The sequence below is a fragment of the Lactuca serriola genome, chromosome 5, assembly GCF_051521515.1.
Source record: "Lactuca serriola cultivar US96UC23 chromosome 5, Lser_US96UC23_V15, whole genome shotgun sequence".
NCBI classification, from domain to species: Eukaryota; Viridiplantae; Streptophyta; class Magnoliopsida; order Asterales; family Asteraceae; genus Lactuca; species Lactuca serriola.
This window is the reverse complement of record NC_136412.1, coordinates 274,695,318-274,767,406: the sequence shown is the minus strand read 5'-3', so window position 1 is coordinate 274,767,406 and position 72,089 is coordinate 274,695,318. Positions and strand designations below refer to the sequence as shown.

At 37.6% G+C, this 72,089-nt stretch overlaps 1 protein-coding gene across 1 annotated transcript; it reads right to left on the bottom strand.

Annotated features, from left to right (window-relative positions):
• Window positions 1-19,455: 19,455 nt before the first annotated feature.
• Window positions 19,456-21,572, bottom strand: LOC145054355 (Tetratricopeptide repeat (TPR)-like superfamily protein). The gene has a single exon (XM_079002517.1). The coding sequence runs from the start codon at window positions 21,484-21,486 to the stop codon at window positions 19,600-19,602; it is 1,887 nt and encodes a 628-aa protein (XP_078858643.1). The 5' UTR covers window positions 21,487-21,572; the 3' UTR covers window positions 19,456-19,599.
• Between the last annotated feature and the right edge of the window lie 50,517 nt (window positions 21,573-72,089).

Here is a 72,089-nt window from a genome sequence, read left to right as displayed (position 1 = left end):
ATAAGGTCCAACAAACCTTCACCCCTAGCACAAGTGCAAGTAAAAGGTGACTTTGTCATTTTTCCAAGTAGACAATATTCACAACTATCATCCGACTTTAGATCGAATGACTCAAAGACTCCATCCTTTTAGAGTTGGCCTATGCGCTTCTTGCTTACATGTCCAAGACGACAATGCCATAAAGATGCTTTATCTAAGCTAGTGGAAGAATCAATACACATTATTTCCTAGTTTATCTACAACAGATACAGTTTCATACACACCGTCACAAGGTAATGCTTTAAAATAAAGAACATTATTAAAGAAAGCATCAATACCACCATTATTATTATTAAAATAAAAGGTAAAACCTTGTTTATACAATGCATGAAAAGAAATAACATTTCTTGCCATTTCTAGTGAATAACAACATTTATTCAAATCTAAAGTAAACCCACTATTTAGCAATAAGGAATAAACTCATATCTTGGTAACAGGTGATGCTTTCCTGTTCCCCATGATTAAGTTTATCTTTCACTGCTCCACATTCTCACTTCTTCTTAGTCCCTGTAAATCAGAACATATGTGAATTCCACAACCTGTATCAAGGACCCAAGACTTAGAATGAGGTGATTTATTAGACAATATAGTGTATATACCTGCATTGTTGGGTTTTACTTTCCCATCCTTAACATCTTGTTGGTACTTTGGGTAGTTTCGCTTCTAGTGCGACTTGTCATGACAATAGAAGCATTCAGCCTCACTAGGGTTAGCAGAAGGAATGACAAAACCTTTCTTGGTTTTGCTTGAAGACGAGCCTTCAAGGGTCTTACCCTTGGTACCCTTAGAAGGGTTCTTTCTCTTCTTCCCTTCGCCATGCCCGATTGCCAAGACATGAGCCACAGTAGGAGTAGTAACACCCGACTTACCCTTAAGACTACTTTCTGCAGTCTTTAAGAGTCCTTGAAGTTTACTAAGTGTAACTTCTTCCTTGTTCATGTGGCATGTCATTCTAAATTGATCATAACATGAAGGTAAGGAGTGCAAAATGATATCTATTTCCTTCTCCTTAGGAAAGTCAACATTTAGTTTCTTCAAACGATCCATAGACCTTTGCATTTTCTGCATGTGGGCCGTGATGGTTTCACCATCCTTCATTCGGGTAGTTATCATGGAGGAGATTATTTCATACCTTTCTTGACGAGCACTTTGATGGTAGCGGTCCATCAAATCCATGTACATCTCAAAAGGGTAGTGGTCCTCATAGGACTTTTGGAGCTCGGCTGTCATGGTGGCCATCATGATGCATACTACCTTGGTAGCATCACTTTTATGTGCCTGAAATGCAGCGATCTCCTCTTGAGTAGTAGTTGACTCATCAATATCCTTTAGCTCCTTATCAAGGACATATTATTTGTCCTCATAACAAGTGACCATCCTGATGTTTCTGATCCAATCCATAAAGGACATATTCTTTGTCCTCATCAATATCCTTTAGCTCCTTATCAAGGACATATTATTTGTCCTCATAACGAGTGACCATCCTGATGTTTCTGATCCAAGGACATATTCTTTGTCCTCATAACGAGTGACCATCCTGATGTTCCTGATGTTTCGGATCCATCAAAGATGACTCTCCCACAAATATTCATGAGAGAGAAGGAGCCAATAGGGTTTGAGCCAGAAGCATTGTTATTGGAAGACATCTGAAAAGAAGAAAGAATAGTTTAGATTAGATATAAAGATAGTCCTTAATAAAACACCCAAATGTAATATTACAGCTAGGACCCAACACAATATTTTATAACTTAGAAGAGGGATGCCGTAATCTAAGCTATAAGATATTTGAAGGTAGATGAATGACGATTCACCAATTTCCACCATGAAAATGAAATATTAAATTAGGTTTTAATTGGTTTAGAAATTCCTAGATTCTTTGAGATTCCTTGAACTTTTCAATGGCATGTTTCAATCTCGAGTGTGCCCTTCAAGTTTTGTGACTGGGATGCCGAGGATCACAAAACAAGGTGTGAAGTAACCATGCAAATTACTTGGTACCCTTAATGTATTACCCCTCAATCGAAGTGCCGGTTAACCACACACGCTCCAACGATACTATGATAAACATTAAGTCACCCTTTGCCTACCTTGATAAGTCCAAGTTAGTGTGCCGGTTAACCACACACGCTCCACTAATGGCTTAATCAAAGTGCAAAGTGTAATTTCATGGATTAGCACCTTATTCACAATTTCCTAAAGTAACTAAGATTGGGAATTAATAAAAGTTTAGTTACTTTAGTATATTCATAATACTTTTATGAGAATTATAGTCCTTGTCCTACATTTTCGGCTAATGACCCTCCACCGATCAAGGAAGCGGTGGGTGAGAATAGACACCCATTAAGTCACCATTTTATAGGCAACAACCTTATACCACCCCTTATAGACCGGCTTCGTGAATGAGGTCTACTAATGGTAAGACGACTTTTAATCTTATATATATATATATATATATATATATATATATATATATATATATATATATATATATATATATATATTAACTTATAATATTATAAAGTATAAGGGTTGAATTTTAACTTTTAAAATTCTAAGGGTTGGAACTAAAGTTTTAATATGACTTTACTTGTTCCAAAACTTGAGGGCAAGTTTTGTAAACTTTCAAAACTTTTTATTTCTCATAACTTATGAGTTAATAGAGTATTAAAATGAAGACTCTTCATTTTTATAACTCTTGTCTTCTTTTAATGATTTTTATTCAAGTGTGACTCTTGGTTTTCCATAACTTGAGGACAAGTAATGGATTCCATTAAAACACATAATGATCAAGAATTAACTACCACATAGGTTACAAACAATTCCTATGATCACCTAAACTCAAAACTTCAAGAACATGATTGTCAATAATTTCAAGAATCATAATTAACTTATATAAAACTTGTAATTCTTGATAATAGCCATTGTAAATGAATTAGCATAAACATTACACTAACTAAAACTAGTTTTATAACACCAAAACAATTTAGGGTAATGTTTATAATCCATTTACAGCGGCAACACTCGAAAATCTGGCCACTGCAGCATCTACTCGTCGAGTGCATGAACAGACTCGACGAGTTGCATGCATTTCTTCATGGACTCGTCGAGTCTCCCCTTAGACTCGGCGAGTTCATGCGAGCAGTGAACAAAAAACTTCATTTTTTTAGCATTTTGCATCAAGTATTAAGCAAACAAGCCTAGGCTCTGATACCACTGATGGGTTTTGAGCATTCTAACACTCTTATGGTGTACATGCAACCCTAGAAACCTTGGATCTATGTTTGACTAAGATACATGCAAAATTGATTTTCCAAGGCTCATAACTTATCTAGCATACATGGGGAACTTTTAATCCTAAAAGTTAGTAAGAAATACATTCCTTGTAGTTAATTGGATTCATTTGAAACCTTGTGAGCCTAGCACCTCAAGTGTGATGCCTCAAATGTCTCACACAACAGCAAGTACACTTGGATTGATCCTTAAGAGAATAAGACTTCTTGATTTTCGGCTAGCCCTCTTGTTTTCACTCTAGTTTCACTCTATTGGTCTATCCAAGTGCATGATGCCATGCAACCCAAATGGACCATGCCGGGTCGGGTCAAGTACATACCAAATATAGTTATGGACTTAGACACTATATTAACATAACATTCAATCCCTTGCCAATAATAAGGAATCTAATCATACAACTTGATTAAGAACTGGACAAGACTATGATAAGCATAGAGTCATCCAACAATGTACCGACTTATATGCATGACATTAATAATACAAGAGAATGTCGTAAAATAACAAAAAAAACATACCAGATATACATGTACATGAGAATAAAATGAAAGGACAGCTTGGAAATCACGTGATCGAATATATACCAGCAATCAACAAGGGTGTTGCTTATGTGTTCTCTACAATAAGATTATCAGATTTACCACTAACCCTTTGGACCTCAGCTCTCGTCCATTTGTGATCCTCAAATTTACAAGCATTGGGACCTATACATCGCCTACTGTGAGTAGGGGATAATCGACCATGATATGGCTCATTTGGTTGTAGTGGTAACATACTCGCATGCTCATCCTGCAAACCCTGTTATAGTGCCCTTCATTGCCCCATTTGTGGCATCCAGACAATCTACATACTCAATTATGTGTTCTTGCGCACCTACCACACTTTGGCCCCCTTTACGTTTCTAATCCTTAATTTTCATCCATGAGTCGCTTAGTTGTGGGCTGAGTTAAACTTGACTTTCCATATCGCTCTCTTCAGGACCTCAAATTCAAACTCTAGAATCATAGGCTCGATCTTCATCAAAGACACTCGCTCCTCCCTATATCAGGTTGTAAAATCTTCCCACGACATGGTCTCCATTTCGGCTATAGTAATTGTTGGATATAGTTTCTAAGGTCATTAACTATTGATTACATTTCTAAATAATAAAAAGGTCCTTTTGGGTGGATCTCATCGCCCAAGAAGCAATCAGGAAATGGAGAAAAATAACATGTTAATGTTTTATGAATTAATTAATTAATTAATTAATTGAAAATTATTTTAATTGGAATTAGTTAAATATTTTTAATTAATTCAAAAGGTAGAATATTAATTAATTCCTTGAGATTAAGTGAAATATTCTAAAACCCTCCTGGAAGAATGATAGGGAAGATTTTATCTTAAATGGTTAGGATGGTAGGTTGTGACATCTCCATATTAACGGCCAGAAAAGACCGATTTTGTTTATGCTTTATAAAAATCAGAGTACCTCTTTTAATAAAAATGTTGCGGAATTTGTTCCTAGAAAAACATGATAAATACTTTATCAAAGCATTTCCGAAGAAATGTACTTTTATTCAGTTTAAAACATTTGGGATGTCATCGTCAATATAGAAACATGAGCATAATAGAACTTACATTCATTTACACTAGTGATCTACATCTCTTTAATCTCTCAGAGTAAAGTAACTTCATATCGACACCTGTGATACAAATAAGCTTGAGTGGGTTAGGTTGGGAAACCTGGTGAGTACATAGGGTTTTCAAACCACAGTAATATAATTATTATGTTTAATCATCAAAAAATTAATCAACCCAATTACCCATTCATGTTATCTTCTTTACTCTTAAGGATTTACCCTAAACCAGATTCCCTGTACTGCGAGTGGTCAAAAAGATATTATTACGACTCTTATATAACTCATAATAATAGCCTAAATACTTATTATAAGGTCCTAATAACATTACTATATTGAAACATAAGGTATACTAAAGATAAGGTAGGCATAGCTTACTTACACCAGGTTTTTCTCAAAACTGGGCTCCGCTGGAGCAGCGCTCCCGAGTCGAATGGCTCTTCTTCTCAGATCCATCGGGCACTCCGGGGCTTCCGCCTTGTGCTAGGGAGGTTCCCTTAGTATTTTCTGGGCTAAAGAAAGGTTCTAGAAAGAGGGGGAAGTGATAGGAGGTGTGAGGAATGAAGAGGGCTTCACCTCTTATTTATAGGTGTATGGAGGCAAACTCACGTCATGAGTTTTAAGATGCTAACGTCGTGAGCCAGCTGGATACAGCTAGGCACGGCCTGGTGCTGACACGTGGCATCGCACACAGGGTGGAAATCAGCCGATTTTCAAAAACTCATAAATTTCGCATACGAGCTTCATTTTTGACGTTATTTATATCCACGTGTAGGTAAAAATAAGATCTACAACTTTCATTTTGACTCTGTCGGCTAATTCTCGACCGATCTTAAATTTAGCAGTACGAGAAGATTAGTTGTTAAATGACCGTGAAAAATTCGTAACTCCTTCATACGGACTCCATTTTCATCTGTCTTTTTATCGTTGAGTTCCTATTAATGAGATATTCAACTCGAATTTAGGTCGCGTAGGCCAAAAACCGCTCGAACTGAAATTCGAGTTTCGGGTTGTGCACTGCTATTCCAAATCTTAGAAAATTCATAACTTCGTCATACGAAGTCAGATTTGGGCGTTCTTTTTATGGACGCTCTCGGTTTAACATATTATACAACTTTATTTTAGATTAATAAGGCCAAAAATTCCTCTGTCGTAAATTCACTATTTTACGTTTCCCCGTGTCGTGCCGGTTTTGCCGCGAAACTTCGACAGGCCATAACTTCTTCGTTAGAACTCGGATTTTGGCGTTCTTTATATGTACGGAACCCTTGTGACATATTTTAAAACTTGTTTAAGATTACTCCTTCTAAATAATCTTCCATCAAAAACTCATTTTTGATGCTCATTGTCTCTAAATTGACTAGCCCGAATCTACAGGCGTTACATAGGTTTTTGAAAAAGGATATGGATTATTCTCAAGAATCTGACTAGCTTAAGGATTTAAGGTGAGAGCCTATAAACAGAATGCTTGGGGATCAAAACCAAAGGCTTCCTAAGACTCAAATTTCATTCTCCTTTCTCTCTCAATCTAGTTCAAAAATTATAACCTCTCTCCAAGGTTACGTAATTTTGAAATTCCCTTAATAGGGTTTCCTTATTTTGCTTCTTGGAGTCTTGGGTCTGACAACAATAGAGGCATTATCTGTTGGTTCCTTAATCCTTTGCAAGAGATGGCAATCATAATGTATCAATAAAAATATCGATGTGTTAGTGTTTATCCTTCTTCAGTTAGATTCGAAAACTAGGTTGCTATAATTAAAAAAAAACCCCTAGATCCTAGGGTACATGTACACAAATGGATTAATTTGGATATTCCATTGCGCTAATTATATGTGTATAGATGTAATAAAACGCAACATTGGTATCAGAGCCTTTGGGTTTTAATTATATGCATTGCTACTAAAAATCAAAAATTAGAAATCTAAATTTGTGAAAGACGTGTCGTGCCTCTCCTGGACGCGGTGTGCCTTAGCGAATTTAGATTTTTTGGATTTTGTTGTTTTTTGAAATTTTAGGATAGCTCTTTTTTAAATATTATTTAAAAGAGTTTAAATTTGAGTATTAAATGGATAAATCTAAATATTATTTAAATTATTTAAATCTAAATATTCAATATAAGATTACTTTTAAATATTATTTAAATAAGAATTTAAATTTGGATATTTAATTAATTAACTTTTGAATATTGTTTAAATTAGAATTTAAATATGAATATTTTATTTTGAATACTATTTAATTAAAGAAATAAATTTTAATATTTATTAGGATAAAAATAAATTTTAAAATGTTTAAATTTATCTACATATTATAATAACATTATTACATATATAAGAAATTATGACAAACATGTGTCCTCACAAGTTTAGAAGAAACATTATAAGTCAAACCAAGACTAGGTGCATCCAGTCTGATGCTATAAAGGAGGTTTAATGAGACCTCTCTGATTCCTAATGATGTTTGTTTTTAAAAGCTCTTAGGCTTACGACCCTCACCAACTGTTTTGAGATTGGAGTTACCGAAAGGGTTTGTTAGGATAAATGCTTCAAATTTAAAAGTATTAACTAAAGTATTCAAACAAAATTCTCGTTTTATTAAAAATGTGATTTGTATGTTTCCCATGAAAATGCTTGTTTTCATTATATTCTGTTGATGGAGCATGTATGGTTAACCAACACATCAAAGAGAGGGTATATGTTGAAAATGATGTGGCACTCGTAAAAATTATTCTATTGATGGAGCGTGTGTAGTTAACCAGTTTTGCATGGTTGATTCACCATCTGTTATATGATCTACAAAATCCATGTCATAGAATTGAGATGAGCATAATCCGATATTAATATGTCATTGATCACACTCAATGAATCTTAAAAGATCTAGAAGTTTCATGAAGATTGAAACCGACAAAAAGATTTGCCTACTTAAATAACTTTGTGGTGTGTTTAAAGAACCCCTTTACACATCATAGAGCTAAATATGGATTCTAGCCTTATTTTAATAAATTTGGTAATTATTTTTAAGGATTAATAATACAAACAATAATGGAATTAATATTGAATGATGTCTTTAAGATAATCCACTAAAATCTACTACAATAAGACCTCTCAAAAGGATTAGTTGGTATGATGATCAATCAAGTCTAAATTCGTAGTTTGGGAATAGTTCTTATAGATGAATAGAAAGATCATAACTTGGATAAAACTCTTCCTGAGGTTCCCTTAAACCACTGTATTCCAAAACTGTTAGAAACAATTTAAGCATGTTGATGAAGTAAAATGGAATTTCTTTAAGTTAGGAGTTGACTATGGTCATCATAATCAACTAGTTGACATGTACATATAATCAAATCACTCTAATTTTGATATAAACAACCTTGAAATGTCCATAAAGGAGTTGCATTGCATGTTGACCCCCTTTAGGACTAGCATAGCTAATCATAGAAGCTCCAACTTCAAATGCTCCTATATACGCTATCATGAATAGAAGTGTTAAGAAGAAGAAAACCAGTTGCCAATATGTAAAAGGTAATTAGTTTTGAGATACCTAATCCGACCCTAAACGCCAAAGGACATAAGGAAGGCTTATTATGAGACATGTTCTAATAGGCTATTCATTTCTATAACAAGAGATTGATCAATAAAGCATAAACGCCATAAGACAGAAACATAGAGAATATGATTTGATTATGGACTATAAGCCCTTGCTACTATCCATAAGATCAAAAGACTACGCGTTATCGTGAATGTTTAGTCTACATTCAATTATACAAATTCGTAATACCATTAGAATATTACTTCCAGTCCTTTGAGTGTTTTTTGCTAAGGATTGAGTACTGACATTTGCAAGAATGTGTAGTGACTAAAAGGAAGTAAGAAGACTGAAACATGGAGAATAAATTTTGAACATGAATATTGATCCCTTGTTACTATTCATAGGATCAAAAGATATCTTGGTCTCCTAAATGTTTATTCTATGGTATTAGGATTCAAAAATTGTTTATACAAAATTTCATAAGACTGTTATGATTATTTAGAATGTTTTTAACTTGTTTAAAAGAAAGTCATGAAATCTATGAAACTAGTATAGTAACAATAATTCAAAAGTTGATTCAAATACTTGAATGAGATATAATATTGTGGAATCGACTTCTTGAAAATGAGAATTGCACTGCCAAAGATCCAGTTGGATAAGATTTTGGAATTCATTTGACCATAATTCTTGTGATAAATGCAAGCCTTATTTGTTAAGATAGACAAATATATGTTGGAATTAGTTTGAATAATGAAACATTCAGATCGTACACAATACGTACTGATTCAAATATGGAACGCCTGTGTTTCTAGGCTAGGCATTAATGATGACTTAATAGTATAGGTTAACCTTTGTAACATGTTTTGAAATAATAAAAAAATGTATTATTTGAGTATTATGTGTTTTATGCTTAAATATTGTGATTTAATAATTTAAGGATAAGTATAAGCGTCAAAATAAAATGTTAGATAAACCCGATATCTATACATGAAGAGGTAGTGGTCGTGAAAAGGATTCCGAATATATAGAGAATGTAGAATTCCGAGTTATAAAGAAGAAGTTATGATTATTCGAAGTTTTGCGACAGAACCGGCATGACATTGTATGACGTAAAAAGTGAAATTAAAATAGAACGATTTTTAGCCTTAGAAATTTAAACGAAAGTCGTAGAATACGTTAAACCGAGAGCGTGCTTAAAAAGAACGCCCAAATCTAACTTCGTATGAGGAAGTTATGATTTTTCGAAGATTTGACTTAGTAGTATGCAGCTCAAAACTCGAAATTTAGATCGAGTGATTTTTAACCAAAACAATCTAAATAAGAATCGAAGATCTCGTTAATATTAGTGCAACGATAAAAAGACAGACGAAAATAGACGTCGGATGGAAAAGTTATAAATTTTTAACGGACTTTTCCTGTCCCAGCCTGTTAAAAACATAATAATAAAAATAAATTCAAAATTAGCCGACAGAGTCTAAATGAAAGTTGTAGAGCATAGTCTCACCTAAGCGTGAATATAAAGAACATCAAAAACGGAGCTCGTATCCGAAAGTTACGAATTTTTGAAGTTTGATAAATGGGAGTGCGCCCAGCGTACTCGTGTTCAAGGTCTGAGTTGGGCCACATAGCCTACTCCCATCGCATGAGTTCCATGAGTTCGTAGCCTTGACGTGTCCGAGCTGATCCACCTCGTACGCCCAACGTACTAGGTGTACCCCAACGTACAGGTCGACGAGGCAGTACCCCCCGCGTACCTGAAAATTACGCCCAGCGTAACTCGATGGTTCAGCCCCAATAAATAATGAACGAAGCCATCCGGATTTGTGTTACAAAAGTTCATTCTCTTACCCTTAAAACTTTTTTCTACTTGCAAGAACTACCCCCGAAGCCTAGTGTATCATCCCGACACCCGAAGCAAGTCCCGACGCCCCGAAGAAGAGTTTTCAAGCCGAATCTATGCCCGCGTGAAGCCCGGTTTTTGAGAAAATATCCCGGTTTTATCGAAGAATATTATTTTAAGAGACGAAGTGTTGTCTAATCATCGTCTTATCAAGTGAGTGTATAGTCATTTTCTTCTAACACATAGATATGAATGATTCTCTATAAAATACGTGCTATGTGTTTATATATTATTTGTTTATTTGAAATGACTATTGAAGGAATGTTTTATACAGGTATTAAGCTATATATATATATATATATATATATATATATATATATATATATACAAAAATGTTGGGTGTAACATGGGTAGATAGTTGAAATGTGATGATATAAAATGATGAGAGGCCTCGATGTTGTTGTTGACCTAGTCATCTAGCAGAGTATGGATGACGACCACAGACTCTTTCTAGACAGTCCAGTGGAACGCTGACAGGTTCACAACCTGTAAGTGTTTGTGAACGATGCGTTCACCGGTGTGCTCTAGGTTGACTTTAGGACATTTATTGCTGAGGAACCCCTTAGCAGTAGTGTCCATCCCGATGATGATCCTTAGGCTAGGTCCAATGTAATAGTTGTTTTAGGGACGTAAAGTGAGGATAACGGGAACGGGTAATCGAGTTATTTTTGGTTGATGAAATTAATATAATTATTTATTGTGGATTGAAAACCCTATATGCTCACTAGGCTCCCAAGCCTGACCCACTCAGTTTTCTTTGTATTACAGGTAGTGGCACTAGAGCATAAGTTGGATGACATGTCAAGATATTTTGGATTATAGACCAGTAGTTGTAATTAACTGTTGTAAGGCTTATAATGTACTGTTTCTGCTTTTGGTCTGTATCGGAACATGACATCCCGAGATTTTGTTATATAATGAAAATACATATCTTTAAGAAATGTTTTGATAAATATTTATCATATTTTGTTTTGGGAACAAATTCCGCAACCCTTTTAATCAAAGAATTACTCAGATTTTATTTTAAAAGCATAAATTAAATCGGTCTTTTCTGGCCATGAAATTGGGGATGTCACAAAATACATCCAAAAGTTATGTGGAATCATATTCTTGGAAACATAAACAAGAAATGCATTATCAAGTATCCAGTTGGATCGGATTTTGAATCATTTGAATGAAATCATATGATAAATTCAAATCTTGTTTATCAAGATAGATGATGAATACGTTATTTGGTAATATGAATATTTGTTGGAATTAGTTCACACCAATGAACTTTTCAGATAAACCACAATGCATAGTAAGGCTAACTTTGTGTGAAAATGTTTATCTGAATAAACATTGAGTGTGGAACCTTTTAGGTGTTCAGAGCTTTCATAACGTGAAGTTAAGAATCCACTGGGCAATAGGATGATATACTCAGATCCAATATGGATAGTGAGCATCTTAGTCAAAACTTTATCAATCATTTAAGTAATTTTGAAAGAGTTTAACAAGTGGTCTCCACCCATAACACTGTCGCAAGGAGTGTAGTTGGAAAGAGCAACAAATCATTTCTTAATTAGATACTTGATGATTCATCTTATGCTTGACAAAACAGTTCATGAATTGTACCATGAATAATGCTACAAGAGTCCTTTGTGAAGCGCTACAATTATGATTCATCTTATGCTTGACAAAACAGTTCATGGAAGTCTACAATTATAAGGCTTACGTTCTTTATGAAGCGCTCAATAATCTTGGACTTAGAATAGAGATATGCTATCTCGTTGGAAATCCAAGAAGACTTTTGCGTAAAAAAAATTATAAACATTTTGAAAACAAAATGTTTGTTGTTCGAATGGAAACCTTCCAAGAGAGGGAGCTGATATCCAAAAGAGCTAGTAGGAACCATATTGATCTTGATAAGATTCAAGAGTCAACCAATGAAGAACCTAAATGGAAGTATTAAGGAAATCAACATTACTCCAATTGTTCCTAATAAAATTGATAGAGGAAGTCATAGGCCTAGTTATATAGAATCTATATTATTAAGGAATATGATTCACTGGTAGATAACAATCAGAGCATGCCATCAATCTGAAGCTATAATAGGACCTAAAAGTTTGCAATATGGAAAGATGACATGTAGAGTTAGAATCGATCCATGTAAGTTTGAAACTTGGTTGATCAAACACTTGACCTGAGTTTACATTTGACATTCCGAGTGTGCACTCCCATACCTCTAATCTCAGATAACAAATAACTTAACTCGTCTCAATAGCAATACTAACTATACTAAAATATGTTGATAACACTAAAATCACCAACAAAAAGTTGTTCTTATTTCTAGGTGTATTTCAAATCAAACGAGGAAGAAAAAGGGTGGTTCAAAAACCTAGCGACGGCGACAACCTCACATAGACGGTGGTTCGAAACCTAGCCCCCACAGCTCCATACATAGTCCCAAACACACAACCTGGATCTCGCACACAGACAAAAACTAGATCTTAATAGCTTAGGCGGCGTTGGCACCAAGGAAGGCGGCGATGGGTATGACCATCAACAAAAGAGAGAGAGAGGAACTTTAGAACACATAAACGATATTTTCTATCCAATTTTCTATTTTAACAAGAGGAAGCGCTGCCGACAATGAGGGTGGTAATGGTGGTGACAGGTCTAGGGTCGCTAAGAAGTTTTTTTAAGAGGGTGTTTGAGATTTTATTTAAAAAGAAGTTATTAATTTATTGGTTTTTGAAAATTCAATAAATTAACAGAAGCGTTTGGAAATATGAAAAAGATTTTTTTTTAATATAACTCTCATTAACCTTTCAAAAATGAGATTTCAATAAGTTATGATTTCTAACTTTTCAAAAGTCATAACTTTTTGGATTGTCAAAGCCAAATACCATTAAAAACATTTATAACAATATAAGGGGTTGTTTGGTAGCATCTAAACGATTCACATATGAATGATGCAGAGGCCTAGATTATGTAGAGGCTCTGTATGAATTTACATATGAAGGATAAATTGGTCTTTGGTTAAACATATGAATATCTGCCTATTAATGATGAACATAACCATTTTAACCCTAACTATTTTTTCGTACAAATTAAATATCATGCAATATCCAAATTAGACATCATATAACATCCAAATTTGTAATATATGGATCCATAAATAACAATATAACAAATTTATAACAATATAATTAGTGGATCCTTAGACATCATACAACTTCCGAAACGTTGTAAGGTCTATTTTCTTGGTGCTATTTTCCAATGAAACTCGTCTTGTTGTAGTGGCAATAGAAGAACCTTTGGGCACACTTCTCTTGCTAGTTGTTTCGTCGCATATCAACAAACAAGTTGAGAATCAAACACAAATAGAGAAGAAAGAACATAACAGAAAATTGGATTTCATACAAACCCCAAAAAATCAACCAACAAGAACATAAATCAAGCACCAATTTCATACAAGCCAAACAAAACAAGTTTTAGGGCCCGGAAAAAATGACCAAAACGTTTGGCCTGAAAAAATCGACCAAAAAGAAAAAGAGAAGAAAACTTATCAGTGAAGGGGAGGCGTCAAGGGGGAGGTGATGAAGATGGAGCGCCACTACCGGATGTTGGCCGAGGGAAGTGGTCGGCGCCTGAGAAAAGGGAGAATGAGGGAGGAGTGTTGTGTAATAGGGGAGAAAATAAAAACAAAGGCAAGCATTTTTTTTTATATTTTGCCACATCTCTTCTCGATTTAGATCATATTTTCCACATCTTACCGGTTAAAAGGGTAAAAAAAATTCAACCAAACATTCTGACCATCCAGAACTAGCCTCTTGATGGGATGATTAAGAGGACAAACAAACCTCTAAGCTAAAAAAAAGATAATAATAATAATAATAATAATAATAATAATAATAATAATAATAAAACTTATTGATTTATTGTCTTTTTGGAATCCTTTTTGAGATGATCATTTTTTCATGAATAGTTTTAGTGTTTACACCTATTCAACTTATTGATTTTTTGAAAAGCTAATAAGTCATTTTAAAAAGCACTTACAAACATCCTCTAATCCAAACACTTTTTAACAACTCATTTTTTACATTAATATAAGTTAATAAGTCATTTTGCCTAAAAATTCTTTTGAAGTTCAAAATGAACTCCCAGATACCCTATCGCTTGAGCAATAAAATAAAGGGTCAAAGTGGAGTGGGAGGGATCATTTCTTAATTGTTTAAATATAGTCATGGGGGCGTAAAGGTAACGACAAAGTTGACACTTGCACATGGTTTAATTTTTTTGGGGCCAAATTTTTTATATTTTGTTATATATATATATATATATATATATATATATATATATATATATATATATATATAATAACGATAAGAGTCTTTTTTTCTGGTTCGTCCAAAGCATTTGAAGATATTTAAATTTTCAGGACCGAACCCGAATATAGTTAATAAATTATAAACAATTTAAAAATATGTAGATAACGACAAAATAGATTTTTTTATTTTTTGTTAATAATATCAAGGATAAAATGTATAAGTTCTAAAGATATCAAATGCGGTTGAATGTGAAAATAAAAATATTGACTAAACAAGCGAATTGGACCATGCACAAATTATGTGATTTACTCTTATATATTTAACTAGGTTATAGCCCGTGTATCACGGTTAAAAAAACAAATCAACATTAAAACTTTAAAAAGCATAATATTAATCATATATTTGCAAGTAGTTATTAATCAACTATGTATTTTAAAAAGAAAATGTACATAACAATCCATACTTCTTGAAATGTAGGATAAGGAGCTTCTAACGATTATATTTGTAAAAAGAGAATGAATATTTGTATGTTGATATACACATGATTTATGAGAGTTGATGTTTTCTTTATCAAAGGTAATGGTTCTAAAATTATTTGTAGATATTAAATGATGATGAAAATTATAAACATTTTGATAAAATTAGTTAATAACACAAATAGTAATAAGAAAATTGGATATAAAAGTTATATCAAAGAAAACAATGTATGAATTTTATAAATAGTTTATTGAAATAATGTTATATTGATTTATAGGGTTTTTTTAAATATTAATTAAATTTTTAAATAATGTATGAATTTTAAATAATATGATATATATATATATATATATATATATATATATATATATATATATATATATATATATATATATATATATATATAATGTTTGAATACAACGAATTTGTTTAAATTCCTTAAACAAAATATTTATATTGTTAAAAATTATCTATTAAACAAAATGGACAAAAATGAATTATTCATACAAATTTTTTATTGTATACATAAATGATAGCAATTCTTGTTTGTTTAAAATAATATTGTGGTTATAATAAGAAAATAAAATAAATCCTAACAGGGGAAAACAGCATATATCAAACTTTAGGGGTGTGTTTTGAAGTTTGTAAAATCCTATCCTTCCTTAATGTGACAGAATTGTTAGGTTTTGCTATTTCTGAGAATAAAACCCCCCTTTGCTGTCGTACCAATCGACAGAAGAAATGAATGAAAAAAAAATTACATTTATGAGAAACGATGATAAAGGTAATTATGGTTAGAGATGGAAAAGGGGGCGGGGAATACAGGGACCCTAATCCCCATTCCCAAATTGTCATTCCAATCCTGATCCCCGTCTCCATTCCCATCAGGTAATATAAATGAATCCTCATCCCCAACCCTGTCGGGGACCGGGGATCCCGAGTGGTGAATCAGAGACTTTTTTTTTTCTCTTTTAATATGAAAACTTTTACATAAGGAAAAAATCTAAATTTAAATTTTGCATACATGAGTTTAAATATTTTAAAAAACATAAAAATATTCATAGATTGCATAAAAATTATAAACAAATTTTCTACAAAATTTAAATAAATACATGAAAAAATCAAATAGAAAAAAAAATATCAGAGTGATATTTGAGGTAAAATAGATAAACCAAGGAGAAAAAAAATTATATACGAGGTTAAATTAGATAAAAGAAGAAGGAAAAGTACAATTTCAACCAAGTAATGACTAATGAGTTTGGTTACTTGAACAAACTTTTAGATATTATAAAGTATACTATAAATATATGTTTTGCATTATTTGTATATATTAATATACATATACTGATGTTGGGTCTAGGGTCGGGGTCTAAGGGTATCCCCATCCCCGGTCAACTTGGGGATTCCCCGGTTAAAATGGGTGCGGGTTTCGGATTCCCTATTGGGTATGAGGATTTTTGTCATCCCTAATTGTGGTTGATTTCAATTACACAGAAGAAGAGAACAATATTTACGAATCGAAGATAGATTGAAGAACATGTCTAAACGACGGGATAAAATTTTGGTAAACTTTTACTTAAGCAAAATAAATTGTTTGAAATCATTGGAAGTTTATAGGTTATGTTTTTATTATTGAATATGAGATTATAATTTCAGTTATAGAATAAAATTTTAGAATATTTTCTTCATAAATTATTTTATTTGTATATCCTAAAATGTTAGGAAATCAGTTTATGGAGAGCATTATTAGTATGGTTATGCATGTTGTGCGTTGCTATATCGGTAGAGTCGAAATAAGGTATATTTCTGATTATTATTAAATTCATCTAACATTTTAAGTATTAGCCTCATCGATTTCTTGTTTTTTGTTTTTTGAAGTCCTAAGATGTATCTCCTACATCATGAACTGCAGAATTTCATATCTACCCAACTTGTTTCTGATCCATCACCTGGAACAAACGATGTTCAACTTTCATTGATGCAACAATGAGTGAGGTAACCACGCACAATGGCAATATATAGCGGAGGTATTTTGGTCTTTAAATAAAAATAGAAAGAGTGGAATTGAAATCCTTCTACGGTCCCCCTATAAGGGGGGTTATTCGGATGGGTTAATTGGATTCCAGATTATTTAGGTTCAAGTAAATTAGTTTTTGGGGTATGACCGAAACATTCGGTTTTCTGGCTATTCGGGTACAGGTAATTCGGGTATCTGGAAATCTAGGTTCGGGTTAGTCGAAAAAAGGCACATATAATATGAATCGTTTTTTATTAGACATTATTTTATATTAAAACTTGAAAACATACAATTTTTAATTAGATTAGATGTTAATTCTTTGTAAAATTTAATGATAAAAAGAGAGTTGTTGAGGGTTCAAGTCACGTAGTGGACAAAAGGTGTAGAATTAGGAGTAGGTTTAGTTGGTGTTTGTGTTCTCCTTTCTAGAAAAAGTTATGCTTTTTGTTAAAAAAAATCAAACTAAATTGCAACAAACATAAACAAATAGGTATCAATTCAATGTACAATTGTATTTGTTAGTTATCAGTAAAGTACATTGCTATTTCATGCATTTACCACCCAAAATGCAACAAATAGCAATGTGTGTATATGTATAAAAAAGTTACAGGAATGGTCTCTGACTCTGTCAAAACATTTTCTTTTTTAACCATTATGTTGTTTTTTCTAGAAAAAGACTATTATACCCTTCCATCCAACCGTGGTCAATTCAAATGTACAATCTTTTGACCTTTTTATGCATTTACCAATTTTCTGCATTTTTTTCCTGGATAATGTTTATATAATGGAATGTAATGAACCAAATGTAACAAAGTAAAGAATCTTCAATTGTAGGAGAAGAATGAATCTTGAAATCGAATAGCATGAAACAAAGATGATATAAAAAAAAAAAGATGAATCAAACACACACAACAAAAAAAAAATTACCGGATGTAGAAAATCTTCAAATCCCGCAGAATATAGATTCTTCAAACCTATGCAGAAAGCGAATGCAGGTTGTACCTCACAGAACGGGATTAAATGGGGCATCTTTTTAAATTTCTGATAAGATTACATTGGCTTATTCTAACAAAAAGAAAACGATCATAACATAAAATGTTACATAAATACTACAAATTAATTTGAAAACACTAACCTGATATGTGATTATGGAAGCGTTGCAGGATTAAGAGGGAGGAAGATGATTATGCAGTAAACCTGGTATCAACAGGAAGGATAAGGATTGAAGAACTTATGTTAGCAACTTCAATGATTAAATAAATCATATTAAAAACAATGAAGAAGAACTGAAGAAGAATACCATTTGCAAAGAATTCTCTGAACACAAAAGAAGCGTATATATGGTATATTAGTGGTATATATTTCGGTATTTCATAATTTGGTGCAGATTTTTTGGGATTTAATCACTGGAAATTATTTAATTTCCAATCACAATAAACAAACTTCCATATTTAATCGGGAATTTCGAATTTGAAATTTCAATATCCGATTTTTGCATATTATTTGCAAATCTTTTATCTTTTATTCATTTTGATTTTTTGAATGCATTTTTTTGGTGCAGTTTTTTCCGGATTTATTGCCTCTATATGAACTTGAACTGAAGGGCATTTACGTAAATTGACCTAAAGAAAAGAAGCCGGAAAACACTATTTTGGGGGTCTGGGAGACTAACACGTGGCATTATTCTACTTATTTATTAGGATAGATGATACTTATTGTTTATAATTAAATTTTAAGAAATTAGGAGAGTGAAGAGAGTGGTGGAAAGAATATGGAATGGTGATGGTGATGTGGTGGTGAAGGGGAAGAGTGTTTATTGACTAATCACACTTAGACAGCCTAATTAAATGGAGTCATAAAAACATTCATCGTTAATTGGGGAACTAAAAAGTAACAACCACCTAATAACTACATTATAAATTGTAAAAAAAAAAAGGGGGTTTTGATAGCATCTTCAACAGAACATGTACCTTGTGCAAATATATCTATTTAATTAGGTTACCCTTTTGTAGGTTGCTCGACCGGAGTGGTAGTAGTCTAGTAGAACATTGCGGATAGATAAAATAACCGCAGTGGCTGCAATTAGAAGACCCACAAAATTTCATCACACAACTCCTTCAATCACGCAAAAGATTACTATATTCTTTAACTGGATGCATTAAAATTCAAGGTAAAACAGGATTAAGGTTTTAGGGTTGTTGACTAGGCTGAATCCTTTAGATCTAAGAGAATGTACTAATGTGTTGTATGTTTGTATTTACCTTCCATACAAATAAATTAAAATGATTAGTAAGTAGTAACTACTCTTATCTTAAATAAAGTCATTTCTTATTTACCTTCCATACAAATGTCCCCATTCAAAAAGAAAAAAAAAAAAAGGGGGTCATATAATTACTAATTAACCTATCAAATGAATTAATATCACCAATAATCCCCACAAGAACACAACCCATCAACAAAATGATGAAACCGATTCCGATCCCTAACAACAATCCTTCGACCCGTAACTTTCGAAATCAATTTCGTCACCTCATGACAATCCAAACAAACCCTAAGATTCTTCACAATCTTGATACTACTTCCAGCCTTTGTACTAATAAGCCCAAATGCAATAGCAAGCTTCTCACTATGAACCTCCAATGATCTCACTCTTTCCCTCTTCCCAATATCCTGCAACACCACATCCGTCTGTGGCCTATAACCATGGCTTTCCAACCACCCATTCACCTCCTCCACCATCCCATATATCTCTTCACTTTTCGGGTGTTTCATATCACCTGCAACAAACTCATGCACCTTGTTGTTAACCTCAATCGAGCTACACCCCGGTTCTTTTTGCACCCCGTGATCCTTCATCAATGCCCTCATGCGGGCCACACCGGCCCAATTTGAAGTGGACCCGTATAAGTTTGAAAGAAGGATATAAGTTCCTGAATTCGCAAGATTATGATCGATCAAGAACTTTACAATCTTTTCGGCTAATTCGATGTTTTTATGGAGGGTGCATGAATCGAGTAAAGTTCCAAATATGATTGGATCAGGTTTGATGTTGTTTATGTTCATGTTGTTGGTGAGTGTGTATGCGTGGTTGAGAAAACCGGCTCGACCTAGAAGGTTGATGACACATCCATAGTGCTCGATTGTTGGTTTGATTTTGTGTTTGGTTTCCATGGAAAGAAAGATTCCCTTTCCGATTGAGACTAGGCCGGAATGAGCACAGGAATTCAAGATTCCGATGAATGAGATGGCGGTGGGTTGTTTATGATTCTTGTGCATATCGTGAAACAGAAGTAAAGCTTCTTGGTGATACCCGTGCATTGAGTAGCCTGAGATCATGGAGTTGTAGGTGATGACGTCTTTGTTCTTGAGGTTATTGAAGATGTTTAGCGCGTCTTCTAAGCTACCACATTTGGTGTACATGTCGATTAAAGCAGTTCCCAGATGAATGTTGATATGGATTCCGTTGTTTTGGATGTAAGAATGAATCCATCTTCCTGATTCCAGAGCTCCGATCTGTCCACAGGCAGAGAGAACTGCGACTAATGTGACTTCGTTAGGGTTTATCTTTGTTTGCAGCATTTTTCTAAACAGGGTTATGGCGTCGGTTGGTTTTCCATACTTTGCATACCCACCGATCATTACATTCCAACATACGGCATCCTTGTCTGCTATACGATCAAACAATGTCCGTGCGTTGATGAGGTCGCCGTGCTTGGCGTACCCTGTTATCATGGAAGTCAAGGAAACCAAACTTCTCTCAGGCATAGTGTCGAACAGTTGGCGAGCAGAAACCAGGTCGCCGCCTCTTGAATAGACATCAACCAGAGCTGTTCTCACGTGCATATTACAATCAAAACCGAGTTTAATTACGTGGGGGTGAAGCAGTTTTCCGGGTTCTAAAGGACAACCCTTTAGCAGAGCAGAGAATGTAAATTCATTGGGTTCTACATCTTGTGACATCATTTGGATGTATAATTGTATTCCTCGCATATGGAGATTATAGGCGGCGTGAGCGTGGATGATGGAAGTGTAGAAGAAGACATTGGGATCATGGGTGCGGTTAAAAAGTGCAAGAGATGAATCAAGGCGGCCAAACGATGAGTAAGAGCGCTGCAGTTTGAAATTTACAACAGGGTGGTTATGAAAGCCATGGCGGATTGCAGCTGCGTGGATCTGGAGGAGTTGGGTGATGTTTTTAGAGGTGGTGATTAGCGATGCAAGCGTTTCTGGTGATTGGGAAGGTCCGCGTCCCGTGGTAGTTGGCACTGTGGAGCTACTGGTGGCGGCGCCCAACGGAGTCGATAACATGTTTTAAGTTGCAGGTTTTTTAGTTTGCCATGAAAATGAATTGTGATAAGGTTTTGGGTTCTTTTTTGTTGGAGTGGCATATATGTTTTCATTGAATATTCGTAAATTTGAACACATAATTTTTACGAAGACTATAAAAAAGGGAAAATGAATGAGATAATTAATAGTAACTATTAAGTATGTTATTAATTTGTATTTTTTTTTTATTTTCTTGTACGCAATATATCATCCAATTTGTTGGTTGTCTTGATAAATGAATGAGATAACTAACTATTAAGTATGTTATTAATTGGTATTTTTTTTTTATTTTCTTGTACGCAATATATCATCCAATTTGTTGGTTGTCTTCATCATTATTTTTCTCATCGGCTATCACATTTTATAGCCGAGTTTTAAAGAGTCACACACAACAAATTCGATAATATATTACATACAAAAAAAAAGATGACTAAATTCGAACAAACTCAATAGTTGATTATCTTCCTGAATCATTTTTCTTTTACTTATTTTTAGAAAATCTCGCGTCATCTCCTACTCATATTAATGACTTTTTGAAATTCATTTTTGCTTCTCTTCAAAACATAACCCACGAAAGAATATTTTTCATATATGTACAACTTTAGGATGCATTTCAATATTTATTAGGGGAATCTTGATTGAGGATGTGTATTTCATAACTACATATACATTTCCAATCAAATGATTTATCATATCATGAATTCTGGACATGTTTACAAACGAAGGCGGATGTTATATAGGGGTAGGAGCTGTGCCCCCCCCCCCCCCCCCCCCCCCCCCCCCGTTTTTGGCAGAAGTAGTGTGTATGTTTTAATATTATACATATTAGGTCTAAAAATATAAAATTTTGACTATGGCTCCCTCTGTTCACTAATTTTTATACAAATTATATTTCTGCCCCCCCCCCCCCCCCAATGAATGATTGAAGCTCCGTCACTGTCTACAAACGAGTGGAATCACAAGTGTTGTGATTGTTGAGTTACTTGGCTTTAAGATCGAATTCATAAGATAAGATACAACATTAATATGTATAGCAGCATGCACCTTTTGCAGACATAACACTATAATATACCATGAGCTAAACATTTATGTTGATAAAGATACCTCACACAGTCATATCCTTTTGCAGAGAGTTGTAAACAGCTAATCTTTGGTCTCTAAATTTAATGTTATAGCTAATTAAGTCCTCCTAAGTTTCTATGCATGACTTTGGTCCCTAACTTTTGTAGTTTGGCAACATAAGTCCTTCTAACTTTCTATTGCCACTGAAAGAGTTTTTCTTCTTAAATCCATTACAGCCACCGCAAAACACAATGGGTAAAATACTATTTATCTAGGAAAATCGAATAACTTTCTTGTGTAGAAAATGTTGAAGTTTGACATGGCATTAAATCAAATAATCATACAGTCCAATTTGTTTATCAAATTAGATATTTATATCATTGTAGATCAGTTATACCGGTATAATGTTATCAGTTTTCCAACTGTGTTCCATAAACTTTTATAATTACCTTTACATCGTACTAATGATACACTACACTCTTTCAAAAGTGTTATTATCTGATATCTATTTTTTAAACAAAAAAATTTAATATATATGATTAATAAGTACTCACTAAAATATAAGTACGGATATATAAATACTCATTAAAAACAATATACCTAAGTATTTTGAAATTTTTAAACATAAAGACCTAAGCATGCATTTTAAGTATCCTTTCCGAACAATTATCATTAAGTAGGTTAAAACTCGTGTGCTACAAAGTTGGTTAAAAGAATATTGATTCTGATAGAAAGTTGCAAATTATATATAAGTAAATAAATTGAAGACATGAATGTTATGGTTTCAAGTAAATATTCTTGGCAAGCATTTTTTATATTGAAGAAACTGTAATGTGAAATAATCCTTAATAAAATGCTTAATTGTATCCAAACATGTTAGAAATGTAATGATGAAATAATCAGTTAATGAGATGTTGAAGATTTTGATTATTTAAGAAATTATTTGATAAGATGATTAAATGTCAATTTTATGCATACTGTGAATTATTAAGTAAAAGTAATAATTGTCGCTGAATTTGATCCCCGAAAGAAGAGGGCGGCGGTCGAGGTAAGGTATTTTCAAATACTTTCCTAAGTCGTTGTAAGACCGGATCCATTGAGAATCAAAGCACGAAACTTCAATCTTCTTATTTCCCTCCATAATTGGTGGTTACTCTTTAGGGCCAGCGGTGATTAGAGGAGGAGAGAGGCAGGAGTGATGCGTGAAGAAGAAGAAGTGGGCGAAAGCAATGCGTAAGTATTGGTCACCATTCTTCCAGTGTGGAGTGGGCAGCAAACAACCATGGTTTTGTTTACTCTGATCGAGTCTAGATGTAGGCATTCGAGGTGATCTGGTGTGGTTCCAAACTCTCTGACGATGCAGTGGAGAGAGAGAGAGAGAGATAGAGAGAGAGAGAGAGAGAGAAAGACTAGTATTGAGATAGATACATGAGGTGTTGTCGAAGGAGAAGAAATGAATCAGATGTAATTGTAATGAGAGATAAGTTACTGATTTGTGAATGAAGAACGATGGAGTTGTTTTAATTAGGGCACAATTATTAATTGAGGAAATGAAAAAGAAAGCCATGTAGATAAAATTTTAATTGTTAATTTCGTAAACAATATAAAAAGCCACATGGATGAAGTGTTACCGGTAGAATTGGAAATAATTTGGATGGTTCCCCTATTTAACACAGGTAAATTGATATTTTAGGGACATATTATGTAAAAAAAACATTGATGACCAATCCGAGACAAACCCAAAACTTGGTTGTGCTACAGTGTCATTTTTTCATTGATTTTCTAACTCTATAGTCTATATATTTCGAAAATCAGGAAATAATTATTTTACCAAAAGACTAACATCTAATTATCTTGAAATTTAAATTGCTATAATTAAATAATTAAGTTAAAAGCATATATCAAATCTTAGACAACCGCCTATTTCTTACACAAGTTTCCCACCAAACAATCTAATTCTAAAACTCAACCAAACATCATTTATCATCAAAGTAGTTAGTACAACACCAATGTTGGCAACGTTTATTGCTCTCGACATTTCGTTCAACTTCAGCCTCAACACTTTGATGACACATCCTTAGATGTGTCTCAAAATAATATATCAAAATCAATATAAATCCCCTTAGAACCTTATCATAATTTACATGTATGCCCTTGAAATATAAAAATGCAAGTTACAATGTCTTTTTTTTCTAATTAAAAAAAAACTAAGAATATACATACAAATAATATATGAGATCAAAACAAAAATCAAGAAGCAAAACCTTAAGTTGATAACCATATAACAGTTAACAAATAACATCAAAGAGCAATTATTGAGCATGTAGTTACAGACACTACAGATGTAATTAAAAACCATATAACATACTTCAACAAAGAATAAACCATATCACCAACCATCAACAATTATAAAAATAAAGTATAAATGGGATAACGATCTACATTATGTGAATTTTGAAAACTAACAACCAATTGTGTATGTCTTTTTGGGATTGGCTATATATCAAGTATACTTCTTTATTTTCTCACTAAAAACGCATACTAACTGTTCATTGATATGTCAGTGATGATTCAGAATTTAAGTTGGACTTTAAACTTATCCTAACCACTGAATGCTCATACGACCTATATTTATCACCTTTATGTAGCAAATAAACAAAATCAAAATCACTAATCTATCAAAGAAAGCACTTAACCTTTGATGCATTGCTTTGTTAAGCGATAAACTTTAGTATCCTGAAAAGGAAATTACAACGTTGAATTAAGATGGAGATTTAGTGAGAGAAAACGAGATATGTGTACCATATCTAAATATTGGTAGTAACAATTTAAAAAATTGTACCAAACATCAACAAGAAGTTCATTTTGTTGCATTATTTATAGAAAAAGTGAAGCATGGTTGCATAAATGCATCATAGGAAAATGGTATAAGAGCAGTAGTACTTTTTCCATAGAACAAATCAATAGAAGGAACCCTCGCATGGTATAAAAATGGAGCAAAGTCTAAAATACATCACGTAGTCTCCATATTTACAATTTTACATTAAAAATCATTAAATAGATTCTTGTGTTTGTTAACTACATTTGATTCGTAAATTATATGGAAGATGTTGTATTGAACATACCAAGGAGCCATTAGTAACTTGGATTGCTCAAAGAACATACGACAATGCACATTAGTCAAGGTAAGGAACATCGACATCCAACAAAATAGGAAATAGACAATAAAACCTAGATAATTCGAGTAGCCAACAAACACACATCAAAACCCATAGAAATTCTAGACTTGAAGCCCTATCTGCTTCTGATTCTTCATGTTGTTCAACTTTTTTTTTGTGAGTTTTCACTTCTATTTCTAATTTCAAAAATGACAAAGAAAAATTGATTAATAAGGTGATAACTACTTTCCGAATAAAAAGAACAAAATGCATCTTTAGTGACCTTGGTTAGAGAGTTGACACCGAGTCGTCGACAAAGCATCCAAAAAAAGTAAGAGAATGTTAAGGAGAACCAATGACAACTGATCACCAAGAACAATGGATCAACAGTAGTTGTTGTCAGAGACCTTGGGGTAGGGAATGACGTAGTCGGAGGCATTTGGGGTCTATTGTAAAAAGGAGAGAAAGCTTAGTAGTTAAAAGGTTAGAAAACGTGAAAGTAGAGAGAGCAACGCTTCTACGTTAGGTTTTTCCAAACCTATGGTGCTAAGATTCAAAAGAACGGAGAGATTTTAGGCTAGTTTGTTGCTGATAGAATTTGGGATTGAGATTTGGATAGGATTTTGATTTATATATAGATGAGAATCAGATTAAATAGCCAACATAATATTTTGAACGGGAAAACATAATTAGGAGTGAGGTAGGTGTTCTCAAAACTACTCTTTGCTTGTAGATAGAATTAGAAGTAGACGCATATATTTTGTAATATCCTGATTCCCAGGTATAAAAATTTGAAGTTTATAGTCATGTTCTTAGACCTACTCGATGAGTTGGATGCCCCAACTCGTCATGTAGAAACGATGTTGGCCGCGTGACTTTATGAGGTCTACTCGACGAGTTGGAGGACCCCAACTCGACGAGTAGGAGCTGGAAAATGAAACCTTAATTTCCATGGTTTTGCACCCTATTTAAAGGGTCATTATCCTCCCTTACCATCCCTCTTGATCTCAGAAAACCCTAATCTCGCCTACTCTCCATTATTGTATGTTAAGAAGCTTGGAAGGTGGATTTTGTGAAGAAGGCTTAAATTTAAGGAGCTTGGAGTAAAGAGAAGCTTGTGGATCTGACTCTACTTCATATTGGCATCATTTTGAAGGTAACAAGTCGTTACCTTGACTTCTCTCTAGCTAGATCTCTTCATGCATAGGTTTAGGGCCATTTTAGCATATTTGTGAATCATTTCCAGTATTGCTCATGATCTGAAGTTGTAACTTCAGATCTGGACTCCTCTAAGTCCCTATAGTCATAAAGTTATTAGATTTAACAAGCTTTGGCCTTTCTCTTTGGTTGAAACCTTTCCCTTGGCTTGGTTTTGGCATTTCGGACCATGCATGTACGTAAAGTTTGCTACTTTTCGTGGAAACCATGCTCTAGGAGGTTAGATCTGCAATTTGGAGCTTTGGGGTAACTTAAAAACGTCTGATTGAGAAAGTAATTGAAGGGGCTCGACGAGTTGCATAGCCAACTCGACGAGTCGGATGAAGATCACATGTATTGGTTCTGCATGAACTCGGCGAGTTAGTAAGAAGACTCGACGAGTTAGTTAGGGTTTTTCCCGACATTTGAACATCGCACGGACTCGATGAGTTGCCTGGAAACTCAACGAGTCAACTAGGGTTTTCATGATTTCTCGAGTTCTGGAAGGACTCGACGAGTTGGGTCAACATGGACTTTTGAACTTGACCGTTGACTTTGACTTTGACCTAGGGTTGACCAGTTTGAGTTTTGGGGGTATTTTAGTGAATTGGGAATTTATGGAAGTGGTCCTATGGTGAATATAGGTGGTGGAGTTCATGGCTGTGATTCGAGAGTTTGATCTTATCACTACAGTTCGACATTTGTGAGGTGAGTTTTCCTCACTATACTCAAGGGTCTAAGGAACCAAGGCCAACCCTTTTTGGATTGTTATCCTGATATGTTATATGATCGAGTATCGTATGATATGTTAGATCGGTATCCTGGTAGATAAGATGTTATTATGCTATTATGATCTGTTAGATCAGTATCCTGGTAGATAGGATGTATTATGCTGCTATGATTTGTTAGATCGGTTTGTCTGTCTAAAGACTATTATGTGATTATCTGATATATGTGCACATGTTTGATTAGTGGTTGAGGCTTATCTGCTTTGTGCGAGAGCCAACAGACCTGGGCATTTCAACCCGATGGTTGTGGGCCATGAGTATTTCATCTCGAGGATGATTAGACTCGTAGTATGTGGGCATTCAAACCCGATGGTTATGGGCCGAGGGTATTCCATCCCGAGGATGACTGGACTCATAATATGTTGGCATTCCAACCCGATGGTTGATCGGACCCATAGTATGTTGTTTGTGATTATGTGTATATTGAAGTGTGTATGGGTATTTTAGGGGAACTCGCTAAGCTTCGGGCTTACAATTTTGGATTTTGTTTTAGGTACTTAAGATGATCGCGGGAAGGCGAAGGCGTGATCATGCACCTCCTCTCATTTTTATGATCTTGATTTCTAGGATACTCTGATGTTTAAACTATTTTGAAAACACTTTGTAATAACTTCATGGTTTTGATTGGTTGAAAAAGTTTTAAATTGGCCTGAATTTTATGGATGTTACAAGTTGGTATCAGAGCCTTAGTTTGAGTAAATTGGAGAAACACTCGTGTGAATCTAGTCTCAAACTAAGGAAAAGATTTTCAAAATGGTTTTAAAAAGGTTTTCAAAATAATTAAAGGAAGATGTAGAGTGTACGATCGGTTGGAGCCAGTAAGTAGACCCCAAAATACCTTGCAGTTATTCGATACTATGATATGTTAGAACAGCATGCTAGTGATAGGCTAGGGATCTTCAGGAATTGCATGATAGAGTAGCCTGATTATATTATGCCTGATAGCTAGGATTTCTTTATATGAAATTGAGATCTTACTGTAGTTGCTTAATGTATGCATCATAGTTATACATAATTACGATCTTATAGCCTGATAATGTTTAGTTTGGCCTTATTTCCTTTTCTTGTTTGATGAAGGGATTAGGGTAGGATCAGGTATTCGAAAGTATATAGGGTCCAGCGTTATGTATGACTAGCATACACTAGTGTTGCAGGGATGGCGGAAGTTTCACGGGTGAGTTATGCGGGGTGAGTAGGCCAGTTATGAGATAGTTAGCCTTCCTTTGGGAGTGAGGATTGAGCGATCACCATGCATATGTATATTTTTAGGGTGTAGTGATGATACTTGAGACAAATATGGGTAGGTGTGGAAGGTAGTATGGGACCGTACTACTGAAAGCATAGGACCCAAATGTGTAGCAAGGAAGTCACAACCTGTAGGGTTTAGTTGGGAGTTGGCTCCCTGTTATTTATGCGGATTATATGATATCTTCCTTGTGTATTTTCAGTATGGTGGTTACAAGGCGTTTTGTGACTGGATCCAGATCAAGATCAGGATAGGGGAGTCAAGGTGCCCCGACAACACCGAGACTATCGGCCATGATAGGCCAACATTGACAAAGGACCATGACAGGGAGATCATCTGTGAGGTGGTGGTCAAGATTGTCCAGGGTCAAATTTCGGAGATGTTTGGGTATATTAAGATCGCCATGATGGAGTATTTTGATGAAAAATATGCAGCCCTAGCTGAGACGGCCGCCGCAACAGCTACAACAGCTGTAACAGCGGCAGGGGGAGGAGCCAATCAGGCTTTTTAGTACCGGGACTTCGATAAAATGAAGCTCCCGACTTTTGATGGGACTCAGGATCCGATCATAGCAATGAGGTGGCTGTCTTACGATGTTTCTTTACATGCTCATGTCCTGCTGACCTGAAGGTCAGATGTGCCTTGAACTTGCTAAGTTCTGGGGCAAAGGACTGGTGGAGGTTGTTGACCGGGTCGTATACGGATGATCAAAGAGCTTTAGTTACTTGGGAGAAGTTCAGGGAGATGTTCCGCACTCACTACATTCCACAGGTCGAGTGTGAGAGGTTGTCACATGAGTTCTTGGATCTGAGATAGGGTACGAAGATGGTGACGGAGATCACCCGCATGTTCACTAAGAGGGAGATGTTTTGCCTAGAGTTTGCTTATGAGCAAGCTCATATGACACGTTATCTGAGCATGCTCAAGACTGATATTCGTCAGTTTGTTGCTACCCAGCGATATGATACACTATTGGAGTTACAGGAGGCCGCTAGGCGGCATTAGTTGGAGATTGAGTTACAGATGTGGGAGAAAAGGCAAGCCCCAGCACAGTCATAACCGACGCCGAAGCAGTCCAAGACCGCTGATACTTGGTCTGGAGGACAGTTGGGCCGCACTTGTGGGAAGTGCAGGAAGGCTCATTCGGGGGTTTGTTGATCAGGGAGCGGATGCCACAAGTATGGCAAGCAAGGCCACCTTGCCAGGGATTGCAGACAGCAGACTCCAGCTTCCGAAGTCAGACTTTGTTACCATTGTGAGAAGTTGGGCCATATAATGTCCCAATGTCCCCTACTAGCCACCAAGTCGGCGCAGGCTCCCACGCCGGCTACGCTGAGGATTACTGACGAGAGTCAGGGTAGAGCAGTGCCCCTGAGGGCTCAGGGACGCGCCTTCTGTTGGATTGGGTGTCTAAGACCATAACTATAATTGGGATGTATTGGACCCGATTGTAGCATGGTCCTTTTGGGTTGCTTTCATCAATGTAATTTGATAGGATGGACTTTTGAGAATAAGGATATTTGTGATTTATTAATATATTATAAGTATAATACATTAATTGAGAAATCATATTATTTAATTAGTATTGATCAAGAATTAATTTAGAATTAATTTTGTGGTCAAAAGAGACTAATTGAATATATGGGGATTGATTATGTAAATCGATGATTCTTATAGTGTTTGCCAATGATCCATGGTTATTTAGGATGGGCTAAACCAATGTAATAGCCCATGGAGGTTTTAACCCATGGAGCCAAAGTAATATGAAAGGTCATTAGGGTTTGCAAAGATGTAACCCTAGCACTCTAAAAGGAACCCCTCATGACCAAAATCGGTTACACCATTCGTTTCGAGGAGAGTGGTATTGATTTTGTACTAAGTAACTTATTCTCTCAAGCCTCCTCTTGCATTTGGTTTTTGTGACACATTGGAGGCATCACACTTGAGGTGATCATGCTTTCAAAGGTCAAGAACTACACCCCACATATAAAAGGTAATCATCTAAGCTAGTTTTTATGTTATATAGCTTGAATTGTATGCTAGATAGGGTGTATGCTTTGGAAAATGAAAAAATGCATGTATAATTAGAGAAAACAAAGATCCAAAGCATCTAGGGTTGTATGTGCACCATAGGAATGTTATAGTGCTCAAAACCTAACAGTGGTATCAGAGCCTAGGATTGCTTTCTGTTATACTTGATTGACTAGTAAAACACGACGTTCGAAGATGTCGAAATGGTATGACATTTGTCACCCGTAGATCTGTAGGTCCTACTGTAGCTAGCAATAAGGTGTAGGATGGTCAATCCCGTATAGATCTATACACAAACTCACGCTCTCCCTCTAGGAGACTCTGGTTACAAAACGTGACACTGCAATATATTGCCATGCCATGAAGTATTGGCTCACATAGTGCTATAGTATTCTTGTATTTGTATAGTATGTTCTATCTGTCCTAGTGTATTATATGTTCTCTTTGTATAGAATGTCCCTCCCTGTTTCTCATTATAGTATGTTTGAACTGACTCATGTATGAACTGACTCTTGTATGTTTCATTGTACTAGAAATAGTGAGTAGTAGTCCTCTAAACTATACCTATTATGGTTTACTGGTAATGTTGTTTGAATGACTGAGTATGTTTGCACACTTTTGCTAACCAAAGGTGTTGAACTGATGTAAGACCTTTTATATCTATACACATGTACTTAATATATAACTAAGATTCAAACGACCCTCGGACAAACAACCGATACCCTAAGTCCACAACCAAACAAGGAACAGGAAATAAAGTGAGTTATCAGTCCTAAGCCCTTTCAAACTCATTTATATAACTATATCCATATAGACATGATTTTGTCAATATATAAGCTTAAAAGATTTTGATAGTTATAAATCACATGTGACTGATTTGATAACTATAATTTTTTCTACTTGTATTGCCCCCCCCCCCCCCCCCATAAAAGCATTTTAAATCATTCAAAATATAAGTTAGGGGTATGAACTCACATGGAAGAAGTGACGATTTGATGAAAATGATACTTTGCTCGGGCAGCACTTCGACCGGAAAGAAGTCGATTTCTCAGAAATCTCGAGGCTTCGAACTTCCGTCGGAGCTTGGATATGAAACCGGGGCGTCGGGGTAGTCTCGAGATTCTTAACACAAAGTAAAAGTAGAAAGGGAAGTAGAGTTGAGCAGCCTAAACCCGAGACCTTCGGTTTCTATTTATAGGGATTAATTTTGGAGCTCATGTCGTGAGCATGGAGTGGCTCACGTCGTGAGTTCAATCTTATCCATACGCTGACTCGACTTCTGACAGCCCGACTCTGGAACCTATCCATCGTTTTCTCACAATCGTGAGCTTCAGGCTCACGTCGTGAGTCCTCTGATAGTGTGGGAATTCGTGTCCCGAACTTTGGAAATTCATATCTCTCGCATACGAGTTCTGATTTTGACGTTATTTATATCCACACGTAGGTTATATTATGCTCTACAACTTTCGTTTAGACTCCGTCGGCTAATTTTGACTTTTCTTTTTAATATTATATTTTTAACAGGCCGGGACTGGAAAAGTCCGTTAAAAACTCATAACTTCTTTATCCGACGTCCGTTTTTGTCTGTCTTTTTACCATTGTAATACTATTCTCGAGATCTTCGATTCTCGTTTAGGTTATGCAGGCTAAAAGTCGCTCGATCTCTTTTTCGAGTTTTTACCTGTCTACTCCTATATCCGAAACTTAGAAAAATCATAACCTCCTCATACGAAGTCAGATTTGGACATTCTTTTTTATTTTCATTTACGGTTTAATGACATCTATGACTTTCATTTAGATACCTAAGGCTAAAGAGTATTTTATTGAAATTTCATGTTTTATGTTTAACAGTGTTTTACCGGTTTTGTTGTGAATCTTCGATTGGTCATAACTTCTTCGTTATAACTCGGATTTTAATGTTCTTTATATTTCTGAAAACCTTGTTATGATATCTATCACTTTATATATCCCAATTGAGATTTTTGAACATTTCATTTTTGACGCTATTCTTATTATTTGAAAATTAGGTTACAATACTTGACTTTAGATCGTTACATTGACTTGAAAAATATCGGGTTGTTAGATCATCCCCCGTTAGAGGGAATTTCGTCCCAAAATTTGAGTTTAAGAAAGTATAAATAAATAAGTAAAAATATGAGGATATTTCAGTTTCATTTGTTCCTCGCCCTTCCAAGTGAATTCAGGTTCTTGTTTGGCATTCCAGCGAACCTTCACTATCTGGATACGGCTTTGCTTTGTTTGCTTGACCTTTCGGTCCATGATTTCTACTGGTTCTTCCACGAAGTTGAGGCACTCGTTAATCTCGATCTCGTCGAGTGGAATTACAAGAGTCTCGTTAGACAGACACTTTTTCAAGTTTGATACGTGGAAAGTAGGGAGTGTGTTACTAATTTCGTGAGGTAGTTTAAGTTTTTAAGCTACAAGGCCGATTCTAGCGATAATATCGAAAGGCCCTACGTATCTTGGATTTAGCTTTCTATGCTTTCCGAAGCGTATCAAGCCCTTCCAGGGTGAGAGCTTCGAAAGAACTCGGTCACCAACTTGGAATTCCAAAGGTTTCCTTCTCTTGTATGCGTAGCTTTTCTGTCGGTCTCTAGAGGCTTTCAATCATTCACGAATCTGAACGATCTTCTCTGTCGTTTCCCGTATGATCTCTGGACCTGTGAGAGTACTGTCAGGAACTCATCCTTTAGCTAATTGTGTGTCATCCACCTCAGCCCAGCACAGAGGAAATGTGCACTTTCGTCCATAGAGGGCTTCAAATGGAGCAGCCTTTATGATCGTGTGATAACTGTTATTGTAGGAGAACTCGAAAAGTGGTAAATGAGTATCCCATGCCTTCCCAATGTCTATCAAACAGGCTCCCAACATATCTTCCAGGGTTTGAATAGTCCTCTCACTTTTTCTGTCGATTTGCGGATGGTAGGCTGTACCCATGTCCAGCCTAGTTCCTAGGAAACTATGTAGTGACTGCTAGAACCTTGAAGTGAATCTACTATCTCTATCAGAGATAATGGATATGGGAACACCATGCAGTCATACGATCTCCCTAATGTAATTTCTAGTTAGTTTCTCCATCTTGTCTGTTTCTTCGATAGGCAGGAAGTGTGCAGACTTTGTTAACCTGTCTGCGATCACCCATATGGTATCGAGACCACCCGTTGTCTTGGGCAACTTGGTTATGAAGTCCATTGTGATGCTCTCCCACTTCCATTCTGGTATCTCTGGTTGTTGTAGTAAACCTGAGGGTTTCTTGTATTCGACCCTAACCTTGGCGCAAGTACGACACTTACTCACGAATGTAGCAATATTTGCTTTCATGTTAGGCCACCAATATAGCCTTTTGAGGCCAAGATACATCTTATCCGAACCTGGGTGGACGGAATATCGAGTGTTGTGTGCTTCTGTCATGACCAAGTCTCTGAAACCACCGTGCCTCGGTATCCAGATCCGATCCATGAGATATAAGGCTCTGCCACCCTTGACTTTTAGGTTCTTATCCATCCCTCTCAGGGACTCACCCGCCACGTTTTCAAGTTTCAAGGCTTCAAGCTGAGCCTCCTTAATTTGTGTGGACAGATGTGAATAATAGTCAACGATTTGACTCTACGACCAAAGTATTCTTTCCGACTTAAGGCATCAACTACTACGTCGGCTTTACTGGGATGATAACGAATTTTGAATTCGTAGTCATTGAGTAGCTCAACCCACCATCATTGTCTCATATTGAGCTCCTTCTGGTCGAATATATGTTGAAGGCTCTTGTGGTCTGTAAAGATAGTGCTCTTCGTACAATACAGGTAGTGCCTCCAGATCTTCTGAATAATATTACTGCTCCTAACTCAAGATCATGTGTGGTGTTGTTGACTTCATGTGTCTTTAGCTGTCTTGAGGCATAGACGATGACCTTACATTATTGCATAAGAACATAGCCGAGCCCTTGGTTGGATGCATCACAATAAACCACAAAATCTTCTATTCCTTCTAAGAGAGGATAGTATCGGTGTGCTGCATAAGGCTCGCTTCAGCGTTTGGAATGCCTTCTCCTGTTTCTCTTCCCAGTCAAAGGCCACGCCCTTTTGGGTCAATGTTGTAAGCGGTTTCGCGATCCTAGAGAAGTTTTGAATGAAACTGCGGTAGGCCTAGAAATTGAAGAATTTCTGTAGGCGTCTTCGATGCTGACCAGTTCTCAATGACCTTTATTTTGGAAGGGTCCATGTGAATTCCCTCTTTACTAATCACATGACCCAAGAATTCGACTCTTCGAATCCAAAATTCTCACTTAGAGAACTTTGCATAGAGCTTCTCTGATCTTAACGTTTATAAGACCTGTCGTAGATGTTGACTATGCTCTTCCTTACTTCGAGAGTAGATAAGTATGTCATCGATGAATACAATGACGAACTGATCCAAGTAAGGACAGCACACCCTATTCATTAAGTCCATGAATCCTGCGGGCGCATTGGTTAATCCGAATGGCATCACTACAAACTCGTAGTGTCAATAACGATTTCGGAAGGCTGTCTTGGGAACATCTTCCTTTAGCACTCGCAACTGGTGATACCCAAATCGTAGATCAATATTTGAAAAGTAATTTGCCCCTTACAGTTGATCGAACAACTCGTGTATGCGAGGTAGAGGGTAACGATTCTTGACGGTAAGCTTGTTTAGTTCTCTATAGTCGATGCACATACGGAACGATCCGTCCTTCTTCTTCACAAACAAGACCGGTGCTCCCCGGGGTGAGAAGCTTGGTCTAATAAAACCCTTGTTGAGCAGTTCGTTAAGTTGATCGGATAGTTCCTGCATCTCAGCTGGTGCTAGACGATAGGGCGATTTGGCTACGGTGGTAGCCCCTAGAACTAAGTCAATTCTGAACTCGACTTGATGTTGTGGTGGTAATCCTTGTAGTTCTTCTGGAAAGATTTCGGGTAGGTCGTGTACTTTTGGGATGTTCTTTATGTCTTTAGTCTCTTGGCTAGTATCAACAACTCAAGATGATACGAAGGTTCGTGCCGGGTTTGTCGCCATAGATAACTACATTTTCGTTAGACAGTAGATTAAGGCGGGCAACCTTCTCATAGCACATGATGTCAGCACGATAAAGGCTCAACCAATTCATGCTGATAATGACGTCAAAACTTGTAATTGAGACCGGCATGAGGTCGATTGGAAATGAATGGCTGTCTAGAGTTAGGGTACAACCTATGTATATACAACTAGTGCTCTCAGTCTTTCCGTCATCCATTTCTACTGTGAACGGTTCTTTAAGTGCACGTGGTTTTTGATTAAGTAAGTGAGCAAATTTCTGGTTCACGAAACTCCTCTCTGCTCCACTATCAAACAGTATGCATGCATAAGAGTTATCGAGGAGAAACGTACCAGTGACCACTATGGGGTCGGCTACTGATTCCTCGTGGCCTATAGCCAAAACTCTTCCTATGCTGCCCGCATTCCTTGCCTTCGGGCAGTTTCTTTTGTAGTGACCCACCTCGCCACATTCGTAGAAAGCCTGGCCCACACCAATGTTGGGGACTTAGGTGATTGGCCTAGCCGGAAACTTGCATAAACGGGCAGTGTGCCCCTTCCTGTTGCAGTTAGCACACTGCATTTCTCGACAGGTTCTGTTGTGGTGGAAGTTGAACTTGTTGCACTTGGGCAAGCTTCCAGCATACTGCTTCATTGGTGCGGTATCAGTCGGCGTTATCGCAACATGAATAGCCACGACCTGCTGCTTTTTAGCAGAGCTCTGCGCCACATTCTTTTTCTTGTTATCCCAGAACTTCCGCTTGTTGTCAGCGGCCTTGGAGGGTTCTGGGATGGCCAGGTTTGTTGTTGTTGTCAGGGTGCAGACTCCATGATCAATGAGCCACTGTGCCAATCGCTTGGCACTGTCGAAGGTAGTGGGGTTTGAAGCTAAGACATTCCCCTGAAATGGAGGCACCAGCTCCCAGATATACCTCTCGACTTTCTTTCCTTCAGTAGGGACTATTCCTAGACATAGTGCCACTAGATCGCTGAATCTGGCGGTGTAGGCAACTATGTTGGAGCCCTTCATGGTTAGGCTCCAGAGTTCCTGTTCAAGTTTTTCAACCTCACCCCTCGGGCAGTACTCTTCAATCATGAGCTCCTTCAGAGCTTCCCAGCCCGTAACATTAGCCATTATTAGGGTTAGTGACTTGACATGGCTATTCCACCATGTGATGGCTCTGTCCGCGAAGGTGCAGGCAGCAAATTTTACTTTGCTTCCTTCCGTACAGGAGCAAATCTCGAAGATCGACTCCGTTTTCTCGAACCATTGCGAGAGGGAAATGATCCTGCCAGTCCCGTTAAAGGACTTGGGTTTGCAGTTGGTGAAGTCCTTATACGAGCACTCTCTAGAGTGCACTCAAGCATCAACTTGAGTGCAATGCACGGTCTTTCCACTCCCGCTGGTACCACTAGCACTAAATTGAGCTAAGGTTGCCGAAATAACCTCAGCCACTGCAGCTTGGATAGCTGCTGGATTGTATTGTGGAGGAGGTGGTGGTGGTTGAGTTGGAGTTATTAGAGGATTATGTCTCGTTGATCGACGTGGAGGAATTTTTCAACTGAAAGTTTACAAAGATGAAGATATTGGTAAGAATTCAACTGTGAGTACAATGAGAGTGGTCCATGAACTAAGTCTCCATAGCCCAACAAAACAGATGAGAGTATGATTGTGATGAAGCTCTGACAATAGAAGTATGAAAGCAGTTGGATAAAGATTTCCCATGAGAGTAAATGTCTGTCAATAATTTTGGCATTAGTGATGTAACAATTATGGGAAAAATGACCTAGGAGTAGGTGTTACATCACACCAGAACTGAGAAAATTTTAATAGTATAATGACCTAACCGACTGAAAGTTCAAGGTCTTAACAATATCATGAAATTAATACTAGATTCTATACATAGACCTAATTTATATCCAAAAGAGAGAGTAAAGTAGGCTCTACTCGCGAGGGGAGTTGTTCAGGTTGGTACTTGATTCAACCTTGGCTTCAGCCTGCTGTTGCTCTGTTTCCTAAACTCGTCTCTGTAGTGCCACCTAGTTCTGACAAAGATCCCTAATTTCATATTGACAGGCATTCAACTCTACCTGTAGATGTTAGTATGAGACCTTTCAAAGCCCTGATCATCAGTTAGATGACGAAGACGTACTGTGTTGACTCCGGAGTTAGCCTGAATCTCCATGACTTGGTCGAAGTTCGATCTTCCCTGCTCAGTATTGCGAGCAACTCAACGAACCATAATAGGAAGGACTCTGTCTGCTGAGCCTCCCTCATTTAGTTTGTAGAATCTTTGGTATCCATTGTAGGGAGGTGCTTGTCCCTGCTCGTGGCTCCACCTACCTAAGTTCACCGCCCATAGAGGCGTCGGGCCTTGAAAAGTTGGACGAGGGTTAGGATTTTGAGCTACTTGGGGTGGATCATATACTTCTAGCTCGGAGTCAGAATTCTCCGGGAAGTTTTTTGCGAAATCATCATCCAATGGAATTTCATGATTCTCTTCTGGCTCTGCATCGAGCGAACCATCATTTCCTTGGTTGGGAAAGTACGGGTCGCCGGGGAGGTTGAATCCAACCATGTTATCTATGCGAGAATAGGGATAAAAGAGATAGTAAATAGATGTACTACTTACAATAATTATAGGATGATCCTTACCAGTTACTTCAATATTTGCGTAGTGCATACCGGTCATATGTAACCAAAACACGATAGACCTTCGAATAAGTGATCCTAACTCTAAGTCCACAACCAAACAAGGAATAGGAAATAAAGCAAAGATCACAAATTCTAAGTCTATGACACCCTAGTCACATATAACCTTAGCGTATCAACTCAGCAACTATTGACCTACTGATAAAGACCTTTTAGTTCTCAAATAAGTAATTATAGTAACACAAAATACTCCTATAGTATTTTAAGTTTTATGTTATGTTCTAAAGTTTTCATTGGAGTAGTATTGGTAAGTTTTTAGACTTCCTGCAACACCACAACCATTCCTAGGCACATGCTAATCACTTCTCGGAAAGATATAGTTGATCAGGCTATATCACTCGCCGATCTGATTATATGTCCCCAAGCCTGCTTGTGATGTCCAACAGTCGCAATACTTTTGTTTTGTCCTAGTATGACACTGATTTTCCTATGAATGCAGGTATGTATATTTGGTTAAATATTTTATTACTTAAAAGTATAAACTCTTGGTCGGAGTATTTTAATCCCAATGTATTTATAGTTGTATATCTTTTATAGGTTGATATACTTAATTCACTATAAACAAAGCTCTAATACCAATCTGTCACACCCCCAAACCTGAACGACGGAAACATTCGGGGGCGGACCACGTCATGTACAGTATCATATTAATGCATAATAGTAAACAAGCAACAACATAATCCATTGCATTAATAGTATAATTTAATACAAGTGTGTTCTGTATAGTTTGAAAGACACCCAAAATATGAATCAAAATAAAAGACGAGTCTTGAACACGTTGCATCTTCTCAAAAGCCTGGTCCAGATGTACCTGTCTACTGGTGAGCTGAGAATACAAGTTATTTTGAAAGAGTAGATCAACATTAAAGCCGGTGAGTTCATAAGTATTTTAGTGTCATCGATTTATATGAAAGTATTTGTCAATGTTTGTAAGTGTTTGTTGTAAATGTTGTAACTCCTAGAAAATCCTATATTTTCTACTTTATTATGAAATGTAGTCTTCTACCAAGACCCGACTGTTCTGAATGTTTGTTCTTTTGTAAAAGTGAGTGTGTTTCCCAATTATGACTATCATTACCAAAATATAGTTTACCTTACTGTTTATGTGAGAAGATCACAATGTGAATGCAATGGGAAAATAAAGATGTACTGTAGTATTGTATATAAGTAACTACCAATGTACTAACTACCTTAAACCAATTTGTTTAATTAAGGCAAAATGTGATATGATTGTACCCATACTTGATTGACTAGTAAAACACGACGTTCGAAGATGCTGAAATGGTATGACATTCGTCACTCGTAGACCTGCAAGTCCCACTGTAGCAAGCAACAAGGTGTAGGATGGTCAATCCCATATAGATCTACACACAAAATCACACTCTCCCTCCAGGAGACTCTGGTTACAAAACGTGACACAAAAATATATTGCCATGCCGTGAAGTATTGGCTCACATTAGTGTTATAATATTCTTGAATTTGTATAGTATGTTCTATCTGTCCTAGTGTATTATATGTTCTCTTTGTATAGAATGTTCCTCCCTGTTTCTCATTATAGTATGTTTGACCTGACTCATGTATGAACTGACTCTTGTATGTTTCATTGTACTAGAAACAATGAGTAGTACTACTCTAAACTGTACCTATTATAGTTTACTAGTAATGTTGTTTGAATGACCAGGTATGTTTGTACACTTTTGCTAACCAAAGGTGTTGAACTGATGTAAGACCTTTTATATCTATACACATATACTTAATATATAACTAAGATTCAAATGATCCTCGGACAAACAACCGATACCCAAGGTCCACAACCAAACAATGAACAGGAAATAAAATGAGTTATCAGTCCTAAGCCCTTTCAACCTCATTTATATAACTATATCCATATAGACATGATTTTGACAATATATAAGCTTAAAAGAGTTTGATAGTTATAAATAACATGTGATTGATTTGATAACTATAATGTTTTCTACTTGTATTCCCCCTCCCAATAAAATCATTTTAAATCATTCAAAAGATAAGTTAGGGGTATGAACTCACATGGTAGAAGCGACGATTTGATGAAAATGATACTTTGCTCGGAAGCACTTCGACCGGAAAGAATTCAATTTCTCAGAAATCTCAGGGCTTCGAACTTCCATCAGAGCTTGTATATGAAACCGGGGCGTCGGGGTACTATCGGGATTCTTAACACAAAGTAAAAGTAGAAAGGGAAATAGAGTTGAGCAGCCTAAACCCGAGACCTTCGGTTTCTATTTATAGGGATTAATTTTGGAGCTCATGTCGTGAGCATGGAGTGGCTCACGTCGTGAGTTCAATCTTATCCATACGCTGACTCGACTTCTGACAGCCCGACTCTGGAACCTATCCATCGTTTTCTCACAATCGTGAGCTTCAGGCTCACGTCGTGAGTCCTCTGATAGTGTGGGAATTCGTGTCCCGAACTTTGGAAATTCATATCTCTCGCATACGAGTTCTGATTTTGACGTTATTTATATCCACACGTAGGTTATATTATGCTCTACAACTTTCGTTTAGACTCCGTCGGCTAATTTTGACTTTTCTTTTTAATATTATATTTTTAACAGGCCGGGACTGGAAAAGTCCGTTAAAAACTCATAACTTCTTTATCCGACGTCCTTTTTTGTCTGTCTTTTTACCATTTTAATACTATTCTCGAGATCTTCGATTCTCGTTTAGGTTATGCAGGCTAAAAGTCGCTCGATCTCTTTTTCGAGTTTTTACCTGTCTACTCCTATATCCGAAACTTAGAAAAATCATAACCTCCTCATACGAAGTCAGATTTGGACATTCTTTTTTATTTTCATTTACGGTTTAATGACATCGATGACTTTCATTTAGATACCTAAGGCTAAAGAGTATTTTATTGAAATTTCATGTTTTATGTTTAACAGTGTTTTACCGGTTTTGTTGCGAATCTTCGATTGGTCATAACTTCTTCGTTATAACTCGGATTTTAGTGTTCTTTATATTTTTGAAAACCTTGTTACGATATCTATCACTTTATACACCCCAATTGAGATTTTTGAACATTTCATTTTTGACGTTATTCTTATTATTTCAAAAATAGGTTACAATACTTGACTTTAGATCGTTACATTGACTTGAAAAATGTCGGGTTGTTACATATTATAACTTTAATTATATATATATATATATATATATATATATATATATATATATATATATATATATATATATATATATAAGACAAGTCAGTCTTACTGTTAGTAGGCCTCATTCACGAAGTTGGTCTATAAGGGGGGTAAAAGGTTACTGCCTATAAAATGGTGGCTTAATGGGTGTCCACTCTCACCCACCGTTTCCTTGACTGGTTGAGTGTCGTTAGGATATAAATTATCTAAACTTTTAATAAAGTAACTAAACTTTTATTAAATTCTCAATCTTAGTTACTTTAGGAAAATGTGAAAATGGTGCTAATCCATGAGATTACACTTTGCACCTTGTTAAGTCGTTAGTGGAGCATGTGTGGTTAACCGACATACTAATTTGGGACTGAAGATGTGTGGAAAAGGGTAGCTTGATGTTAATCATAGATCAATGGGGCATGTTTGGTTAACCGGCACACTGATTAGGTGATTTGTAAGATTGAGTGTACCAAGATAATTTGCATGGTTATTCACACCTTGTTTGTGATCCTCGGCATCTTAATCACAAACTTGAACGGCACAATCAAGATTTAAACATGCCATTGAAAAGTTTAATGAATATCAAAGGATCTAGGAATTTCAATCCAATTAAAACTTAATAATCCATTTCGTTTTTCATGGTGGAAATTGGTAAATCGTCATTTACCTACCTTCAAATATTTTACAATTGGAATACGACATCTCTTTTAGCAATTGTAGAATATTGTGTTGGGTCCTAGCCTTAATATTTCATTTGGGTGTAATATTAAGGATTATCATCTAATATAAACTTTCTTCTTCTTCTTTTTCAGATGTCTATCCTAAACAATGCTTCCAACCCAATCCGTTCAGGCTCTTTCTCCCTCATGAAACTATGTGGGAGGGTCATTTTCGATGGCTCGAACTTCAAGGACTAGATTCGAAACATCCGAATAGCTATTCACTATGAGGAAAAAGAATATTTCCTAGATAAAAGAGCTTAAGGAGATTGATGTCACTATTGCTACTCCCGAACAGATCGTTGAACATACTACTCATGAGAGGGATGCGACAAAGGTGACATATCTAATGATTGCTACCATGACTTCTAAGCTACAGAAGTCCTATGAGGAATACTATCCTTTTGAAATGTATCAAGATTTGATGGAAAGATACCATCAAAGTGCTCGGCAGGAAAGGTATGAGATCATTTCCTCCATGATCACAACAAAAATGAAGGATAGAGTACCCATCACGACCCACTTGCAAAAGATGCAGAGATATGTGGACCACTTGCTAAAATTGAATGTCAATTTTGATCAAGAGTTGGCCATAGACATAACTCTACACTTTTTACCTTGTTGTTATGAACAGTTTCGCATGAACTATCATATGAACAAGAAAGAGGTCACACTTAGCAAGATTCAAGGCATTTTAAGAATTTCAAAAAGCAACTTGAAAGGCAAGTCGGTTGTGTCTACTCCTACCACTACTACTTCTGCCCCTGTTCTAGCAATCGGACATGGAAAGGGAAAGAAGAGGAAGGCTCCCTACAAGAGTCGTAAGGGAAAGTCTCTTGATGGATCCTCTTCCAGTGGGACCAAAGTTGGTTCTCCTAATCCCTCGACCAATCCGAAGGATGCATAGTGCTTCCATTGTCATGAAAAAGAGCACTGGAAATGAAGCTGCCCTAAGTACTTGCAAGACATAAAGGATTACAAGATCAAGCCCTCCTTCGCAGGTATTTACACTATTCAATCTAATAACTCATCACATGATAATTCTTGGGTCCTTGATATTGTTGGATAAGGTGTCTAAGTCCATAACTATATTTGGTATGTACTTGACCCGACCCGGCATGGTCCATTTGGGTTCCACTTAATTGAAACAACCCAACAGATCCCATTACGAAGGCACTGACTAGGGTTAAGCACTTGCAGCATGCAAGGGGCATTGGGCTAACAAACGATATTATTTTTCGTGTTTAGATAAATAGAAACTTGTAATAGCTAAATTGTAATTGACATTTGATGATTAAATAAAAGGAGTCTTATTTATAAGTAAAGTTACTGTCTTGTGTCAGTTATTTACTATTGTTTCACTTTGCATTTTTTGACTTCTAGAATAACAAGATTATTCAAACCATACACAGTCGATCGTACTTTGGAAATAGATAATGAGGCTAGACTGTCATAAGTTGGATTGTAGATTTTCTAAGGCGTTAGACATAGCAAAGTTTGCTAGACCATTCATGAGTGCTCTTGAAATAAGATTTGAGTATTGGATTCAACCCACGCTCACCTGAATTACTTCATGGAATTTATCACGATTAATTGTGAGACGATAATATCATATAATCTTCAAACCAAGATATATGAGTTTTTGACTACGAGTTGGTTGTGTAATGATGACATGAAAACGCATCAGTAACTTGATGTTATAAAACGTGTCATTGTGCATGATTTGATGAGTAGGTAGTACAAGCATACAATGTCAAAGTTTATTTGTTCCTTTATCCTAAGAGGATTAAAAGCGATATCTTGGGCCCCTCGATGATTCGGGAAACAAATTGAAGAATAATAAGTATGACTATGTTCCATGTATTTGTCCGCATAGATATCTTGAGAAAAGAGGAATATATGGTCCCTTATCTAAAGGACGCTTCATTAACTGGGTCAGAGTAGATAGCGGCTTTTGAAAGCTACGATTGCTAAGTCGGATCCTGAAGTCGCATTGACAGCTATAGTTATTAGATGTATCCAAGTGGGAGACTGTTGGATTTGGTGTCTAAGCCCATAACTATAAATGGGATGTACTTGACCCGATTATAGCATGGTCCTTTTAGGTTGCCTTTATCAGTGCAATTTGATAGGTTGGACTTTTGAGAATAAGGTTATTTGTGATTTTTTAATATATTATAAGTATATATATTGATTGAGAAATCATATTATTTAATTAGTATTGATCAAGAATTAATTTGGAATTAATTTTGTGGTCAAAAGAGACTAATTAAATATATGGGGATTGATTATGTAAATCAATGATTCTTATAGCGTGGGCCAATGATCCATGGTTATTTAGGATGGGCTAAACCAATGTGATAGTCCATGGATAGTCCATGAAGGTTTTAACCCATGGATCCTAAGTAATATGAAAGGTCATTAGGGTTTACAAAGATTTAACCCTAACACTATAAAAGGAACCCCTCATGACCAAAATCATTTACACCATTCATTCTAGGAGAGTGGTGTTGATTTTGTGCTAAGTAACTTATTCTCTCAAGCCTCCTCTTGCATTTGGTTTTTGTGACACAATGGAGGCATCACACTTGAGGTGATCAAGCTTTCAAAGGTCAAGAACTACACCCCACATATAAAAGGTAATCATCTAAACTAGTTTTTATGTTATATGGCTGGAATTGTATGCTATATAGGGTGTATGCTTTGGAAAATGAAAAAATGCATGTATAATTAGAGAAAACATAGATCCAAAGCATCTAGGGTTGTATGTGCACCTTAGGAATGTTATAGTGCTCAAAACCCAACAGCTTCCAGTTTACAGCAGAGGAGGCCAAGGCAGCACGAGATGTGGTTGCTGGTATGTTTCTATCCCTTATCTTATTGATTATATTTTTATGCTTATATGTTTGTACCTGTGATTGTGTATGTTTTTATTGAACTCCTTACCTGCTTTGGTATTATTCGACTCTAGGGCGAGTCAGTCGTTTGTCTCTCAGTAATTCAGTAGGGAGTTCGGTTTGCCAATAGGAGAGCTAGAGTGTCCATTGCGAGTCTCTATCGCCAATGAACACGCGGTTTCCATATCTTCAGTTTATCGGGGTTTCGTGTGTGATCATGGGTATGGACTGGCTTAGTTGCTTCGGTGTCATGATCAACTGCGAGGGTCAGCGAGTGGTAGTTCGAATTGATTGTCTATGGCGAGGGCACCAGATAGGGATCAAGATTTTGTTCAGTTGCCAGGGCCCGACAGTACATTCAGCACGGGTGTGCGGGTTATCTAGTGTATGTGGTGGATACGCAGGTTAGGGATCAGATTTCAGTTTTAGAGGTTCCAATAGTCAGAGAGTTTGCTGACTTGTTCCCGAAGGAGTTACCTAGAGTGCCTCCGGAGAGGCAGGTCGGGTTTAGGATCGACCTAGTTCTAGGTGCGGACCCTATTGCCAAGGCGACGTACCGGTTGGCACCACCAGAGATGCAGGAGTTGTCATCACAGCTGCAAGAACTGTTGGAAAGCAGTTCATTTGTTCGAGCAGCTCTCCATGGGGAGCGATGATTCTCTTTGTCAGGAAAAAGGATGGTTCACACCGGATGTGCATTGACTACCGGGAGTTGAACAAGTTGACAGTGAAGAACCGTTATCCACTCCCGAGGATAGATGATCTTTTCGATCAGTTACAGGGAGAATCTTGGTTATCTAAGATAGACCTGAGGTTTGGATACCATCAGATCAGGGTTAGGGAGGAGGACATGGAGAAGACGGCGTTTCGGACTCGTTATGGACATTACGAGTTCGTGGTGAGGCCGTTTGGGCTCACCGACATACCAGCAGTATTTATGGACTTGATGAATCGGGTCTGCAGACCGATGCTCGATCACTCGGTCATCATGTTCATAGACGATATCTTGGTGTACTCCAAGACCCGATAGCAACATGAGGAGCATCTACGGGACCTATTGGGAGTTCTAAGACGAGAACAACTTTATGCTAAGTTATCGAAGTGCGAGTTTTGGTTACGAGATGTTCAGTTCCTTTGACGTCTAGTTAGCCAGGAGTGGATTTTGGTCGATCCGGCCAAAATCGAGGCGGTTATGCAGTGGGAGGTTCCGAAATCCCCCTCGGATATCAGGAGCTTCTTGGGATTGGCAGGGTACTACCATAGATTCATACAAAATTTCTCAAAGATTGAAGTACCCCTCACTCGTCTGAAGAGGAAGGGGGTGGATTTTCAATGGGGCCCTGAGCAGCAGAGGGCATTTGAGACCCTTAGACAACAACTATCTGAGGCTCCAGTCTTTAATCTCCTGGGGGGAGTAGAGGATTTTGTAGTGTTTTGTCATGCATCCATCACAGGACTGGGAGCAGTCCTCATGTAGAGAGGATGAGTGATACCCTGCGCGTCACGGCTTCTGAAGCCGCACGAGACGAGATACCCTACTCATGATCTGGAGTTGAGAGCGGTGGTATTCGCTCTCAAGATTTGGAGACATTACATCTATGGGGTCCGTTGTAACATATACATGGACCAAAAGAGCATGAGACACATCATGGATTAGCCGAACCTAAACATGAGACAGCGTAGGTGGCTGGATGTAGTCAAAGACTACAACTGTGATATCATTTACCACCCAGGTAAAGTGAACGTGGTTGCGGACACTCTGAGTCGCTGTAACACCCCGAGATTCAGGTATATTCCTTTCATCCTTGTTCTTTATTGTTTGGGTATGTTTAGTCCTTGAGTGGAGGGTTTGTAGCAAGTGAGTATGCTGGGCGTACCAGAGGGGTACGCTGCGCGTACTCATGCGCTTAATTGGGACGCAGAGTCGCCAAGGTACACTGGGCGTACCTAGAGTTACGCCGGGCGTACCTAGCCCAGGTGCAAAAACCCTAATCCTCCTTGTGCACTATTTAAAGGGTGTTATGGCTCATTCCTTAGCCTCCATATCAGTGAGTGAAACCCTAAAAGAGAGCCCCATCGTTCTTAGTGTGTGAGAGTTCTTGGAGGCTAAAGCTTGAGGTGCCATTTTGGATCTGAGATCTACAGAGGAAAGGGCTTCACTTGGAGGTATAAAGTTCAAAACTTTCCTCTTTTTTGGTTGTTGTTGTATGTGTCCTTTTTAGGGCTAAAAACCCCAAAGGTGGAGACTTTATGAGTGTAAAGTGCTCCATGGTCCGAGATCTGTCCCTTTTCAGTGTTACTAGTGATTTAGAGCCATAAAGTTCCCATCTTGGATGTTACTTTGGAGTCATGCATGTGTTTTAAGCCTTCTAGAGTTGAAGGTTGGATCATTTTGGTAGTTAGTGACTTATTCAGCCATGCAAAGGCTTAAAGTCATCAACTTTATGGATTAATGGGCTTAGATGGGGTCAGATCTAAAATATGGAAGTAGGTCTTAACTGTTTAAGACCGCAAGAGAAAAAGGGTTGAAGCAGGGGAGTACGCCAAGCGTAATCCGTAGTACGCGCTGCGTACTGGGTGGCGCTCCCCGATTCTGATATGCAGTCGGGTAAGCTCAGCGTACACATCTGGTACGCGCAGCGTAACCCGGAGAGTTGACTTTTGGCTGACTTTTAGGTTATGGCCTATTGTGGGGCCTTTGAATTATGAGAGGGGTAAAATGGTCTTTTACCCTTCTGAGAGTGCCATAAGAGAACATAGTCTAGCCTTTGAGAGTTATATTAAATAGAGTGTAATTTTCATATGATTAGCCGGAGGCTAGGCCAGTGTTTACCGAGTCAGAGATTTACCGAGATACCCGAGGTGAGTCTTCTCACTATACTTTACCTAGTGTGGTAATAGAGTTAAGAGACAGAGTATTATAGAGTTATATGCCAGTGTGATTGTATGTTATTATGTGATGTGATTTATTGTGATATGTGATATGCATGATTCAGAGCTACAGAGTTGGGACTTTCGGGTCCCTAGAGTTAGGGCTAGAGGGCCCACAGAGAGTTGGGGCTGGAGGGCCCCACTGAGACACATTGACCAGAGGGTCAACAGAGTTACAGCCTTGAGTGGCTATTATGTGATTAGTGTGGTATTTTGGGGAACTCACTAAGCTTATGCTTACAGTGTTCAGTGCTATGTGTTTCAGGTACCAGTGATGACCGCGGGAAGGCGCCGGCTTGATTCGTACACACATATGGGATTGGATGTATTTTGATTGTGGGAGACACTTTGTGAAATAAAAACATGATGTTATGACATTTTATGAATGAATGGTTTTGTTAAAAGGTGTTTTTCAAATCCGAAAAATTGTTTTAAATTTTACGGTGTTACAAGTTGGTATCAGAGCCTAGGTTTGAGGGATTCGGGTGCACCTTCGGGTGTATCTGAACTCAAACCGAGGATTTGAGAAAAATTTTATAATAAAACAAGTTTTCAAAAGAAGAACTTGCGGGACAAACAGAGCAGAGTCGTGTGTACGAACAGCCAGCGCCCGAACGGTGATTTCCCAAAATACCATTATTATAAGTGTTATGAGATATGATGTGATATGTTATATGATGAGCTATGATATGCATGCTAGAGTAGACTAGGTATTCTTATTAGGACTAGAGTGGCCTGATATGTGATGCCTGAGTCTAGGAGTCTTGTTGCTATGAATATTTCAGAGTGGTTAGGTAGCAGTGAGGAGATTGTGAGAGATCTGTTTGCAAGTATCATATGATTAGAGAGAGTAGAGTGCTTGGGACTTGGGACTCTGGGAGGAGGACTTGGGGTGGATGCTGATGTGGTGTGGATAGTAGTATTGGGCCCGTACTACTGAAGACACCGGGTCAGTGCACAGTCCAAGTAAGAATCTTTGGAGTACCAAGGAACAAGTAGGATGGAGTACTCGAGTGTGAGAATACTCAAGCGAGTCCCTGATATTATTCTTATGTTGTATTTCAAAGAGAGAGATCATGGTTGGGACTCGCCACACATCAGGGACCAGTGATACGAGGGATGAGGAGATCCGTAGGATCATCCAGGAGGAGGTGGCTGCGGCCATCAGGGCAGAGATACCAAAGATGTTTGGGTCTATCAAGACCATGTTGATAGACACATTTGATGAGAAGTACGCTGCTCTTTCTGAGGTTGCTGTTGCTGCAGCCACTGCAGCTATAGCTGCGATGAGGCCGCATGGTGGTGATGCGTTGCTGTTCCGAGAGTTCAGCAACACAAAACCACCGGAGTTTCATGGGACCCAGGACCCGATTGCGGCGATGAGATGGATTTCAGACATAGAGGGGTGTTTCTTTACTTTCTCATCTCCTGAGCATTTGAGAGTTCGGTTCGTGCTGAACCAGCTTCGCTTGGGAGCGAAGGACTGGTTGAAATTTGTGACGGCGCATTACACGCCTGCTGAGCTTGCAACAGTGACCTGGGAGAGGTTCACTGCTATGTTCCGAGATGAGTACGTTCCCCAGGTGGAGAGGGAGCATTTGGCCCAGGAGTTTCTGACCCTCAAGCAGGGTATTGAGTTTGTTACGGTGATCACGAGGATGTTTCATGAGCGGGCGATGTTCTGCCCAGAGCACGTGTCCTCCGAGCAGGCACGTATGAGTCGATATTTGAGCATTCTGAGGAGGGACATACGTGAGTTCGTGGCGAACTCGACGTACCAGACATTTGCCGAGCTTCAGGCAAATGCCCGGAAGAGAGAGATAGAGCTGGAGACTCGGGCTAGGGAGGAGGTTGAGTCTCAGGGGATGGATCGGCGACCGGTGTAGTCCCAGCCGGTAGCCAAGCGGGCCAAGCCCGCCGATTCGAGATCAGGGAGCCAGAGGGGCCGCACTTGTGGCAAGTGCGGCAAGAGCCACGACGGAGTGTGCAGAGCAGGGTCTTGCTACAAATGTGGCAAGGAGGGGCATATGGCCAAGGACTGCCCCAAGGGATTTGCAGTATGTTTTCACTGCAACCAGACCGGACACCAGAAGGTAGAGTGTCCGCAGTTGCGGGGATCAGCACAGGGAGCACCTCAGGGATCTGCCCCTGCCTGCATCAGAGCTACCGAGAGTCGGCCAGTGAAGGCCGAAGCACCGAGGGCACGAGGGAGAGCCTTTCAGTTGACCGCGGAGGAGGTCCGCGCAACGCCCGATGTCATGGCTGGTATGTATTCTTTCGTGTATTTATTTTTATGTTGATATATTGTGCTTATATTATGTTATGCGTAGGTACTTTTCTTGTGAATTCTGTACCTGCCCTGGTGTTATTTGACTCGGGTGCGAGTCGGTCTTTTGTATCTTTGGCTTTTAGTCAGCATATCAGTGTTAGTCGTGAGGCGTTGAGTCGGCCTATGAGAGTTTCCATAGCTGGCGAGAGTGTGATATATGCCACTGAGGTGATCCGAGGGTGCGTATTTGAGATTTTCGGTGTTGAGTTCCCGATTGATTTGGTTCCTATTGCGATGGGTGATGTCTGTGTCATTGTGGGCATGGACTGGTTGAGCAGCTTCGGTGCGGTTATCGACTGCGAGCGACAGCTGGTGACCATACGAGACCCTAGTGGGGGAGTTCTTACGGTGTACGGCGAGGGTACACGTTCTGGGTCAGCGTTTTGTTTGGCCGCTAGAGTGAGGCAGTGTCTACAGCAGGGCTGTAAGGGCTTTGTGGCGTATGTGATGGATACGTGGGTTGATTCAGAGAGACCGAGGTCATTTGAGGAGGTTCCGATAGTGCGTGAGTTCCCGGACGTATTTCCAGAGGAGTTGTCGGGTGTGCCTCCCGTGAGGCAAGTGGAGTTCAGTATCGATTTGGTTCCGGGGGCCGCGCCTATTGCCAAGGTGCCCTATCGCCTTGCACCTCCAGAGATGCAAGAGTTATCCTCGCAGCTTCAGGAGCTGTTGGGAAAGGGATTTATTCGGCCGAGCAGCTCGCCATGGGGAGCGCCTATCCTTTTTGTCAAGAAGAAGGATGGTTCACACCGGATGTGCATTGATTACCGGGAGTTGAACAAGCTGACGGTCAAGAACCGTTACCCGTTGCCGAGGATCGATGATTTGTTCGATCAGTTGCAGGGAGCATCTTGGTTCTCCAAGATCGATTTGAGGTCGGGGTATCATCAGGTAAGGGTGCGAGATGAGGACATTCAGAAGACAGCATTCAGGACTCTTTATGGGCATTATGAGTTTGTGGTGATGCCTTTCGGACTCACCAATGCCCCGACAGTGTTCATGGATCTCATGAACAGAGTGTGCAGGCCGATGTTGGATCGGTCGGTGATCATGTTCATCGACGATATTTTGGTGTTTTCGAGATCCAGAGAGTAGCATGAGGAGCATTTGAGGGAGATCCTCAGAGTACTGAGATCGGAGAGGCTTTACGCCAAATTCTCCAAGTGTGATTTTTGGTTGCGAGAGGTCCAGTTCCTAGGGCACCTCGTTAACCAGAAGGGGATATTGGTCGACCCGGCCAAAGTGGAGGCAGTGATGAGTTGGGAGGTGCCGAGGTCACCGTCCGAGATCAGGAGTTTCTTGGGGTTGGCAGGCTGCTATCGGAGATTTATCAGGGATTTCTCCAAGATCGTCGTGCCACTCACCAGGTTAACCCGGAAGGGTGTCGCTTTTTCATGGGTACCAGAGCAGCAGACCTCCTTTGAGACGCTTCGCCAGAGGCTATATGAAGCCCCAGTGTTAGCCCTCCCAGAGGGGATGGAGCACTTTGTGGTGTATTGTGATACTTCGATCTTGGGATTGGGAGCAGTGCTGATGCAGAGAGGGCATGTGATAGCATACGCATCGAGGCAGTTGAAGCCTCATGAGATGAGGTATCCCACCCACGATCTAGAGTTGGGGGCAGTGGTGTTTGCCCTCAAGATTTGGCGTCACTATCTGTACGGGGTTCGGTGTATGATATACACGGACCACAAGAGCCTGAAGTATTTGATGGATCAGCCCAACCTAAACATGCGTCAGAGGAGGTGGTTGGACGTGGTCAAGGATTATGATTGTGAGATCCTGTACCACCCGGGCAAGGCTAATGGTGTAGCCGATGCACTGAGCCACAGGGCGGAGAGCACCCCGTTTCAAGATGTATGTTTGAGATTGACCGTGATAGTTCCGGTGTTGGACACCATTCGTGGGGCACAGGCTGAGGCTGTGCAGCCTGAGATGTAGAAGAAAGAGCGAGTTGTTGGGTTAGTATTGGAGTTCGTTACCGATGGTCGGGGGCTTATGACATTTCAGGGGCGTATTTGGGTACCGTTTGTGGGAGGGACGCGTACCATTTTGATGGAAGAGGATCATCGGTCGAAGTTCTCGATCCATCCTGGGGCCACTAAGATGTATTTAGACCTGAAGAGGGAGTATCGGTGGCCCTGCATGAAGAGGGATGTTGCGTGGTTTGTTGAGTGGTGCTTAACATGCAGTAGGGTTAAGGCCGAGCACCAGAGACTGCATGGTAAGTTGCAGCCATTGGAGGTTCCCGAATGGAAGTGGGAACAGATTACCATGTATTTTATCACCAAATTGCCAAGGACTGCTAGGGGAGTCGATGTAATTTAGGTGATTGTGGACAGGTTGACAAAGAGCGCCCACTTCCTTGCTATCAGTGAGAGCTCATCCGCAGAGAAGTTGGCAGAGATATACGTGAGGGAAGTGGTATCACAACATGGAGTGCCGATCTCGATTGTCTCAGACCGAGATGTGCGTTTCACTTCCATATTCTGGAAGAAATTTCACGAGGAATTGGGTACTAGGCTGCATTTTAGTACCGCATATCACCCCCAAACTGACGGTCAGAGCGAGTGGACGATTCAAACGCTCGAGGACATGCTCCGAGCATGTGTGTTGGATTTCGGGGGGAGTTGGGACACGTATTTGCCTTTGGCAGAGTTTTCCTACAACAACAGCCATCATTCGAGCATTGGTATGCCACCCTTTTAGCTGTTGTATGGGAGGAGGTGTCGGACTCCCATTTGTTGGGGAGAGGTCGGGCAGCATGTTATGGGTAGTACAGAGATTGTGCTGTAGACGACTGAGCAGATACAGCAGGTCAGGCAGAGGTTATTGACCGCTCAAAGTCGTCAGAAGAGTTATGCGGACAAATGCCGGTCCGAGCTCGAGTTCCAGGTCGACGACTTTGTACTCCTGAAGGTCTCTCCTTGGAAAGGAGTGATCCGATTCAGGAAGAGGGGCAAGTTGGGGCCCCGTTATATCGGTCCTTTTCGGGTGATTGCAAGGGTAGGCAGGGTAGCCTACCGGTTGGAACTACCTGCAGAGTTAGGTCAGATCCATGACACTTTCCACGTGTCGCAATTGCGGAAGTGTATAGCCGATGAGTCGGCAGTGGTACCATTGGAGGATATTCAGGTGGATCCGAGCCTGAATTATGCTGAGAGACCGGTGGCAATCAGAGATCGGGAAGATCAAGGTTTTGAGGAACAAGGAGGTGCCTTTGGTTTTCGTTCAGTGGCAACATCGGAAGGGGTCTCAGATGACTTGGGAGTCAAAGTCGTAGATGCGAGGGCAGCATCCAGAGTTGTTCGAGGAATGAGACTTCGAGGGCGAAGTCTAGTTCTAGTGGGGGAAAATTGTAACACCCCGAGATTCAGGTATATTCCTTTCATCCTTGTTCTTTATTGTTTGGGCATGTTTAGTCCTTGAGTGGAGGGTTTGTAGCAAGTGAGTACGCTGGGCGTACCAGAGGGGTACACTGCGCGTACTCATGCGCTTAATTTGGACGTGGAGTCGCCAAGGTACACTGGGCGTACCTAGAGTTACGCCGGGCGTACTCGGCCCAGGTGCAAAAACCCTAATCCTCCTTGTGCACTATTTAAAGGGTGTTATGGCTCATTCCTTAGCCTCCATATCAGTGAGTGAAACCCTAAAAGAGAGCCCCGTCGTTCTTAGTGTGTGAGAGTGTTGATTTGAGCTTGTTAGTGCTTTAGTGGCTTAGTGAAGAAGAAGGAAGGGAGTTCTTGGAGGCTAAAGCTTGAGGTGCCATTTTGGATCTGAGATCTACAGAGGAAAGGGTTACACTTGGAGGTATAAAGTTCAAAACTTTCCTCTTTTTTGGTTGTTGTTGTATGTGTCCTTTTTAGGGCTAAAAACCCCAAAGGTGGAGACTTTATGAGTGTAAAGTGCTCCATGGTCCGAGATCTGTCCCTTTTCAGTGTTACTAGTGATTTAGAGCCATAAAGTTCCCATCTTGGATGTTACTTTGGAGTCATGCATGTGTTTTAAGCTTTCTAGAGTTGAAGGTTGGATCATTTTGGTAGTTAGTGACTTATTCAGCCATGCAAAGGCTTAAAGTCATCAACTTTATGGATTAATGGGCTTAGATGGGGTCAGATCTAAAATATGGAAGTAGGTCTTAACTGTTTAAGACCGCAAGAGAAAAAGGGTTGAAGCAGGGGAGTACGCCGAGCGTAATCCCTAGTACGCGCTGCGTACTGGGTGGCGCTCCCCGATTCTGATATGCAATCGGGTACGCTCAACGTACACATCTGGTACGCGCAGCGTAACCCAGAGAGTTAACTTTTGGCTGACTTTTAGGTTATGGCCTATTGTGGGGCCTTTGAATTATGAGAGGGGTAAAATGGTCTTTTACCCTTCTGAGAGTGCCATAAGAGAACATAGTCTAGCCTTTGAGAGTTATATTAAATAGAGTGTAATTTTCATATGATTAGCCGGAGGCTAGGCCAGTGTTTACCGAGTCAGAGATTTACCGAGATACCCGAGGTGAGTCTTCTCACTATACTTTACCTAGTGTGGTAATAGAGTTAAGAGAAAGAGTATTATAGAGTTATATGCCAGTATGATTGTATGTTATTATGTGATGTGATTTATTGTGATATGTGATATGCATGATTTAGAGTTACAGAGTTGGGACTTTCGGGTCCCTAGAGTTAGGGCCAGAGGGCCCATAGAGAGTTGGGGCTGGAGGGCCCCACTGAGACACATTGACCAGAAGGTCAACAGAGTTACAGCCTCGAGTGGCTATTATGTGATTAGTGATGGGTTTTGGTCCTAAGAACATCCTATGTGCTCATACAAACCCTAATGTTTGGATCTAGGTTTCTCTATTGTACATGCAAGTTATCCAAGACTATAAACCCTAATTCTAGCATTCAAATAATCATATTAACATGAGAATAGGTTTATAATGTTACCTTGATTGTTATGTAGCAATAACAATCCCAAATCTCCTTGTATTGACTTTGGAAGGCTTAGAGTCACAAGTGTCACACCTCTAATGGTTCACAAACACCATAAGCAAGAGGATGAAGAGGAGAGAGGTCAGAGGCTGCCCAAAAATGTGTGAAACCCTAGAAGGTTGCTTGTCCATGTTTTTGGTCCTTAAGGGGTCTATATATAGTGAGGCAATTAGGGTTATCTAACATGGAAACCCTAATTTAGTTGCTTAAGCCCTAAGCAACCCATGGAGCTCTTTCCATAAGGCCTTGGACGATTTCATATGGGCTTCCCCCATAGAATTCGTCCACCTTATAATAAAAGGCAATCCATGGCCCAAATTACAATTATCTTATAATTACAATTCCAGTCCCTTAAGTTTAATTAATCTCTTTTAGTCACAAAATTAATTACCAATTAATTATTGACTAATATTAATTAAACAATATGATTTCTCCTTTAATATATTATTCTCATAATATATTAATAAATCATATTTAATCCTTTCTCTTATAATTCATCCTATCAAGTTGCTTTGGTGAAGGCAACCCAAAAGGACCATGCACCATCGGGTGAGATTGGACACAGGGTGATTGGACAGACAGATGTAGTTCTACATACTACCGATAGGATTCAGTAGATCAGACAGCAATTGCATACCGCTCAGAGTCAACAGAAGAGTTACGCTGACAGGTGCTGGTCTAAGCTGGAGTTCCAGGTGGGAGACATGATTTTACTAAAGGTCTCGCCTTGGAAGGTTTTGATTCGCTTCAGGAAGAGGGGGAAATTAGGTCCCCAATACATTGGGCCATTTAGGATCATTGCCATGGTTGCAAGGTGGCGTATAGACTGGATCTCCCGGAGTAGCTTAGTCAGGTCCACAACACTTTCCATATGTCGCAATTATAGAAGTGCATACTGGATAAGGAGGCAACAGTGTCGTTAGATGATATTCAGGTCGGTGAGCGCCTGAATTACCCGAAGCGTATGAGACACGATGCATAATGTTTTATTTGCTATGTTCTCAAAAATCGAATTGTGAAGAGGAATGCCGTAATCATAATTGAAATTTTAAGAACACACTATGTACCTTTGAATAAATTTATTAACATTTCTCAACCTAAGCCTTTAGATTTGAAATGAAGCATAATATTCTCTCCCTTAGTTATAGCAAAACAACTTTACAACCCTTATGACTTTCCAAGGTATAACTCTTGTTTTCTATAATTAATCTTGCCAATTTGCAATACGTGCCTTAATAATCATCAAATCATAACATTTATGCTCCCACTATCATGATGATTATTATAAACATAACACTTATGCTCCCACTAGCTTCGACATGTATTCATAAACATCTTAACTTTCAGAAAAACAATACCTATCGAATTTCTTAAGTCCATGTTTCTAATACTTAATGCTTTGATAACCTTTTATCAAGGCTTTTTGAACATATACACCTTTGCCTTAGATAGTTCATATGTGTGTCTAAACAATTAATACTAATTGCCAAACCTCACAATTCAAATTATGGAAAGGGATACCGTAACCATAATCGAATTCGAGAATGCAATTTTTACAATTACTATCTTCTTAAAATCTTTCTTAGTGAAAGTATTTCCTCACAATCATTTTCATGAAGGAGGAAATCTGATGACACTTAGATTTAAACGGTGTATGTGTTCCTATCCATGTGAATTTGTTAAAACCAAAGTTTACGACAAATTCAAACTCATATGGACCGAACTTTCTTAATCTTGATTTCTTGCCTTATGGTAGCACAGCTGCCCACCATGTCTTCCAAGTAGTTAAGCAGCTCACCTTTTTCTATCAATGTACCTTTCATTGATTAAGGTGTTTTGCCTTTTATGCATTCAAAATGAGAACTCATAGAACTCACATGCATAATTAACTCGATTGGATTGGCACAGAAACAAAATAATGTCATCACGATAGGTTGTAAACCTCAACTCGTGTGCTAGTGATGATCGATAAAGTTTATTTGATTTGTTCTCGAAACCTTTCAAGACCATTAAGACTCCCACTGACTCCTTGACATATAAGATTCTCTTGTCAATAACCATTTCTTGACAAACAAATATTCAAGAGTTAGTGTAGCTTTTATCAAAACTCTTCATAAATTGGTCCTAGTTGGTCTTTGTCTTATCCAAGACATCACAACTTTCCACATTTAATGAATGTTATAAACCTTCTTTATACTTATCACTCAATGTCACAATCTTAACTCTGAGACTTGTTTTGGAACGAAGTATGATTGACTTTTTGATTTAACCATTTCTTCAATTCTTGATTCCTCTTCTTAGACATACAATTGTACTAAGACTCACTTAGAGGATCAATTGAGATATGGTTCTTAATCATTAAGACCTATCATAAAGCATAAAAGCTACTCTCCCTTCTTCTTAGAATGGAGAAACTTTTTATCTTTCTGCCTACTTGATTCTTCTTATTCGTTCTGCTATTGATTTAAACTTTTCAATCAATTCAGAATTACACTTAATCTTGTAAGTATAATCATATTTGCTAAACCGTTAGTAAATCATGATGAATATCATTGTTACTCTTATGGTGGACTTGATCGACACGCAACTTTGTGTGCTCGATCTCCTAGTCCTTCACTTGACACTTTGTCAACGAATTAGTCTAATTTCCAAATATGAAATTTCTCATTCATCATGCAACCAAGTTGCGTGATTCCAAATTTCTGTCCAATTGAAACTTGGGCGATGAGAAACTCTCCCTATTTGGTAACTTCTCGACTTTCCATAAATAACATAAATAAGAACCAAATCCATTATTGCTAATAATAGAAACATTCAAACATCTATTTTTTTCATATACGCCATTGCAAGGATACATAAATAATATAAAATCAAAATTTATTTTATTGCGGAAAATTTTTGTCCTTACAATGCAATTTATTGAAAAACTATGTTAATACATCTTTCTTAGCAATCTAATTCTAAGCCTAAGTAGTAGCTCAAGAATCTAATCTTCGAGAAATGCGATCGAAATCCATTCCTTCACGGTTAGATTCTGCTCACTTCTTCCTTTAAGCTTCCTTTCTTTCCTTCGATCCTATAAAACATCAATTTGTAATCTTATCACATTATGTATTAAGAATCTAGAATAGAATCTTAAAAGAGTTAGTTAATGGATTTTACCTATATTAGAGCCATACGTCTCGACTCTCCCATCTCTTAGATCTCTTAGGTAAATGGGGTAGCTTCGTCTCCAATGCCCTTTCTTTTGGCAATAAAAGCAAATTGACTCTTTTGGAACATGACATGGAACTACTTCATACATTGTCTTTCTCTTATGATCAAACCTTTCGATCATAGCATGTCTTTTGTTGCCATCGTCTATATCCATAGAGGTCTTGAAGGCAGATTCACCAATCAACTTTGCTTTTCTATTGCGCCAAACCATTGCTGATTCAGCAGCAATAAGCATATAGGTGAGATCTATAAGGGTCACGTCGTGGTTCATCATATAGTACTCTCTTACGAACTCACTATATGAGTTAGGAAGTGACTGAAGAACCCAATCAACAGCCATTTCCTTAGAGACAACGGATCCTAACATTTTTAACCTATCAATGTGTGACTTCATCCCTAGGACGTGTGCACACACTGACTTTCCTTCTTTATGTTTACTTGCCAAAAGGGCTTGAGTGATCTTGAACTTTTCAAGCCTTCGAACTTGTGGGTTGGGGAGAATAATTGGAGGAGGTGGAGGAAGTGAAGCATGATTTCTTGTTCCTCGATCGAATCGTGGAATATCATCTTCATGTGGAAAGCTTGTTCCACGGGATTTGGGAAGACCATAGTTGTCAAACTTTGACATCTACAAAATGGGAGAAAAACGAATTCAAGTTAGTTGATTGATTGAGTCCTTAGTAAATCACCCAAATGAGATACTAAGGCTAGGACCCAACACAATATTCCACAACTCGGGAGAGGGATGCCGTAACCCTAATTGCAGAACATTTGAAGGTAAGTGAACGACGATTCACTAATTTCCACCACGAAAAACGAAAAAGAAATTTAAGTTTTAAATCTATGAAAACTCCTAGATCCTTTGAGATTCATTGAACTTTCAATGGCATGTTTAAATCTCGATATGCCCCTCTAGTTTGTGACTGGGATGCCGAGGATCACAAAGCGGGTGTGAATAACCATGCAAACTTACATGGTGCCCTCACATGTTACAGTTACCTATTCGATGTGCCGGTAAACCACACACGCTCCACTGAACTATGACAAACATTGAGTCACCCTTTGCTACCTTCACTTAGAACCATTTAGTGTGCCGGTAAACCACACACGCTCCACTAACGTCTTCGCAAGGGTACAAAGTGTAATTTCATGGAATTGCATCAATTCACTTTTTCCTAAGTAACTAAGATTGAGAATTTTATGAAAACATTTAGTTACTTTAATAATTCATTATACTTATAATGGAAGGTTTCGTCCTATCCTACCCGTTCGGCTAACGACCCTCCACTAGTCAAGTGCGGTGTGTAAGAGTGGATACCCATTCAATCGCCATTTTATAGGCAATTTCCTTAAACACCCCTTATAGACCAGCTTCGTGAATGAGGCCTACTAACGGTAAGACTAACTTTTACTCATACATATATATAATGTTAGACTTTTAATGTTATATATAGTATAGGGTGTATTTTATACTTTCAAAATACTAGGTGGTCTAATTTAACAATTATACTTTTAATTCAATTAAATTGTAAACCTAAACTTTTATGGATTTATTAAACCTCTTTTAATTATACACTTTAATTAATTAATAAAACCATAAGGGTGTGATTTGAACTTTTTCAAAACAATACTAGAGTTTTTAGAATTTAACATTCCTAATTAAACTTTTAATCAACTTTTAAATTCCAAAACTTGAGGACAAGTTTTGAAACATTTCAAAACATTAGGGTTTAGAATTTAAATATACATCAAAATTAAACTATTTAATCAAAATTTAAATTCCAAAACTTGAGGGCAAGTTTTGAAACCTTTTTCAAAACATTAGGGTTTTAACTATTTAAATTTCAAAACAACAAAACTTTTGGGTTCAAATTTAAACTATAAAACCTAAAGGGGAAAATATGAAACTTTTCATAATACAAGGATCAAATAACAAATAATCTAAATTAACAACTAATCACATAATTATCCATATTTGATTTATTAGTAATTTCTTGCAAAACAATTTATCAATTTAGTCAAAATAATTAATCAATTATCACATAAGGAAACAAGTATCTTATTAATTGATAAATATCTTCAATTAGATCAAGAATATAGTCAAATATATCATAAAATCGGATTTATATTGATCTAATATGATAAGGTAACTATTCATAAGCAAAAACAGCAAAAAATCGCGAAGATATCCCCATCTGACGAGTTGACTCGTCGAGTCAAGCTTGGACTCGGCGAGTTCAGCTATGGACTCGGCGAGTCCAGCCTCCAGAACACCAAAAATCGAATTTTTCAGATATACAATGCATCAATACAATTGAAACCAGTCTAGGCTCTGATACCACTGATGGGTTTTGGTCCTAAAAACATCCTATGTGCTCATACAAACCCTAATGTTTGGATCTAGGTTTCTCTATTGTACATGCAAGTTATCCAAGACTATAAACCCTAATTCTAGCATTCAAATAATCATATTAACATGAGAATAGGTTTATAATGTTACCTTGATTGTTATGTAGCAATAACAATCCCAAATCTCCTTGTATTGACTTTGGAAGGCTTAGAGTCACAAGTGTCACACCTCTAATGGTTCACAAACACCATAAGCAAGAGGATGAAGAGGAGAGAGGTCAGAGGCTGCCCAAAAATGTGTGAAACCCTAGAAGGTTGCTTGTTCATGTTTTTGGTCCTTAAGGGGTCTATATATAGTGAGGCAATTAGGGTTATCTAACATGGAAACCCTAATTTAGTTGCTTAAGCCCTAAGCAACCCATGGAGCTCTTTCCATAAGGCCTTGGACGATTTCATATGGGCTTCCCCCATAGAATTCGTCCACCTTATAATAAAAGGCAATCCATGGCCCAAATTACAATTATCTTATAATTACAATTCCAGTCCCTTAAGTTTAATTAATCTCTTTTAGTCACAAAATTAATTACCAATTAATCATTGACTAATATTAATTAAACAATATGATTTCTCCTTTAATATATTATTCTCATAATATATTAATAAATCATATTTAATCCTTTCTCTTATAATTCATCCTATCAAGTTGCTTTGGTGAAGGCAACCTAAAAGGACCATGCACCATCGGGTGAGATTGGACACAGGGTGATTGGACAGACAGATGTAGTTCTACATACTACCGATAGGATTCAGTAGATCAGACAGCAATTGCATACCGCTCAGAGTCAACAGAAGAGTTACGCTGACAGGTGCTGGTCTAAGCTGGAGTTCCAGGTGGGAGACATGATTTTACTGAAGGTCTCGCCTTGGAAGGTTTTGATTCGCTTTAGGAAGAGGGGGAAATTAGGTCCCCAATACATTGGGCCATTTAGGATCATTGCCATGGTTGCAAGGTGGCGTATAGACTGGATCTCCCGGAGTAGCTTAGTCAGGTCCACAACACTTTCCATATGTCGCAATTATAGAAGTGCATACTGGATAAGGAGGCAACAGTGTCGTTAGATGATATTCAGGTCGGTGAGCGCCTGAATTACATGGAGAGGCCAGTGGTCGTTCTTAAGAGGAAGGTAAAGGTTCTACAGAACAAGAAAGTACCTTTGGTAAAGGTACAGTGGCAACACTGGAGGGAATCCAAGTGGACGTGGGAGCCAGAGGCTGAGATGCGAGAGCATTACCCCGAGTTATTTACCGCAGTAGACTTTGAGGTCAAAGTCTAGTTCAAGTGGGGGAGAATTGTAACATCCTGACTCCCAGGCATAAAAATTTGAAGTTTATAGTCATGTTCTTAAACCTACTCGATGAGTTGGATGCCCCAACTTGTCGTGTAGAAACGATTCAGACCACATGACTTTATGAGGTCTACTTGACAAGTTGGAGGATCCCAACTCGACGAGTAGGAGCTGGAAAATGAAACCCTAATTTCTAGGGTTTTGCGCCCTGTTTAAAGGGTCATTAGCCTCCCTCATCCTCCCTTACCATCCCTCTTGAGCTCAGAAAACCCTAATCTCACATACTCTCCATTGTTGTGTGTTAAGAAGCATGAAAGGTAGATTTTGTGAAGAAGGCTTGAAGTCTAAGGAGCTTGGAGCAAAGAGAAGCTTTTGGATCTGACTCTACTTCATCTTTGCATCATTTTAAAGGTAACAAGTCGTTACCTTGACTTCTCTCTAGCTAGATCTCTTCATGCATAGGTATAGGGCCATTTTAGCATATTTGTGAATCATTTCGGGTATTGGTCATGATCTGAAGTTGTAACTTCAGATCTGGACTCCCCTAAGTCCCTATAGTCATAAAGTTATCAGATTTAGCAAGCTTTCGCCTTTCTCTTTGGTTTAAACCTTTCCCTTAGCTTGGTTTTGGCATTTAGGACCATGCATGTATGTTAAGTTTACAACTTTATATGGAAACCATGCCCTAGGAAGTTAGATCTGTAATTTGGAGCTTTAGGGTAACTTAAAAACGTCTGAATGAGAAATGGACTGAAGGGACTTGACGAGTTGCATGGCCAACTCGACATGTCGGATGTAGATTGCGTGTATTGGTTCTACATGAACTCGACGAGTTATTTAGGGTTTTTCCCGACATTTGAAAATCGCATGGACTCGACGAGATGCCTGGCAACTCGACGAGTCAACTAGGGTTTTGACAATTTCTCGAGTTCAAGGACTCGACGAGTTAGTGAGATGCACTCGAAGAGTTGGGTCAACATGGACTATTGAACTTAACCGTTGACTTTGACTTTGACCTAGGGTTGACCAGTTTGACTTCTTGGGGTATTTTAGTAAATTGGGAATTTATGGAAGTGGTCCTATGGTGAATATAGGTGGTGGAGTTTGTGGTTGTGATTCGAGAGTTTAATCTTATTGTTGGATTAGGTGTCTAAGCTCATAACTATTTTTGGTATGTACTTGACTTGATTATAGGCATGGTCCTTTTGGGTTGCCTTCACTCATGCACCTTGACAGGATGACAAGAGGAGAGAGAGTAGGATTTGTTATATGAATAATAAATTGGTACTCATAATGGTTTTATTTATTTTATGATTAATATATTATTTGGATATCATATTATTAATTAATAATTAATCAAAAATTAATTTGATATTAATTTTGGGATTAAAGGAACTAATTAATAATTGAGGGACTAGTTTTGCAAATCATTGATAGTTGCAAAATTGGGCTGATGGACTCCATAGAGTGGATTGGACGAAATCCAATACGGAAGCCCTATAGATTTCGTCCATGGGGTCTAAGGAAGGAGTTCATGGGCTGCTTGTTGCCTAAGCAAGGTATTAGGGTTTCCACCTAAAAACCCTAGTAGCCACTGCTTTATAAGGAACCCTCTACTAAGGATTTTCGCCCCCCCCCCCCCCGGTCCATGAGTTTTTGTGAGAAACCCTAGCTGGAATCCTTCCCTCTCCAATTCATCCTTTGCAATAATGTTTGTGACTCCATTAGAGGTGCAACAATTGGGGCACTAAGCTTTCAAAGGTCAAGGAGTTCTTGTTATTGCTACATAACAAGTGAGGTAATGTTCCAAACCCTATTTAACATATGAATTTCGAAACTGTGTATGCTAGTATTAGGGTTTATGTTTTGGATGATTATTTTCATGTATAACTTAATAAAAACTTAGATCCAAAGCATTAGGGTTGCATGTACACTATAGGATTGATGTAGTGCTCAAAACCCATAAGTGGTATCAGAGCCTAGGTCGTTTTTCTGTTATATGTGTTGCTAATGTGAATTGTTCAAAGTTGGAAAAAAATTCGTTTTTGCTTTCTGGCTAATGACCACGAGGTGGTAGGTTCTCACGACGTGAGCATAGTGCTCACGACGTGAACTCGGTTCTGATGGCAGATTTTTCGGATTTTTGGCCAAAATTAGATTAGGATAATTACCATATGTTGTTTTACCTGTTAAAATTCGAATTTTATGATATGGTAATTGATATCCACATCTAATTGAAGGTTAATTGTTAAATTTTAAGATAATTACTAGATTATATGATAAATTAATTATTTATCATATTTTATTTGTGTTTATTTTGCCAAAATTATAAGATTGGGTCAAATTATGTGATAAGGATAAATTATGTGATTAATTTAATCGGTTTTCAAATGTGATCTAAATGTTTTGAAAAGTTTCAAAATTTTCCCTCAAGTTTTGGAATTTAAAATTTGATTAAAAGGTTTAATTTTGAAATATTAAATTCTTAAACCCTAGTAATTTGAAAAGTTTCAAAAGTGCACCTCTTGGTTTTGTAATTTAAAATTTAATTAAATAGCTTTAATTTTGAAATCTTAAATTTAGAATCTTGATAGTTTGAATAGTTCAAAATTTTAAATTACACCCTTATGGTTTTATTAAATTAATGAAGTGTTTAATTAAAACAGAGAATTAATTAATCCATAATGACATGGTTTAAGTTTAATTAAATTAATAGTCTAATTTAATAATAGGTTAAACCACTTAGTATTTTAAATGTGTAAAATACACCCTTATACTATATAAAATTAAAAGTCTAATATATTATATATGTATAAATAAACAATCAGTCTTACCGTTAGTAGGTCTCATTTACGAAGCTGGTTTATAAGGGATGTTTAAGGAAGCGGCCTGTAAAATGACCGTCATTGGGTATCCATTCTTACCCACCGCACCCTTGACCATTGGAGGGTCGTTAACCGAACGGGTTTGATAGGAAATTTAAATCCTCATTAAAAGTATAATGAAATATAAAGTAACTAAACCTTTTAAAAATTCCCAATATTTGTTACTTTAGGAAAAATATGAATTTGATGCTAACCCATGAAATTGCACATTACACCTTACTGGTCGTTAATGGAGCGTGTGTGGTTAACCGGCACACTAATATGGGACTAATGAAGGATGCCAATGGGTAGATCATAAATTATCGTTGGTTGATGGAGCGTGTGTGGTTAACCGGCACATCGATTAGATGATAAATAACATCGAGAGTACCAAGCTAATTTGCATGGTTATTCACATCTTGTTTGTGATCCTCGGTATCCCAATTACAAACTTGAAGGGCATAATCGAGATTAAACATGCCATTGAAAAGTTCAATGAATCTTAAAAGATCTAGGAGTTTCATTTAAAACCTAATTCGTTTAAAATTTCGTTTTTGTGATGGAATCGGTAAATCGTCATTTACCTACCAACAAATGGTTTACAGTTGGATTACGGCATCCCTCTTTCGAATTGTAAATTATTGAGTTGGATCCTAGTCTTAATATTTCATTTGGGTGTTATATTCAGGATTGAATCAACTAACTTGAATTTCTCCTTTTGTAGATGTCTAGTTCTGACAACTATGGTCTTCCCGAATCTTTTGGAAAAATATTTCCTCATGAGGATGATGTTCCACGTTTCGATCAAGGAACTAGAGATCATACTTAACTTCCTCCACCTCCTCCAATAATTCTCCCTAACCCATGTGTTCTTCAACTTGAAAAGTTCAAGGTCACTCAAGCCTTATTGGCAAGAAAACACAAAGATGGAAAGTTTTTATGTGCTCACGTCTTGGAGATGAAGTTGCTTATTGATAGACTGGGAATTTTGGGTGTCGTTGTCTCAAGGAAGCTGGTTGCTGACTTGGTTCTTCAATCACTTCCTAAGTTATATAGCGGGTTCATTAAGGACTACTATATGGGAGACCACGACGTGACCCTTATTGATCTAACCGATTTGCTTATTGATGCTGAATCAGCAATGATTTGGAGCATTGGTCAAGCAAATTTGTCTGGAAGATCAATCTCCCAAAATTCCATGGACATTGACAATGGCCACATTGGAAGTCCAGAAAAGCTTTCTCTTCCCAATGGAAAGGGATCGGCCAAGGTAGAACTTTTTGACCAGATGGTAAAGAGAAAGGTTAAGTCTGAGATAGTTCCATGTACCATTCCAAAAGAGTCTGTTTGTTTCTATTGCCAAGAGAAAAGGCATTCGATGTAAAGCTGTCGTAACTACCTGAAGGATCGCAAGGACGGTAGAGTCAAAATGTATGACTCTACTTCATGTAAGTTCACTATCTAACTCTATTAAGTTCCTGTATATAGATTCTTAATACATGATGTGATAAGATTGCATTTTGATGTTTTGTAGGTTCGAAGAAAAGAAAGGAAACTTAAAGGAAGAGTAAGTTGAGTCTAGTCGCGAAGAGATGGATATTGATCGCATGATTTGGTGACCAAATTTTTGAGCTGCTTAGGAGTTATGATAGATTGCTTATGAATATTAGTAACATAGTTTTCATAAGTATTTGCATTGTAAAGACACGTTTTTTCCGGAATTTTATAAATAAAGAAATTTTCAATTTTATCTTATTTTATGTTTCCTTGCAATTGCATTTGTGAAAAATGTTGTTTATATTTTTCTATTAATAACAATGTAGAAAATGTTTGATTCTTAGTTATATCGATTGTGGTAGTGTCGTAATTTTCTAAGTAAGGAAAGATTCTCATCGTCCAAGTTTCAATTGGACAGAAACTTGGAATCATATGATTTGAATTATATGATGTATGAAAATCTTGGTACTTAGGGAAATTAGGACTAATTGCTTGTTCACATGTAGATGTAAGTCAAGTGAAGGACAGAAGGATCTGGTACACATTGATGTGCACTGGTCAAGTCCGCCACAAAGAACCATAAGACTATTTGTCATGATTTACTAAAAGTTTAGTAAATATGGTTATGCTTACAAGATTAAGTGTGATTTTGAATCATTAAAATTTTTTCAATGTATAGCAGAACGAATAAGAAGAATCAATTAGGCAGAGAAATAAAAGTTTCTCAAATCTGAAAGGAAAGTAGAGTAATTGAGGATCGTGTTTTATGATCATCTTAGTGATTATGAAACCATGTCACAATTGATCCTCTAAGGACACCTTAGTACATTTGTATGGCTAAGAAGAGGAATCGGGAATTGTTGAAATGGTTGAATCAAAAAGGATGAGTCATACTTCGTTTCAAAATCGAGTCTTAGAGTCATACTCCAAGATTGTGCCTTGAGTGACATATCTAAAGTAGGTTTATAACACCTCATGAAATGTGGAGTAGAAATGTTTCTTACTCTTGCACATTTTAAAAATTAGTAAGTTGTGATGTCTTGGATAAGATGAAGACCAACTAAGACCAATTGTGTGAAGTGTTTTTCTTGATAAGAAGCTGCACTAATTCTTGAATATTTGTTTATCTAGGAATGTTTCTTGACAGAGAATTTTATATGTCAAGAGGTCAGTGGGAGTCTTAATTGTCTTGAATAGTTTCAAGAACTAATCAAGAATAAACTTATTGTTCATCACTAGCGCACGACTTGAGGTTTGTAACCTATCGTGTAGACACATTCTTGTTGTTGTGCCCACTCTTGTTGACTATGCATGTGAGTTCTATAAGTTCTCATTAGATTGCACAAGGCAAAGCACCTTAATCAATGAAAGTACGTTGACCAGTACCTAGAAGTAATAGTAGGCCCTGTACTACTAGGTGGCAAGAAATTAAGATTGAACAAGTTCAGTTCATATGAGTTTGGATTTGTCACAAACCTTGTCTTGTGATTATGGTTATGACAAATTCACATGGATACGAATACATACACCATAAAATCTAAGTGGCAAAGAGTTCTCTACGCTTCCTAAAAGGATTGTGAGGAAACGCTTTCACTAAGTAGATTTAAAGAGATAGAAGTTGTGTTAATTGCATTCTCAAATTCGATTACGATTACGGCATCCCTCTTCATAGCTCGAATTATGAGAAATGGAAAATAGTCTGAACATTTCGGACTTACTATTGTAAGTTCTGAAATAGTTTAGACACACATATGAACTATCTAAGGAAAAGTGTATGAGTTTGAGAAGCCTAGATAAAGTATTATCGAAGTATCTTGTATTAGAAATCTGAACTTTGGTAAGAAAGTCAATAAGTATTGATTTATAGAAGTCCAGCTGATTTCTGGGTACATGTCAAAGCTAGTGGGAGCATAAGTGTTATGCTAGTAAGGACATAATTATTATGCTATTGGGAGCATAATCATTATGATAGGTGTTGCGAGGTGGCAATGTTGTTCATAGGAAACAAAGTTTTGATTTGCAAAGTTGCAGAGTTTGAAAATTTGTTTTGCTATAGTAAGGGAGAGGATACTTATATTTTATTTCGAATCTAAAAGTTTAGATTGAAGTATTAATCGAACTTAGTCATGAGCATATATGATAGTAATTTGAAATGTTTCAACGTTGGGAATTCCATATATGGAAATATTATAACGAGAGATTGGTAAAGTATCATATCTTTATTATGAATCGTATGCCATAACCATATGCTTCGAGTATAGGATCGATTGCATATGTTATAATATTCGCGTGTTCTGATTTATCAAATACCTAGGGCATTAAGATGGAAAAAGGACCAGAACCGGATATGACTAAAGTAATTAAACAACTGTCAAGGTTGATCTAAGGTTCGCTAAGAATTGGTCGCTTATGGGCAGTTGGAAGTATAGTAATGGATGGACCATATTGACATAATGAAGAATAGATGGGATTCTATTAAGAATAAATTGTCATAAGGCAAATATGGAAATGTTTCCGTAATGGGAGTTGGATATTAAGAATCTATGTGTAGAAAATTTTATGCAAGAAGGATGTTCAAAGGAGTGTACTTTAAATATGAGACTTCGTATCTATGGAATTGTCTTGTAACAATCTCCAATGGAATGTTTTGTAATCGGCAAAGTCTCTATGACTTTGCTGCCTAGACATTACAAAATGAACATTGCATGATAGCTTAGAATCGAACACATTCTAATAGTGCAAGAATTTGGTATTCTTACACATATGATAAGGATTTGGAATTGTGAAATGAGCATTATTGGAAATGTGTTAAATTGATCTATTTCATAAAGTAAGGACTATAGATAAACATAGTGTGCATGCTTGGAGCTTGGGATAAATATTGTTTTAATTCAAGTATTAAGTTGATTATTCAAAACATTATACAATGAATAATTTGTAATCAATATGGTGATTAAATAATAATTGTTTTATTTATATTAAAAAGTGTTGAGGCCATATTAGATTGGATTATTCTTGTGTTTCACTTTGCAAGTTTTACTTCCCGAATAATTAGATTATTCAAACGTCCACAGTCAATCATACTTTGGAAGTAAGTAACGAGGTAAGATTTTCATGAATCTAACTGTAGATTGTCTAAGTGTTTAGAGATAGCACAAGTTTGTTGCACTGTTCATGAGTACTCCTGAAATAAGAATTTGAGTATTGGATTAAACCGACGCTCATGTGAATCACTTCATGGATGTTATCACGAGTGATTGTGAGATGATAATATATTATATTCTTGAAATGGAGACATATGAGTTGTTGTTTACGAATCGGTTGCACATCGATAATATGTAAATGTATCAGTAAATTGATATTATAAAACGTATTGTTGTATGTGATTTTATGAGTAACTAGTACAAGCATATGAGTCGAATTTTATCTGTTCCTATTACCCTAATTGGGATAAAAGTGATATCTATGGGCCCCTCGATGACTTAGTGATGACACACAAAGCGCTTGACCAAGCCTAGACTAAGTTGATGTGTTCAATTGTAGTCTGAAGTCAGTCGTCATAAATCAGAAATCGGGAAACAACACATGGACAAAGAGAATGATTAAAAAGCCATGTCTCATGTCCATATGATATCTTGTAGAATGGAGGGATATTTGATCCCTTACCTAAAGGACGCATTACTGATAAGATTAGACTTCGACAACGGCTTTTGAAATCTACGATTGCTAATCAGATTCTAAAGTCGTACTTGCAATAATAGTTATTAGTCTTATCCAAGTGGGAGACTATTGGATTAGGTGTCTAAGCCCATAAATATTTTTGGTATGTACTTGACTTGATTATAAGCATGGTCCTTTTGGGTTGCCTTCACTCATATAACTTGACAGGATGACAAGTGGAGAGAGAGTAGGATTTATTATATGAATAATAAATTGGTACTCAGAATGGTTTTATTAATATATGTTATGATTAATATATTATTTGGAAATCATATTATTAATTAGTAATTAATCATAAATTAATTTGATATTAATTTTGGGATTAAAGTAACTGATTAATAATTGAGGACTAGTTTTGCAAATCATTGATAGTTGCAAAATTGGGCTGATGGACTCCATAGAGTGGAGTGGACGAAATTCAATAGGGAAACCCTATAGATTTCGTCCATGGGTTCTAAGGAAGGAGTTCATGGGCTACTTGTTGCCTAAGCAAGGTATTAGGGTTTCCACCTGAAAACCCTAGCAACCACAACTTTATAAGGAACCCTCTACTAAGGATTTTCGGCCTCTTATGAGTTTTTGTGAGAAACCCTTGCCGAAATCCTTCCCTCTCCAAGTCATCCTTTGCAAGAGTGTTTGTGACTCCATTAGAGGTGCAACGATTGGGGCACTAAGCTTTCAAAGGTCAAGGAGTTCTTGTTATTTCTACATAACAAGTGAGGTAATGTTCCAAACCCTATTTAACATATGAATTTCGAAATTGTATATGCTAGTATTAGGGTTTATGCTTTGGATGATTATTTGCATGTATAACTTGAGAAAAACATAGATCCAAAGCATTAGGGTTGCATGTACACCATAGGATTGATGTAGTGCTCAAAACCCATCACTTATCACTACAGTTCAACATTTGTGAGGTGAGTTTTCCTCACTATACTCAAGGGTCTAAGGCACCAAGGCCAGCCCTTTTTGGATTGTTATCTTGATATGTTATATGATCGAGTATTGTATGATCTGTTAGATTAGTATCCTGGTAGATAGGATGTTAGTATGCTATTATGATCTGTTAGATCGGTATCCTGATAGATAGGGTGTAGTATGTTGTTATGATATGTTAGATCAGTTTGTCTATATATAGACTGTTATGTGATTACCTGATATAGGTGCACATGTTTGATTAGTGGTTGAGGCTTATCTGCTTTGTGCGAGAGCCAACAGACCTAGACATTCCAACCCGATGGTTGTTGGCCGAGAGTATTCCATCCCGAGGATGATTGGACTCGTAGTATGTGGGCATTCCAACCCGATGGTTGTG

What these genes read in the sequence shown, in the direction of transcription:
- LOC145054355 (XM_079002517.1), bottom strand. Translation starts at nt 21,486, where the DNA reads ATGTTATCGACTCCGTTGGGCGCCGCCACCAGTAGCTCCACAGTGCCA.